The following is a 61,886-nucleotide window of genomic DNA, read 5'->3' as shown; positions in this document are numbered from 1 at the left end:
TAAAAAAAAAAAATCAAGTTAACTTAAAATGATATTGAGTCCAGTTAAGTAGAGGATTTATTAAAATAAGATAAAATATAACATATTGTAAATATATATATTTTTTTCTTCCTTAACATTGTATAAATGAGAAATACTTATAGATTAGTCACATATTAAATTTATTAATTTTTTAACCTTTGATTCAATACGTTTATGATTTATTACCATATTTTTCAATTGGTCCAAATTGTTCAAACACATCCAAACGAAATTGACTTCATTCAAATAATTTTTGGAAGTTTTATTTATTTATTTTGGGTAAAATCATAGCTTTATGATGGTATGTGAAGAAGTCGGATTGATTTGATACTCAACATAAATGAATAGACACTGATGATATGTGTACTATGTGGCACTTATAGCCACAATATGTAGGAACAGTTTTTGATATATTATGCATAGTAATGTCTTTTTTTTTTTTTTTTCTGGCCTAAGGTGTGACGGGAGTCGAATTTAGAACGTCCGAGTTTACGGTTCATACTAAGTTCGTTGCTCGCCAACTACGCTACCCCTTTGGGTTGCGTAGTAATATCTTCTTTTTCTTTTGGTAAGACATAATAATACCTTCACTTGCGTTGGTGCTGGAGCTAGATGAAGAGTTTCTTTTTTTGGTAGAAAGCTTGATGAAGAGATCGAAAATGATTTAAGTGTCACTTTTTCCCAATATTGTTTATTTATATGTATATTTAATTTATCCAAAAGTTTACATGTTTTATGTTCAGTATTCACTTAATAAAATAAGTTTGAAATTTAATCTTTCAAGTTGTTGGAAAAAGAAGGTTGCCTAATCATGTAAATCTTGCATTAAAATAAATAAGTACATAAAATTATCATCTTGCACCTTAAATGAAAATCACATTCATGTATAATGCCTCTAAGCATGCTCTCACTTACTCTCATCACGCTGGTCAGGAACTACATGATCAGATAGTAATCTCTTGCCTAAAGTTAAAGACCAAGCTTTCCATAAGCCATGGGATTTTAGATGGACACGGAAGGAAATTGAAAAGGCATTTTAAAACCCTATAAGGGTTTGTAAACTCTATGATGATGTGGCAAGTCTTCATGCTCCCTGATAATTTAGTTTCAAGGGAAAAAAACTATTAAGTTTGTTACACTGTTAATTAAGGCCTCAAAAAATAATTCTATAAGCAGAATCAATTCGAATGACTCATAGTTGCTCAACTTGCCTAATATTGGTGCTTGACTTCATATCATTGAAGTTCCAAGTCAACTCATTAAATCCTAAATAACTGCCCTTCTCCAAACCTGTTAGCATGAATCCTAATACAGATTTGTTACTTTGAGTCCAATCATGAAGTAACAGGAACTATGCATGAAGCCAACCCCACCTACTACTGAGGTTGGAACTCAATGAACCAGGTTCAGCTGTATCATATATCTACTCCTACAAGGAAACTAAAAAGGATAAGGAGTCATATTTTCAATCCTTTATTATCCTTAATTATACTCCCAGATCCATTCTCTGAACAATAAAATATTGAAAAATATAGAGAGAGAAAGAGAGAGAGAGAGAGAGAGAGAGAGAGAGAGAGAATAAAATCAAATATAACCATGAAGAAGATACTGAATAGTTTCTTAATGAATATGGAATGCATGATATAAAGTTCTCACTCTCTCTCTCTCTTCTTATTATTTTCTTATGCATAAATGGGATATCTAGCATAAAGTGCGCAAAGGCCACAGGAGCTGAGCTCAATACAATGGTGAACCTAAAGATTTTCTTTTCTTTTTTTTTTTTTTTTTTGGATAACAATAGGTATTCAAGTCTTTCAGCCTAACTAATCCAGTAAGCCCATATTGACCCTACAACCGCATGGATCAAGTTATTCTGGGATTGGATGAAAACCATTCTACTTTCATCAAAAGTAGTAAAGAGCATTAAATACGAGACCTAAGGAGGTAAGAAAAATTGAACTCAAAACCACATGTTTCCTGAGGCGAAGATACCTTGCCAACTCTACTACCCCTTTAGGGTTCCTAAAGAAATATCTTAATATCAGAGAACATGGGGTCATAAGACTAGTTAGAAGCTATTTAATTTCTATATTAAGAAAGATAAGTGAAATAATGAGTCCAGGGTCCATACCTAATCATCCATGCATGTGGTAGGTATGTTTAGCCATCTTAACCAAATCTGGCGATGGGAATCATAATCCCGCTCTTGAGTCTTGACTGGATATCCTCTCCTCATTGCATCTGCTTCCTTCATCATAAATTCTTATTTCAACTCTCTACCCGTAAATGAAGGATCCAATATGAGTAAGCCAATGTGGAGACCTAAAATTAATACTTAAATTTGCACTCTTAAACTTGTTTTAGGGTCTTCCCTAAAAAACTCCTGCTTTAGAGAGAGTGGGGACCAATTAATAATAGTTCTTGATGTGGAATGACACTAACCTTACCTCCCAATTAGAATGGGTTTCTAGAAAACCAATCCTTATAACTGCAGCAATCATATCTAGAAGGATAATTATAAGGATTTCTGCCAGCTTATCCTATGGAGTAGGGTTTCAGGAAGATTATGATTAAGATGGATAGTGGCTGAAAGTAATGCTCTATCCTTTGTTTGGACGCATGTTTTGGGGGTTGGAGGCTCAAGTATCAAGACCCTTATTCAGAATTTAAGGCTTGAAGCTGTTTATAGCCTCGAAACTTATCAGCTAGCTAGCTAGTTGCACAATAATATATATCATTATGTGGCATCCGCAGTCTCCAAAAAGACAAGCTTGACTGAACCAATGGAGTTGGTAGCCTAGTAGTGAAAATATCCTCAATTCATCATCGTTCAACTCGGCTGGTTGTGGGTTCGAGTCTTGGCATGCTTACTATCACTCATTGATTCTACAGAAACGTTGCTTGTCGTATGGGGGCTTGTCCTGGGGACTATGATCACTACCATGGAGCACCCTTTTTACATTACCCAAAAAAAAGACCAAGATAATGATCATGGCAGCTGATCAATATCTTAATAATTAAGTGAGTTTGCATAAGAACCAGGAAAACTTTCTTAATTATCACTCAAGCTTGGTTGAACCATCATTTCTGATAGTGATGCTTTGGCTTGCCTGCACATAATTTTATTAGGACCCCAGTTGTGAATCAGATCCAACCACAATACCACAAACAAACCCTCTATGTTACTCCGGTTCTGATGGCCATAATATTTTTATGGTTTAAGTTCCCCCACAACGCCAGCTCAAAGCCTAAATTGCACATCGGCATCCCTCCCATAAAATGCCCTACATGTCCCCCATATGACTGGTTTCCTATGATACCCACCCACCCCCTCCAAAGCCTGAAACTGTACATGGGTGTTGAAAGGAACCCTCCCCCATATTTCTATATAGATTGACAGCCACCCATTGTGTGTGTTTAGACCTTGTATGAAGTACGATATAAAATAGAGCTGATTGGAGGGCAAGCATTTATGTATCAAACCCTAAATAGTTGAGATGAAATTTAGTTGTTGTATTGAATGATCTCTTGCTAATACTTATATTGATAGCTTTCCTCCTCAATTGACAGCAACCCTGTCTCTCTATGCGTGTCTCTGGTTGTGTTTTTATGTGATTATGGATGAAAATGACATCATTAAACAAGGGGGCGGCCAATATAGTTAAATTATATGCATGCCTTATATCAATCCTCTTTTAAGGGATATATATATATATATATATATATTAGGAGGTAAGTTTGCATTTGACCCGCAATGGATGGGGATTATTAAACATACCCCCTGAGGCCTAGTGATGTAACATACACGTTACAACATTTAAAAATTAAGAAATTTAAGAGATTTGAAGCAAGGGGTTTATAATTAAAATCCTAAAATGAATTCCTCCATTAAATTATATTGGACATAATATTTTATCATTTTTTTACAGAGATTCCATGTGCTCCTATTTTTCCATGCGACCCTTTTTTTAATCTCCATCATAAAAAGTCAACATACTAAGACAATCCAATCATTCAATGTTGTTAGAATTTCATCTTGATCTATAATAATGCTTAATTTCCAACATATAAGGACCAAGAAATTCAAGTAATGGAAGCCCCCACCTCTCTTCATTCCTCATTTCATGGCTGTAGAGATGGGTTTTTTCTTTGACTTTGTGCTCTCTCTTTTGGTTATACTGTTCTCTATCATATTCTTGTTACACAAGAAACTCAATGACAACAGCAAAAAACTCCCACCAGGAAATATGGTTCTCCCTTGGCTAGGAGAGACACCTGCATTCTACAAAGCACAGCTTAAGAATCGATTATTTGAGGATTTCATTCAACCTCGAATTGCAAAACATGGTAATGTTTTCAAGACAATGTTAATGGGATCGCCGACGGTGGTGGTGAGTGGTGTTGGGGCTAACCGGTTCTTCCTCTCCAATGAATTCAAGCTAGTGGTGAGTGCATGGCCATCTACATCAGTGCAACTTATGGGCAAAGAATCCATCATGGAGCGGACAGGCGAGAGACATCGGTGCATTCGTGGTGTCATCACTGAGGTCCTTGGCCCTTCGAGTCTTGAGCATCTAGTCCCAAAGATGTGCAAAACAGTGGAGGATCACCTCAAAAGACATTGGCAAGGACAAGACAGAATAATCCTTTTTCAATCAGCAAAGATGCTGACATTCTCAATTGTGATGGAGTGCTTGCTAGGTATTAAAGTTGAGCCAGGGATGCTAGACATTTTTGAGAGAGTATTGGAAGGGGTGTTTAAACCACTTGTTGATCTACCAGGGACATCATTTTGGAGAGCAAAGAGAGCAAGGTTGGAGATTGTAGAGATGTTGCTTAATGTGGTTAGAAAAAAGAGGGAAGAGATGGAAAATGGATTGGAAGAAAAGGAGGAAGGGACTTTACTAACTAGGCTGGTCAAGGGGTTGATAAGAGGAGAGTTTAGTGAGGTGGAGGTCATTGACAACATGGTTTTGCTAGTCTTTGCCTCTCATGACACTACTTCTTTTGCAATTGCAATGACGTGTAGGATGTTGGCTCACCATCCTAACTGCTACGATCTCCTTCTCCAAGGTATATATATCTTAATATGCATATCTCTTTTTTTCCCTTTTTATGTTTAATGACTATATGTTAGGCAACTTGGAAGCAACAGTACTGTCAAACAAACCTGTAGCTAGGGTGCAAGACCTTTCAAGTTAATGGTTAAGTAAAGACTTCCTAATTGGATTTTTCCATCTTCTGCAGAACATGTAAAAATAATGGAAAGTAAGAACGCAGGAGAAACCTTAACACTGGAAGACACAAAGAAGATGAATTATACATGGCAAGTTGCTCGTGAAAGTCTGCGAATGTTTCCACCAATCTTTGGCTCTTTCAGGAAAGCAATTGTCGACATTGAATATGAAGGATTCACCATCCCCAAAGGATGGAAGGTACTGCTACAAACTTTATCTTCACTTGTCCTAGTAAACTCCTTATCTTGGAGGGGGGGGGGGGGGGCCCCCCCCCCCCCAAAAAAAAAATCTAAACCTTAAAATGAACTGGGCTAGGCAGATAAAACGAAATCATCCACTGTAAACATTCATTTAAATGTGCTGTGGATTTACAGGTGCTGTGGACAGCTTACGGTACCCATTATGATAAAGATTACTTCCCAGATCCTCTCAGTTTCAATCCAAGTAGGTTTAAAGAGGCTATGCCACCATATGCTTACATGCCATTCGGAGGGGGACCCAGGATGTGTGCAGGCTATCAACTGGCTAAGTTAAATATACTCATCTTCTTGCATTTCTTTGTAACTCGTTACGATTGGTCACTAATTCATCCGGATGAGACCATCACCATGGATCCCCTCCCATTCCCTCGCCATGGGATGCCAATCAAAATTTCACCTAAGTTATAGAGATCAAATGTATTTTCCACGCTTGTAGGCCATATACACTGTAAATTCGGCAGCAGTTGGTTCATAACCAGTATGCACATTCTACTGTCCGATGTATATTCAAATTATCATAAAAGAAAGTGGAAAAGAACATCAGATCATCATCGTCAGAGCCTTCTGAATTATTCACTAAGCACACAATGATTTTGAGTATTTATATTATCCAGATTGCAGCTCAAGAAGTTCTGATATAAACTATCCTTCATTTACTAGGATCTTATTAGAAATACTCTTTTTTTTTTTTTTTTAACCCTGGTATTATCTGGGACCGGGGAAGCCCCTAAAACTTTATTGAAATAATTATAATAATAAAGAAAAGTACAAGGAAGACATAATCTGCCTTACCCCAACCCAGAGAAACAGAGCACACACTCTCAACATGCAAAAAAACCCATCAAGAACTAAGAACTTACATTCTACTTGGGCTGCTTTATAATTACAAAAAATCTTTTTGAAATGTCAAATATCCAGAGCAGGTGGAGAAGGAATGGCCAACAAAATTTTCCAATTTATAAACATATAGAGTACTTCTACAATGAGATAAACAGAGAGAAACTGATGCAGACAGCCAATCTAGATTCCAAATTGAGATTCAAAGATCAGATTGGCTGCTCATGTCTGAGTTATTTTCCTGATAGATCAGGGTTCAAAAGGCTTACAGGTTCTATGGAGAAAATAAGAGAAATAAGAGAAGAGATAGGTGCTGAACTAGGACTCTGATAAGTACCCATGAAAAATACCCAGATATAATAATATGAACACTAGCTTCAGAAGAAAAGGGGAGCCAGGAGAGAAGGGTTCTCACAACTCTCAATTTTTATTAAAAAAATCTTCATTAACTATTGACTGGGGGGTTTTAATGTAATTATGGAGTACAAAAAATCCTCCTAACATCTACTTTCCTAAAATAAGTAAATTAACCTAGAGAATGCAATTAAGACTCTTAATTTGCTAAATTGCTAAAAAAATCATAACAGAGACTAAATCTAATAGGACTCTTCTAGAGTCTAGACTGATGTATGGGAGCTAAAGAATGGACCCCACAAGACCCCTATAAGATAATGTACTAAAATCTAATGGGTGAAAAAACTTGGGTGAAATTCTGAAATCCCTTTTCTACACCTACACAAGGAGCATTTGGGCATAAGACAAAGGCAATCAAAATAATGTTACAATTTCTCGATTCACCACTTTGGTTACAACAAGATGTACCGTTTAATAAATATCCAGAACTTAAATAATCCCCTCAACTAAGAAAAAAAGCTGCTTGACCGTGTGCACTTACACCAACACACAGCAAGTGCAAAAAGACCACACTGCCCCATGCTGAAGATGCTCCATGTGCCCTCCCATTGGTCAAGAACGATGTCCAGACAGGTAGCATTCTCTTGCCTCAATATATATATAATTGACCATCACAGCTGGTCACTCAAATTCTGTATAGAGTAAACAGACTGAACAACAGTCGAATAGAACCTTTTTCCCACCATAGGGGCCATGCTCCCCGAAAGATAGAATGTACATATAAAATGCAACATGCATAATAACTGTGAAAAGAAGTAAAGGGTTCAGGATAAAAATTTCAAAGAGCTAGGTATCATTTCCAGCCCTAGTGATTGTCCAACTAAATATGACATGTAATGTTAGTATTGACGTAGTGAAAGCACTTGGGCAGCTTTAAAATGAGAATTGAACTTTTCAGTGTCAAATATACAGAGCAGCTGGAGAAGGAATGATCAACAAAACCTTCCAAATTATAAACATATAGAGTAGATGGTCAGAGAGAACCTTTCCAAACTACAATTACAGGGCACATGGATGATGACCCAACAAATGGTTTCCAGATCTGAAAGGGAAATAGATCCATTCTGTTAGAATGCAAAATACCACTCATTTACAATGGTCAGAAGAGAACAACTTCTCGCGTATTTCTCACAAACAGAGAAAACACAGGTAAGTGAGGAGAAAGAGCATATGCTTACATCTCGAATTGCACCATGTCAGTAATATGACATGAACACATCACAAGCAGAAAACAGTTTTTCTTCTGATCCATCCAATATGAAATCTTCCATCATGGTCAGCCAAAGGAAATTCGAGATTTGAATAATGACAACCAGGCAAAAAAAAGTAATTAGACTACCTATTCAAGGTAGGCCTGGGAACCATCTGAAGCTGATGGTTTAAATACAAATGAAACTCAGTTTCTCTATATACTGGGGCAGTCATCTGATTTTGTGAACGTATGAATATCTGCTTAAATCCTTGGGTGCAATGGTCGACCTCCCATGAAAAGAGAACTATGCAAATCAAACTCAGTTTCTGTGAGATGCTGAGGCAGTCTTCTGATTTTTGGGCACATATGAAAATCTACTTAAATCCATGGACGCGGTGGTTGACCTTCAACAAACAGAGAACATGTCATGCAAATTATTGTCATCTGTCTAGAAATTAGGATAAAAAGACCACATGAATTTGGCCAAAAAAAAATATATATATTACCTTGTTTCACATGTGTTCTGCACATCTCTAAAAGGAGCACGGAGACCACTGGCACGAGAACCAGATGATTTGCATCTGAATGATGACATGACCGAAACAAAATTTTCCATTGATTTCTCCGCTATATCAGAATAATCACTTAAATGGGAGATGTTACATCCAAATTTCTTTTCACTGCCCACCTTCATAAATTTACTAGCAAAACCAGTAACGGAATCACCTGCAGATGATAAGAATATCAACTGCAATTTCTTTTATGGCACATATTGGAGAGCCATGTCATAAGTTATAACACACACAGCAGCAAAGCGAAGAGAAATTGTGACAGTTAATATAATCCACCTATTTGTGAAGTGTAGGAACATAAATTTTATGTTTTAATTCTTCCATACAACCAATATGAATATATGATAATAGCCATTGGGCTCCACACCAATTTGCAGCAAGAGTTTGACTTCAAAATCCTCAAATCACATCTAACGTTAAGGTTAACTCACACCACAAGCTTTTATCAATATTTGCACTTGCATACTCAATTTAATTGTCCAGGCGGACACTTAACATTGATTTTCTGATATCTTTTTTTCTTTTCTAGACTCTGACCCAGATTGCACAAAGGCTGACTTGGTACAAGAACTTATAAAAATAAGAACATATTCCATCCATGAATGATGGAAAAGGCTTGTGTCCTCATTCCTCCATATGACACCATAACATAGAATCAATCTGTATTGTTCAATTGTGTCCACCTCTTAGATTGATACAATTAAAATTGGCACAAAGGATATACAGATCCATTTGAAATTCACATGCTATATCAAATCTTCCAACTCCCTTTAAGGACTTGTTTCTATTCAAGTTACCATTCATTTGAACTTCATTTAAAGGGAGTTCCAGTGGTATGGCATGGATGACTGCAAGTATCAAATCATGCAGACGGACTATGGGACTGGGCATCTGAATACTAAGATCTGTGAATCAAGATTTATTGGTAAATGGATAGGTGATACAAAGAAGTAAGAGCATCTTAAGGGACAGATCAATTGCTGGTTAGTGTGGACTGTGGCTACAAATCACTAAGATGGGAAGGCAGTGGAGTCCACTGGTAGTTATTGGATCATCCTTTTGGGATGGAATTCTTAAAGCAACCAGCAAGTTGAATGATTCCATGGCCTTCAATATGGGAAGGGTGAATTTTATCAAATTCTCAAGTGATCACTGGAGCAGCGATGGGCCTCGGAGGCACTCTGACCAATGGGTACATAGATTTGCTACCGATAAGTGGGTTTTTTTTCAGGATTTGTTTCCAAGTTTCTGAGAAATGGGCAACATGGAACCCCTAAAGTTTTCTTGAATTAAATTATTGGGAGAGGATGTCTTTATTATCCTATTTCCACGTCTAGGAAAAGTATATCCTCAAATAGCCATTTATCAGAAAAAAGAAGAAAAAAAAAAGTTCCCTCAAATACCCAGAGTGAGGACAGAAAACTATGTGTCATTAATCCCAAAAGTGTTTTACAGTCAACTCATTCTCACTCCCATTGTCATTGTGGTCAAACCAGAAACCTCCTTAACTGCATATTACATTTGGATGCTCCAACTCGCTCCAAGGTCTCCTTTTAGAGTGAGGCAATATGGACAAACTTGTGACAACGGTCTCATGTTAATGGCATTGCATCCCCATCTTATGCTTTTTTTGTGCAAACCAAGTTCAAAATTATTTTTGTTTTCCTTTTTAAATGAAATACAAAGTTCAGAATTGTTAATCAATTCTAGCAGCTTTTGCCTTTTGACTATGAGCTTTTGGTCCAGTTTATGCTAAGATTTGTGGTGTCTTAAGCTGCGGCACACAATCTCATGGCCAGGGAGATCTTTAGTAGCAAGTGTTGGATTTCTTGGAACTCCATGCCCTTTGCAGTAAGTGGACAATGTTGAAGGAAAGAAATCATAAAAATATATGTAATCAAGAAGGTGAACATTCCTCTCTCCCAACTCACTTATTTGGAAAAATTCAAGGGAAAAGTATTTGTTCCACGTTCTATTTATAGTATAGCCTTTTAAAATTGAGCACGTTGACTGTCTGATGACTCTGATGACTCTATAATTTATATACTGAATACTTCTCTTATTATTTTTTTTTAATTTCTCTAGTTACCCAGGAAGAAAGCTACATGTGCTTGGATATTACAGATTTGCATGTTGTATATGTAATGGGAAAAAGTAGTGAAAAGAAATCTCTGTTCATACATATTTTCAACAATAAAGAAATATAAAAATAAAAAGGGCAGAGATATATACCAAAAAAAGCTTTGATTACTTTTTCTACAAATATGTGGCCAATACCTTGACAAAAATCTACCTCAACATTATCATATAAAAGAACAAAGTTGCAAGCCCCCTATGTTCTTTCCACAGAAGGAACGGTGTATGCTGCATCCAAGTGATATCTTATATGGCCTCTCTCATAAAGATGAACAATTGTTTTATTAAGTTCTAAGGCCAGTAGGGGTCTAGCATGCCAAAAAATAGGTTAGAAGTTCCATGACAGATGTCATGAACTTTGATTTCTGTAGTTACAACGGAATACTATTCAGGTTTCAGCACTATATAACAGTTCAAACCACTGTCATGAAAATCGATTGACAATTTAAACCAAAACCAAGTACAGGAAACAGGAAGGAAAGAAAGCATGTAAACTATTTTCTGATCAGATGAATAAACAAAATGTTAGTGCAATGATGCAAGTCAATCTTGACAAATATGTTCACGTAAAAGGGGCTTTATGGAAACTTTGAATGTCATGTAAACAAAATTCTTTACGGTTTCTTATAAAATTCACAAGGAAATAATAGCTATTAGAATTGATACATACTTTTCCTGGGAAGTGATGCATGTGGCTGGGTGTACTTCACTTCAGCAGATTCCTAAGAGAATATAAAAGATGAAGGCAACAAATAAATAATAGAAATGACGTACACCATAAAAAGAAAAATAACTTAAGACAGTAAACTACGAAACAGAAAGCACCTACAGTTTCAGTACTGTCAATAGGAATAGATTTCCTTTTGCCAATGGATTCTTCAAGGCAATTATATCCAGATGAAACACTGCCACATGACCTATCATCGTTAACACCATTGTGCGTGTCCCCGGCAAAGAACTTCACATTTTTATCGGCAAAATCATTCTCATCCATTATTTTGTGCTTAAAATAAGAACTCCTCACAATGACCTTTTTGCTAACCAATCTTGTTTTCCCTTCAACTGCAGGAGTAGACTTACAATCTCGTTCCTTGTGAGCTACACAAGGCTTACATAGAGAAAGACTTGATTGTTGCAAAGACACAGTAAGACCTGAAGTTCTCCTATTGCCCACCACATCTTTCTCATTGTTTAATCCTACTGGGCTCACATAAATAGATTGTCAGTAAGAAATAGTCCATAACTAGACATTCTAAGTTTACTGATGGAAATTCATTTCTTACCATGACTTAGAGATGCCAACTGGTTACCATTAATGACAAAACCTTCTTCCACCTGATTGACAAGAAGTAATATAACTCACTAGAAACAAGTGCACTACTAGACTGCAATTACATATAAGAAATTCATCAAATACTCAGATGCATCACTCACAGACTCTTTTGGTGGAAGGGTACTGTCTAAGTTTTCTGAATCACAATTGGATTCTGATGAGCAGCTTAATGTTAAAGCAAAAGGACTGTCAGAAGCATGTTCACCAAAGCTTGGAGAAGATTTTTCCATTGAATCTAGATGCTTAGACATAATACGCGGAGCCTTAAATTTTTTTTTTGCTTCAAGAGATGCATTGCCTTCAAATGTTAAGGAAATATAGTTTGTCCACCCAACAAAACAATAAACAAATAAGTTGCCAAAGTAGGATCTTCTAGGATATGTAAAATTGTAAAATTATAAAACAACAGAAATCGAGGACAATAATGTTGGTGTCCTGCAAACATGTGAGAAGATGCCCTATGGAACCGTGTCCAAACACAGTGCTTTGGGGTTTCATAAAACGAGAGAAATGGTAGGGTAGGCTGTACACCTAATTTTCTGGGATTGTAGTTCAATCGGTTAGAGCACCATCCTCTCAAGGCGGAAGCTGCGGGTTTGAGCCCCATCAATCCCAACCTAGATCCAATGAATTGATCAATTCATTTCTCCATTTCCTGTGAATTGGGGGGGGGGGGGGGCAGCAGCTGCCTGAGTCAATTTCTTGGTGTGATTCATGAGGTTATGTTGATATTGTAATCATCTGTTCCAAGTCTGATGAGCTTCAGTCCAGCTACTTTTAGTTCTTGTTTCTAGTCAACCCTGTGTTATTGTGCTCAGTTTGACTGGGTTATAATGGTTTGGTTATGACTAATTGCTTTGTTTTGACTTGCAGTGAACTCAAACAGGAGTTACAACGGACTTTGAGCCCGTATTTAAGCTACAGATTTCTTTCCTGTTGATGTGACTTTTTATAGAAATAAGATGGTTTTCTAATGAGATTCTGCACAAGAGGTGGAGAGGATATGTGCTTTAATTTCTTCAAAGAGGGAAGTACCTGCAAGAAATAACTTAGAAATAGGGGCCCAAGGGAGAAGCTGTTGCTTATAGAAAAGACCGGGAGGTGTCCATCGGAAAGGAAGAAGACGAAGAATATCGAATCCGATGATAAGGTCTTTGCCTGGAAAATGGGTACCTAGGACTGTATGGGTTATGGACAAAGTTGGAAGAAGTTGAATTCTTATGGGGTGTCGAGACACAAGGGTGATGTGGAAGATTTCACCGTTGGCTGCAAGAAAAGGGAGAGGAGGATCCTGGGATTTCCAATATGGTTTAGGGAGGACCTTTGGGTTCAGGATTGTAGTAGCAGCTCCAGTGTCAAGGAAGGCAATAAGGGTTATGGGTCTGGCATAAGGTTCAGGAAGAATTGTAACAGAAACATGAGGAAGGGTAACTGGTTGACTTTGGAAGAGGGGAGGTTGAGGATTAGGATAAGTAGAGGGAAGAAGAGGCATTACTTGGTAGAGGGGATCAGATTCCTCGGACTCGGAGAGGGAAGACTCTGGGTCTGAGTCTGTATGAGGGAAATTAATGGCAAAAAGAGAGAGGTCTGTAGGAGTCTCATCAAGAGAATATAAAGACTCAAGGTCAGCATCCTGAAGATCTTCTTGGTGAAGAGAAGATAGCATGTGGAGAACCTTGTCTTTCTTTTGAGACTGAGGACAATTTTTTGCAAAATGTCCATTTTTTCCACAGATATAACAAGTTGAGAACCTGTTTTTTCCTCTAATTTGCTTTTTCCTGAGGAAACGCCATTTTTTCCTTGGAGACCGAAAAGAGAACCGTTTTCTTTTGAATGGATCCCTTTTGTGAGAGAAAAGAGGAAACCGTCGATGATGGGATGATTTCTTGGTAGCACAGTCGCAAGATTTGTCACATTTGCACTTAATTTTGAGATAAGAGGTATCACAAGCAGAGGAGACTTTATCAGAACGATCTTGCAAATCTTTCCAGACTTTTTTGATGTTGTAAAGTTTATCAAGGGCAGTATGAGCATAGCTGTATAGAGAACCAATGGTACATGAGGCCAATGGAATATTCTGGTTCTTCAAAAACTGCTATGTATCTGCGCCAAGGGGCTCTGGAAGAGAGTTTAAAAAGACTTGCTTCAAATTCTCATCATCAATACCACCAATTTTATGAAATCGGTCTGTCATCCGGGAGAAATGTTTGTCAAGGTCTGGTCGAAGAAGAGAACAACTCTTCATCTAGAGAAATTCATCACGGGCCTTTGAGAGATCATTTGAAACAGGGCCAAGAAACTCTTGATAGAGAGTGGTAACAAACTGGCTTTCAGTCAGTTGTACAATCTGCAGTTGTCTATAAGGACCAAGAGCTAAATACCATTCCCTGAGTTTGCCTTAGAGTCTTGCAACAAATTTGGACAAGACAGTAACAGATGAAGCTCCTTCATGAAATAATTCAGCATTGATCCATGCATGAAAATCAGCAATCCGAGATGCCCATTTAGAAACAGGAATATCATCCAGGGTAAAAAACTGTTTTGGGTCCTGGTTTTGATATGGGGTAAAAGGTGTAGGCGGGACAGGAAGGCGTCTGGGTGTGTCAGGATTCTGGATTTCAGGATCATCATCCATTTCCGAAACATGAGGTGCAGCAGGTTGAGGGCCTTCATTCATAAAAGAAGGAAGGGGGTTTGACTCTGAGATAGTAAGGGTTGTGAGGTACTCAGATAGAGGGTTTTCTGGGGGAGAAAGCATGGTATGGATGGATTTAGGAGGAGTGGGAACGACGGGGGTTTCAGTAGATGAGGATAGAGGAGCTGGAGGTGGCCTGTGTGGATTAGGAGGTGGAGGTGCAGGATATGAAACTGGCATGGGGTAAGGGGTAAATGGGGGAGGTTGTGTTGGTAGGGCATCGGCATATTCATCTTCATAATCACTAAGATCCATAAGGGCAGAAGTGGTTGTCCATGCTGGGGGTAGTCTACTATTGCGAGCACGTCCTCTGACTACGCGTGTTCTTTTGGGAAGAGCACGTTGTTGACGTTGAAGTTCTTTCAATTCTTCAGTAGGAAAAGTCCGTGAAGAAGAAACAGCAGGAGGCGCCGGAGAGACATACATGGCAAAAGGATCTTGTGGGATGAAGCTTGGAACTGTCACTGGAAGTGGTTGTTGTTGGCGCTGAGAAGAGGCAAAAGAGGGAGCACGAGGTTGTTGGTGCTGTATTTGATGAAGTTGTGCTTCAAGGTACCTGAGGTGCTTCTCTTTTTGGCCAATAAGGGCAAAGGCGGTAGTGGTATCAGCAACACTAGAAGAGATTCCAGCAAGTTCAGGATGGACCTGGTCAATTTCTCGTCAGAGAGATTGAAGAAGATGATTATGATGGGACAGAGTACCATGAGTCTGTTGAGTTTGGGCTAATATTCTTTCAAGGTACTGCTTTTGAACTGTAGCATTTTCTGCCTGCCAATTTAAAGCTGATTCAGCAGGAGAAATAGGATCAGAACATCCTGTAGCTTGGACTGAGGGTTTGATCTTCCAAACTTGACGAATACCATGAACATCTGGACCAGAATCATGAAGTCCGGGAAAAGATTTGAGGGGAGAAGAGGAAGAAGATCTTGGGGTATACATACAACAAGGAGGGATGACTGGAGGAGGTAACTCTGGTTTTGGAGGAGGTTTACAAGGGGAAGGAGAAGGTTGAGGAGAAACCTGAGGATTACCATATTTGACAAAGAAAGGGTATTTTGATTCAGTGCTTAGGGGTCCAACAGAAGGATCACCTGCGTCATACCGTTCTTGTAATTGGTGCTGAGTAGACTTTCGTCTAGCAGAACGTCGAGAGGGAGGAAAATCATCGTCAGAATCTTGGAGACAATCGTCACAGTCACAAAGGTCGACGTATTTATGACCAGTAACTGGATCTTGGAAATAGTAAATCGGATTTCCCTGGGAATCAAACGATTTGATAGGAATTTTATCTTGTGTCATACCAAAAGAGGTTGGGAAAGGGGAAGGTCGGGGACGAGGAGGAGGAAAACGAATTTCGACCTTGCCAGAAGGATGAGTAATGTACTCAGGATTGGTAGACTGAACTGGTTCAGAAGGAACTTGAGGTTGAGAAATCGCAACCTATTGTTCATAAGCTGTTACCCAAGAAGGAAGAAGACGAAGGAGTTCGTCATCAGAGATTTGTCTGGGAACATAGGAACAACAAGGGACTTGGTTAGAATCCATAGTAATGAACAACGCATCTTCAGAATGGCCAGTAAGAAGATCAAATGCATGATTTTGCAAGCGATAAGCCATCTGATAGTGCAAAGTCGCAGCCTTTGTAATTGCATTTTGGGGGACACCAGTAATATGGATTTGGAATTTTAAGGCTGTGGAGAGGAGAGGGTCGGACAAAGGGATATTAAAATTAAGATACAGCGTTAAAAACACTGTGCCTGCGTGTAAAGCTGTCTGGACAGTGGCTATCACGGCATGTTGGTACCGTAAAAATCGACTGTCAAGCAGTGCAACCCTAGAGACCACTGGAAGTCCTTTTCGTCCATGGAAAGAGAGGGCAAACTTAATCGCGCCTAGATGGAGATGAGTATAACCTTGTTGGATCCATTGAGGGATAAGATCCGAAGGTATCTCAAGAGTGAAAAGCTGCTCTTTATCGATAGCAGGGACCTGGAGTTGATCAAAGCGAGAAGCCTGGACCAATTCTTTTAAAGGAGGAGTCTTCTTCGGACGAAGAAGAGCAGTCCACTTAGACTGGGTAGGTGCTTTGGGAAAGATGGTGTAAGGGTTAAGCAGAGGCGTAGGAATAGCAGGGATGACCTGATCATCAGGAACATAAGAAATCTCATAAAGGTAATCTAAAGAGGAAGATGAGGAACGAGATGAAGAAGAACGTCGTGGAGAAGAAAATAGGGAAGAAGGGGAAGGAGAAGCCATTAACATGAAGTAAAATGGTAAAATCCAGATCTGAACCAACACCACTTGCTGGAGAAACTGGAGTAGGTAAAGACACAACTAGTCGAGGCCGATCAAGAACCCCCCTGACCATAGTACCTAACTGCAAAGCAACCCGAGCCAAACAGGGCACAAAACGGCATTCTTCGCCTGAAAGCCCACAACGCTTAAGGGTCTTTATCTGCCAGTAGGAACCATAAGCAGGGATTACTTGCAAAAGGGCGTGGCCTAGACTGTATCTTTAGCTACAGCAGGTTCAATCCAGACAAGAGGGATGGTCAGAAGAGGAGTTTAACCGGAGAAGAAAGGGACACAAGGCTCTGATACCATTTTGGGAATTGATTTTCACACAAGGATTCGATGATCCATTTCATTAGATTTAAGCTCTATATATAGAGCATTAAAGATACATGGACTTAAGATGAAGCAAATCCTTCCACTACTACAAGAACTGTTTGCGGATACAAAAGTGGATCTTTCAAGCCCTCTGAAACTCATTATCACTCTACTTTTAAAGAGATTTTAGCAGTCAAAAGAGGCATAGAGAAGTTTCAATTCCATTTAATTGGCCATCAGTTTCTGGTTGAATTGGATATGTCGAGCTTCCCCCGGATGCTTGAATTTTGCCAGAAGCATCTCCCTCAGGCACAACTTCTCCGATGGGCTCAGTGGTTCTCCCAATGGTCTTTTGATGTTAAACACATAAAAGGAAAAGAAAATGTTTTGGCAGATTTCCTATCCAGACCAACCTCAACCTTTGCCATTATCCCTTTACTTTTTCCCATAACCCCTGGAGCCTCTACCTCTCAGTCTCCCCCGTCACCAGGACATAACCTTTGTTGTTCCCTTCCTCCAACCCTTCCTTTCGAAATCCTCCAAGACCTCACCTTGAGAACAGTCCTTTCATATAGCAAGACTATAGCCTTCCGACTCCTCGTAATTTCTCTTCGAAGATACGGACTCCCCATCTCAGGACTATGTTTTCATCCTGACTACCCTTTCCTCACCATGTTTACCTTTACCTCCCCTGCTGAAATCTCAGAATTTCCCCTCATATACAAGTGCATACTTTGGCACCTCTGTTCTACCCACACTATCGCCTTTAATTTTCCCCTTCTAACCCTTCATTGGTTTTTAGGTCGATGGACAGATCCTCTTCACCACCATTATCCTCTTTACAACCATCCCCAACGGGTTAATCCTGTCCTTCAGTTTCTCTAGTTATTCGCCCCATCAGAACATTGGCTTACTCTCTTATCTGGATATCTCCCTTCCTCTGATGATCCATATCCTGATATTCCCCATATCATAATCCTCTTTCATAGACCCCCTTTCATCCATCAAGCCTTGGATCAAAATCAACAACCCTGCCATCACATTCAATATGTGTCAGACTTCCATATCTATGGCGTCAAACCATATGATCCTTACCACACTCGTTTCGGCCATCGAGACGAATGGAGAAGATTCCTTACCACTATGTGTCGAGCCAATGACACTTTGCCACAACATGTGCCGGCTCCTCTTCTTGACCATGTAGATAAGGCTTGAGATCTCCATCAAAACGGTCGCCTCACTGATCCTCGAATCGAGCGTCTCCTTGATGCGCACAACGACTGGCTCATTGATCATGCTACTTTTTATCCAGCCAGCAGCACTGACAGTTCGGATAGCGACTAGGGTTATCTTCTCGTGTCTCATGTATTGTTATTATCTTCTCGTGTGTTGTAATTTTTGGTTTTCTTTCGTTTTGTCTTTTGTGCAAGTGGAGTGTGTTATAATTATTGTATGGGTCCCACATGGTCCACATGTCTGGTATCCAAAGTTCATGTATCTTTAATGCTCTTTATATAGAGCTTAAATCTAATGAAATAGATCATCGAATCCTTGTGTGAAAATCAATCCCCAAAATGGTATCAGAGACTTTGTCATTTTAAGTAGAGCTCAATTATTCTAGTGATTACATCTGAAATTCTTCTCTATTTATTCTTTCTTATTTTCTAATTCCATTTTCTCCGAGAAATCCTTCACAATGTTCAAATCTAAACTTATTCCTTCAATTTCCTAACCCTATTACCCAAAACCTAATTTCTTTCATTCAAAAAGTTTACCAGCCATTTCTCAGAGAAATCCTTCACAATGTTCAAATCTAAACTTATTCCTTCAATTTCCTAACCCTAATACCCAAAACCTAATTTCTTTCATTCAAAAAGTGTACCAGCCAGGCTGGCAACCACTAAAGAAATCCTGAAAATCAATCAAAGCTTCATAAAAATACCAGGTTTTTACCACTTGCCAGTAAGGAAGACCATTACTTCACATCTCTTTATATGAACCCTGGTTCGAATCCTTTATCCCAACAAAATACTACCCAACAAAAAAATATGGTCTAACAATGGCAGGCTGCCAAAACCATCCTTTTCTCAATTGCACAGAGACAAAATCCATCTTCTCATATCCTATTTCCTCCCAAAAACATTGTCCATTAAAACCCAAATCCGAATTTATTCCGCATCTTCCATTAAGATCCAACATCATTAAAAGTCTTAAGAACCTTTCTGTAATCTTCTCAAAGATGACATAATCATATAACACATCCAAACTAAGATTTTCATAGCTAACAAAAGATAAAGTAACAAAAATTTCAAATGGATACAGAAGTAATTGGTAAGGACATTCTTCTGTGCAGGTAAATCTAGCTTTCTCCTTTCACAATCAGATTTAAAATTTTTGAGCAGGTATGTTTTATCGAGCACAAGCCCAACACGAACGATCTCCTGTTAGCCAAAAGAGGGTGGAAGTACCAATTGAGAGATCATGGAAAATCTAAGAAGAGTTTATAAGATAAACATAATTAAATCAACAGAGGCATCTCTTTGAACTCGTTGAATCATCATAAATGTTCGTACTAAGTGTGTAAAGAATGAGAAAGGCATTAATAACAATGATATTCTTCACCATAATGGCATAATTTGTGCATGACCACATAAACCACAATGAAAAATATAACAATTACTGGAACCATAACGGGAAATAAGGATAATGAATGAAAATAGATTTCAGAGCTCTGTATAAGCATAGAAGCAGTTGTTGGTTCGAACTTTGAAAAGAAGGTAGATAGAGAAGCTTTTTTTTCTTATTAATTTCCATGTTATGGTCATTCTCTTTCCTTGTTCGTAGAGCCCACTTTATGGTGTTGTTATATTACATCTACATTTATCACTATTACCTTGTACATTCCTTGATTCTCCTCAATATAAGTTCATATGAACCCTAACAGGACAAGATTCGTTGCAAACTTTCCAAGATTATCATGTTGGGGTATATAAAGCTCCTCAGTATATTTTTAAGCATACAACAGGACAAAGGGAAAAGTATCTATACTTTGAAAGTTCTATTTTACAGACTTCTAATTTGTCTTCTTCTTTGAGTACAAGAATTTTTATCTTCCAGACAACATGAACTTCATGTCTACATTAAAAGAAATTATTTTATCAAATTTACATGGCATAGTTTCGTAAACCCACACCCATCAATCCCCCCTATCTTCTCCTTCTTCTGACAGAAGAGGGTGCTATCATTCTGTCCTTCTTCAAGCAACAAATCCTTGATTCAGTTTTTACCAAAAACGGGGGAGAAATCTATTTATGACAAAAAAATTCATCAAACTTTAACAAGAAAGCATTACTTCAGAATACTGCATAAGATTACTAAATTGTTGGTATTTGGGCACATATACCACATGTCAATTCTTGGAAAAGGAAAACACTGAGATCTTGTTAACATCGTAAGGTCACTAGTTTCTACATAGTGATGACAAATTCCAGTTTTAGAAGAGTAATTGAAACTAACTAAAAAAATACTTAATTGTGATCAAGAAACCTCCCTGTGAGCCTATCCCCCCGTTTTCAATGATGGATTTTCTTGGAAACATCTAGATGACCTGGGGGGGGAGATGGATGAGCAAAAAAGCCTATAGTTATCTGCAGATCAGGATATGCAACAGGGTTATGAAGTATAATGAAGCAGATATTGTCATCTCAACTGCAATTATTCACCGACTCAACCTAATCCTTCTCTTTATAGTTCTGATAGGCGATGTTGGAAAAAGTAAAACCAAAACAAAACAAATGGAATGGTTTATCAGGGTAAAAGTTCAGCAATTAGTAAAGACCTCTAGCATAAAAAACTGATGTCAGCACAATAAATGGTGCACATAGGAGACAAGATGAAAGTAGACTGATAAACATCCCAATATAGTCTGAGAAATCTGAGAAGCATTTAAAGGAAAAAATCTAAGCAATCAAAAATAGTAGATTTATCATGCTTGTATAAAAACCCACTCACCTTAGAGCCTCAAGTACATTTTAAAAATTAGTGAACAGTAACCAGAAGATCAGGAAGAGATGTAGTCAAACATTGAAGAAGGATGATGCTCCACCTCAGAAATTCTCATTTTGTAACTTATCCATTTTTTCGATATGACACAATTTTAATGTTAAGTTGAAGGGACAGTTGGATGAAAATTAAAACTATTCCTGAGATATCTGATATCCTAGAAATGAGAAGCAGGGCTAGAGCTTTGAAGTGCATTTACAAGAATAATTATCTAATATTATATCATACTAGAGAAACTAGACATATCTAAACAACGGAGGGAGAGAGAGAGAAAGAGGAAATAAATCAAACTAACTGAAAAGAAATTAAAACAGGGAGTGGAGGAGAAAGTACCTGGAACGGCATTTTAGTCAACGGATCAAGATCACCTTCTGCAATGCCCTTAGCCATGTCTTGTGGCATCAATGTACGATTAGTTAAGGCTATCACCTAAGAAGTTTTGGATGTAGTATACTAGTATTATTGAAAAATCAGTTGTCACAGAACATTCAAAGAAAAGAAGTATGCAATCTGCACGAAGGATATGGACCTAAAAAGTGTAAATCATCGCCTAGGTTATTGGGAATCTCTGATAAGTGCACCATATCCTGAAGTCTAGGATCATAAACCCGTTGGTGCTGAAATGTCAATATTGCTTTCTTGACTAAATCTTCATAAAGAGGAGGAACTGAAGCTGTATTATACCGCAAGTGTTTAATTACCTGGAAGAAAAAAACCCTCTTATGATTACTTATATGACAGTGTTAACTACATATTAGGCATGGAACAAATATGTGCATTCCCCCAAGTCTGTTTAGTAATTAAATCAGCAAGTTTGTCAGCACAAGATACCACCAAATTTACAAGTTATCATCCTCACCTTTTCATAGCTTTTGAACTTCCTAATAAGAGCATGTGCCTTTTTCAGGCCCATTCCTGGCAAAGATTGTAGATAATCACAACCACTTAATATGCACATTTCAAGAACCATCTGCTTATTGAATCCAGAAAAGTTCAACTCCTTATTCTGTTCTAGCATGGAATACCGAAACTCAACACCTTGCCCGAATTTGTCCATTTTGAATATAATCTGCTTGAATAACAAATAACAGATCCCAGGCCATAAGTAAGTATAAGAACAATATGACACCCAGTAATTGAATATCATTCCATTATTCAAAACAAATTACATTCCTTTACCCAACACAAAATACACAATGGAACATATCATAGTTCAAGAGGATTGTACAACAAGTTTCAAGTTTTCAACTAAAAGATAACTCACTCTAGGGCACCCAAATGGTATCAAGTCTGAGTCTTCAGTAATCACTGCATCAACACGCTTGCTAAGAGCCAAGAAGGTCATTTGAGCATCAGCCTCATAAGGAGCCACAATATAATCAATATCCTCCTGCTTTAAAACCTTCAACAGGCAATTAACCCCGAAAGGTGAGTAATATACCTTTGCGGGACACTAATGGACAAACCCCATCCCTGTCACTGAGATGACAGAGAAGTTCCTCTTGAAGTGTAAAGACAACATTTTTCAAGAAAACATTCTACCTCAAAGGACATCTCATTCAACAGTTAGATTTTAATGATAGTAAATACTTAAAGAAAGAAAATTTACCCGACCTGGATTAGTTTGTACGCAATTGAAGGTGAAATATCAACAGCCTTCTGGTAGCATTCATAAGCAGCAGCTGAATTTCCAGTTGACTCATGCTCAGTAGCTCGCTCAAGAGCTTCCTTTCTTGCCCTGCACTAGTGGACAGTGGATTTTTGTTAAAGATTTCATCCATGTAAATCATCTACCACGTTTCTTGGTAGAACCACAAGTGTACAAATTCAATTAGTACAATAAACAAAAAAAAAGTTTTGGAAAGGAAAAACAACTCCAGAGTACAAAGTTCAGAAACCTGATTGAAGTTTATTTTCTATCTAATGAAGCAGTAAACTGAATAAAAAGAAGAATTTCTTTATAGTTCCATGGATTCCAAACAAAGGACAGGCAAGTAGAGATGGCATGGAATGTCAATGATGCAGTTCAGAAGAACAAGAAGGCCAGCAGCAACCAGGCCATTGGACTGGACCAAAAATGGACTAATATATTCAATTTTGAATGTCCAATGGGTTATATAGGCCATGGGCTTGGTATTTTTGGGTTTTATATTGTAATGGGTCCAAAAGGTCACACTGCTCCAATGGTAAAGGTACGAATGTTGCGACCTGGTGATCAAGTGGTCAAAACAGCCTCTCAACATTCTCGGAGTAAAGCTGCATAGTTTTTGCCCCCCCCCCCGGGACCTCGCATATGTCGGAGCCTTCTGCACCGGGTATGCCCTTTTTTCTATTGTAATGTGTCAATTCTATAAGCCCAAATATGGGATTTAAGGCCTATATGATTAGTGTTAGTTTCTATTTTTGCAAGTTGTATTCTTTATTTCAGTAGTGTTTCTAGAATGCTAGACAGATGTTCTACATTCCAGCCCCCTATAGTTTCGCTTCAGTTAAATTCCAGAATAGTGCCTATTTTGAAGAAGAATTAAGTTGTAAGGGATTCTCACTACCATACATGGGGGTTCCTAGCTGCTTCTTTTATTGAAGTTAAAAATAAAGAGTAGGGGATCACACTACCCCAACCATTTGAACAATTTTTTAAGCTTATGCTTGCTGATTTCTGTGAAATTTAGAACTCCTTTGGAATACAGTGAAGGCTGTGAAGCCCTTGGTAGGATGCCAAGTTGGACTGGTGAGATGCTAGTCAAGTTCTAGGTGGGAATCCTGGTTCATATCCTTCATCTTTTCCTGCTTCCATCAAAGGTCAGAATCTGTTTTCAGTATTACACAAACCGCTTCTTCTTTGGTTTGCTCTCTTGAATATTATTCTGTCCACTAACTCTTACTTGAGTTTCTTCTGAAGTTTGGAGAGATCCTTGGGCTGTAGTAGGCCCCAAAGACAGTCTCATCAATCCTACAAATGAGTGGTTACACAGAGCCTTCCAGACGACTTGCGGCAGCACCTTATTGGCTTGGCTTTGTCTTTCTAGTTTCTATTTTACACTCACTATTTTGTCTCATCAATTACAACCTCCTTAGAAATTTCCCATTCAATTAATGTGTATATAAGAGCACAAGTTGATGTAGATCCCCATCTTGGTCTTCAATATTGCAGGAGGGAGAAGAATACCAGCCAGCCTTGGGCTGATTCAAGCCTGGCTGGTCCCCACTTTTTTTACCCTATGCTGGCCATATCAGCAGCCCATAGGCCAGCATAGGATACCTCCTTTATTAGTGCATCTTTCCTTCTAGTTTTGGACTTCTAGAAGACCTTGAAGATACCCATCGAGCCAGCCCAAAACAGCTGTCCAGAAGATCCTTCCTTGCTGCCTGCGAGCTCCAAGTACAGCTGGGTTTTTGTTTCTTTTGTTTGACTGGTCAAAGATGCTTTGCAAGAGAGGAGCTGCCTTCTAGAATGTCCCTAGTAGTTGCTTTATTGATTTCTTAAGTTACAAGTTAGAGTTTAGTTGCTATTCTATGTTAGTTTCCTTTCTAGTTTAGTTTCCTATTTGGGAACTAGTTGCTATTTTGTAATTTTGGACTCTCTATTTAAGAGAGATTGTTGTAACAGTTTGACACAATTGATTAATGAAATATTTTGCAGCCTATGCTTGCTCTAATCTCCTGAGAAATGATGAACAAACAGCTGAGATAGCCATTATCCCACATTCCCACCCACAACTACTCATCTTCATCCTTCTCTTCTCCTTACTTCTATTTTCTATTTTAATTCACTGTGAGAGTGTGTTTGAGTGTTAGAATCAAGCTTGTTTGAAGATCAAAGCCTGTCAAGAGACCAGATTGAAGAACCAACCACATTCCAAAATCTATTTCCAGCTGTCAGGGTTTTGGAGGCAAATCGACAAGGGTTTTTTCTCCAGTTCTGTCCAGCATTTTCAAGCACCCTTTGGGGGGTTTGAAGACCACCCCAAAGGCGCCCTTGACCAGGATTTTAGCTGGCATGACCAGCCAAAAGAGAGCCACAGGATTTCTCCTTTGGCCTGTTGAAACCCTAAATCTGTTAGGGTCGATTGTTGGTTCTGTTAGCCCACTTCAGATCTGATCAAGCCACTGTTAGTGGGTCTCCAGCAGGGTTTTGGGAACCCTTGTGACAAGGTTTGATAATCCCAAAACTTCCCTACTTGTGAGTTTCAATTCAGCCATTCTTCTAGGATTTGTTGTTGCTGTACTTGATCTCCATGTCTGAAATCAGAACTCATATTGGTTGAGGGTTGTTTACCTAGTGTGAATTAGCCTTACATTATTTGTTATCAGAACTATAGGTGAAACGGACAACAAATACTCCCTAGCAGATGTGATGCATTCTCTCCGACAGCTCACAGAGAGAATGGACACTATAGACCTTAAGTTTGAGGAGCTCAAGAAGAATACAGCTGTTCAATCAGCCGTTCAAACTAAATTGAATGTTCACCCAATGCTCAAAGACGGTTCACATCCCAAGCACGAAGGAACGCACCAGCCCGTACATGTGGTGGAGGTTAAGAATTTGCTGAGAATGACAACCACCAATTTCCCCATGATGATGCACATAATGTGATATTGACTTCATTCATAAAAGATGATAACTGGCAAAGAAAATAATAGAACACGGTCTTGCAAGAATCTGCAGATGGAATTACTGTAACATACTTGAACAAGAGTGGAAACTATAAGATGAGAAGAAAGTGTCCAAGTTTATTAATCATACATGAGACTTTAAACGAATTAACCATAACATGGTATGAACGAAAATTGCAAATGGAATGTATGTTATCTACAACTCAATTTTCAATGATGTTTGGCATACCTTGCACGCTTGTTCTCTTGTTCACCCTTCATTGGAAGAAATCCTCCATCAAAGACAAGAATAGGCTTAACACCATAATGCCGCAGCAGATTTACTCTATGCATGCAATAGTCAACATGCCTACAAGTTCAAGAAAAAAAAAAAAGTCAATCAATGAAAATCTCTAATCACGTTGACTTGACAGATTTGACAGCAAACTTTTTGTTTCTTTTTCCGTTTATTTTGTGTGAGTGTGTCAATAAGAGTAAGTTTTGTTGCCCCTTCCACCATTCACTGAATGCCAATTATTATCTTGAGAAAAAACTAAGACTATTTGCTATATGCAAGGCTCAAAGAGTACAGGATCGGTTCCCTCCAATTCTCTCCGACATATTTTGAAAAAAGGTGGGGAAAAAAATTTTCCCTTCCACACAGTGACGAACAAAATACAATTGATAAAAAAAAAGGAGTAAAGAGGGCAAACCACCTCTCCACTGTGTTTTCTTGGTTTTACCTGGTAGTCGGCTCGCCCTTGCAGAGCTCCTTGCTGCAAGACAAGGCTCCCTTATGGAGCCAGGAATAGGTATCGACCGCGACATAGAGACCTTTGAGGTCCTTTATATGAAGTGGAACCATTATTGACTTCAGCAGCGGCAGAAGACCATGAATCCCCATTCTCTCTCTCCACCCTTCTTTCTTCGCCACGATCTGCTGCGGGTCACATTAATCAAACCCTAAAATTGCAGTCATGGGTGACTGGATGGAGAGAGAGAGAGTACTGGAGGTGAGTTTCACGGAAATGGAGGGAATGTTTAGGGGTAAAACATGACAGACATTTAAGCAAGGAAAAGTGGAAAACCCATACACAAGAATCTATATAAAAAAGAGAGAGAGAGAGACAGAGAGAGAGAGAGAGAGATGAAAATTATGAAATTGGCAGGAATTTTCACCAAGAACCAAGATGCCTAGAAGGTGATTTAAAAGAAGGTAAATTTGGGTTGGGAATCTTATGGCCCAAACGCGGCCCAAGGGCCCAAACGCAGAGGATGAGGCTCTTCTCTCCCTTGAGAGTTAGGGCATTAGCGGCCTAGCTTGCAGCCCGATTATTGGAGAGGGTTCTGCATAGGGGTGTCAAAAAAGTCCAGTCAGCCCAAACCTGCCTTACTCCGCCGTGAGTTAGAACAGAACCTGAGCTGAGATTTCAGCCCATAGGGTGGGTTAGGCTTGAGAATTTCAGGCCCGAGGCCTGGTTGGGTTGGGCCTGGTTTGAGGTCTCAACCCAACCTAAAAGAAAAAAAGGTAACCAATAGTATTGGGCTGGGCTGGGCTGGTCTAATTAGGCTAAGCCTGCTCCTATCAGGATCTATTAGGGCTGGGTTGAGTTGGGCCATGCCCGATAGGGTTGTGCTTGGGCTGAGATATTTCAACCCGATATAGGGTAAGGCTGGGCTAAGGTTGAGTTAAGAGATCTTAGGGTTGGGCTAGGGTTTTAAAAAATCAGCCCAACCCGACCCATTGACACCCCTAGTTCCACAGATTCCAGTGTCGGGAATAATTTGTGTGCCACACCAATAGGTATCCTAAAATATGCATCATCCATTTAGGACCTATGCATTCAGAATAAATTAGAGAAAATAATTATATAAAAATTCATCTATGAAGCTATACACTAGCATCGTGGCAAAACAATATTCAGCCTTTTTAGTATAAAATATCAATCTTTTTTGTTACTATAAATGCTCTCCCATGCACTCTAATGGCAGCAAGTAGGATAGGCCTCATCATCTAATTGTACAAAGAGTGCATACATATGAGTAAATGATCCAGTCTCTCATACTTCATTGTGGGGAAAAAAAAAATGCAAACCAACCTTGATCTTCAACTCAGCACAATCGATCTTATGACCATCTAAGCCAACCTGTCCAAGTCAAATTATAGGTTGGGTCGTGATTACCATAAAATAAATTTTATTTAATTAATTATCAAGGGTAAAAGGGTAAAGTGTAAACCACTAAACCTATAAAAAAATATATACGGAAAAAAGAACCCTATCAATCTGGAGCAAGAAACACCCAGACTATACAGGGTGCAAAAAAACTGCACTTCGCCCCTTTGACGTGCACTAAATATGCTCTTGCACCCCTCAACCTTGTGCGTTGTAGATGCTCTTGCACACCTTCCAATTGGCCCTGCGTACTAGTGTTGCCTACACTACATTGATAAGGTTCTTTCTTCCTATTAAAATACTGGATAGATATTTTCTAGGTGGGATGTGAAAAACTTTAGAGCTCTGTGTTTGGAGGTGACCTCTACATCCCACCCAAAAAACTTTATTGCTTATAAAAGAAAAATTTGTCTTCTAGCAATCTATTGACTCCTCCACTCTATAACAACAACAATATTTACCCATATGGTCCGATATCAAACGACCATATTTGAAGGTTAAGAAGACTGCAATTCTTAGTTCGGTGGATCGTGGTTTTACAAGATGTGGCGCTTATTGCATTTTGGCTTTAGGAACTGATCTCTCAGCTAAAAAAAAAAAAAAGGTTCTTCAACGATCCATGTAGATTGTAGCTAAACAACCAATCCTGTGATAATATTGAGAATCTTTGTAGTAAGCATAGCTCGTATCTCATTTATACATTACATTGGATCTTCTTGAATGTGTCTCTAAGTTGTTGGCTATGAAGCTTTTGGAATTGTGAAGTTACAAATTTCAAATCGTCAACACTAAGTACAAATGCTTCAACCTCACTAATTGTCTTTACTGTATGTGTGGATGATGGGAGGATGACACTAGGACGTCGATCTAGTGTCCATGTCAGTAGTTCCCCGTAGGAAAAGTCACCAGGCAATGCGACATGAATTGAAGAATCCTATTTGTCCACCATCAAAATTCTCTACTCAAATATCAAGTTTCAATTTAAAAATTCAATAAAAAAGGCAAAATAAATATAAAATAAATTTGGACTACAAGAGGAGCTTGCTCCAATATTTTGATCAGGAAGAAGGTGCAAGTCAATACATGAGCCACTTAAATTACGTGTGATTGATCTATTGTTATGCTCATTACATATATTGATACTTTATTTTTTTTTTTCTTTTCTTTTTTGAATCAAAAGAAGTGGAGTATTGCCACCACCACACGAAGTTCATCTAAAGAGATGGAAGAAAAGTTCATATCCCTTAGAGGGCGAGGATTTTACAATAAATATAGGTGGATGATTCCACCACACCTTAAAGACATTGAGAAGAGTGATCCCCTTAGCTAAAACATTGACCTCACCATTATCAAATCTATTCACCATAAAAAAACCGATTCAAGTAGGCTATTATATTTCAGAAAAGACTCCACACAATCCTTGGATCACTAATTAACTGCGCAATTAATTATAGAAAAATCGAAACCATCTCAAAAGGTCTGAGCCTGACACATATCAATGCGACAAAGCACTCAAGCTTGTCAGTCTGTTAACTCATCCCCCCACATGTTTTCTTGGCCAGAAAATCATTGTCAGCCTCTATTAACTCTCCTCCACCTCCAACCCAAAAAATAAATAAATAAGAAAAGGGGGTCCTTCACATGGTTGGAAGGGACCACTAAATTGAACAGTTAGTCCAGAGAATGAAACCTTACATGTCTGTAATCAAGATGGCCAATCTCTCCTCCATGTGGTACCGTAGAACAAGTTATTTGTCAAATAAATCTTCTTAGAGAAATAGAACTTTAATTTTCTTTTTCTTATAGCATATTTTGATAAAAGAAATATAGATATATTGATGAAAGAGCCTTATAGATAATCTTAAGGTTGAACTGCCAAAGCCTAAACGTTGGGATGACCTTCTAGCTCAATGGTCAAGCTGGACAACGGGAAAACTTGCCCCATTCCTTAGTCTCTCAAGTTGCAAAGAAAAAAAAAAAAAAAAAGATTCTAAAATTTAAATATAAAAAATTTATAAATATATCTAAACATGACCCTGTCACTGATGGAATCATTTCAAATTTTGTATCCAAATCCCTTTATAGATTTGAAATGGAAAAAATATCCCTACACACAATGTGCAATTTGTGCTCATATACACGATCATGCGAAATGATCATCTCTTCCTCTTGAAATGAAAAAATCTCATCCATGGTGATACTCATTTGTGTGCTCTCATTGGCCACATACTTATGCAGTGGCCATGCAACCCACAATGATCTTCTACCCAAAGCAAATTCGGGATTTTGTAAGAAATAAAAGTATTCACAATTATGTTTGTTGTTTTGATGCAAGAAGAAATAGATTCTTGGCATCATATTGGGACCTTCTTTTATTCACAATAGTGTTGGTTGCCTATACAAGCAAAAATAGATTATTGGCATCATCTTGGGACCTTCTGTTATCCTCCCCCCTAATTTTGATGTATCATCTCTTTTCTATATTTTGTATCCCCTTTCCCCCTTTTTGTTGTATCATTAATTTGGATTTGTCTTTTTTTTTTTTTTTTTCTCCTCCTTTCATATTCTTATTCCCCTGTCTTCTTTGCTTACTTCTTCACCCTTGGCCTGAGCCTTTCCTAAGGTTGGCGTATTTTTTTCTGCTCATGTTGGGCTGGCTTATAATGTGGTAGGGCCTTTGCCCTTGTTTAGCCGGTTTAGTCTTTGTCTATTGTATTTGTTTTCATTTTTTTAATATATTTTTCATTCTTAAAATATTTAAAAAAAAAATAAAAACTTCTGCCTAAATAAAAATCAGTCATGATAGGCACCAAGTGCGAATCTGACGATTGGGAGCACCTCACACCCCAACACATTGGCACACACCCCAAGGGGCTCCCAATGGTCATACGTGCATTGCACGCCTAGTATAACTGAAGAGGATCTCATTCCCATAAAAATTACATCCGAAAAGCTTGATTACTAAAGGGGAAAGTTATCTTTCACACCGCATGAAGGAAAATGATCAATGGTTATCAAAGTTTGCCCCCTGTTTATGAATGATCAAAATTACCCCACTATTGCACAATACCCTTTCGAGATCATCAAAGGCCACTCCCCCTTGACTGTGGCCTCTCTCTCTCTCTCTCTCCCCTCCTTAACAGTGCTTATGAGTTCATATCACACTCATATAAGAACCATTCTCGGACACACTTATGCAATTATGCTCACACATGGATGATTCATGAATCCCACCAAATCAAGAGTTCTATGGGAATGAGAGAGAGAATGAGTGAAATCCATATGTGAGGCAAAGGTCATACAAAAATGATTCTTGAACGAGAATGTGATATGAACTTAGTACTGACATACTCTCTCCTCTTTGATAATATAGATCCTCCACACTTGATTAGTGTGATATGAAAGATTTTCTTCTAATGGCTTCCATAAATGGGTGGATCCAGTTTTCCGTCAACCATGGTCAAGGAAATGAGTCCCATACATTGCTCATGATCACCGAACATGGGCGGGTCCCAATCATCTGTGGTCCAATACATATCAAATCAGGAATAGACAATTAGAAAAGGATTTATAATGACAATTATGCAAATGCTGGTCCTGTGGAAGCACTGTTTACCGTGCAAGAGTTTATCTCGATGGTTATGAACACTATCATGAATTACCTTTTTAAATAAAAAAAAAAAATACAATTATGCAAAACAGATCTGTGGAAGCTAGGCACGATATGTCTGTGGCTATCCCATGTTCATCCATCCAGCACATGTTCAATGCCTTATTGATGATAAGGTTGCTTCTCTGGGCCAATGTCATGATTGAAAAAGACTAATTGTTGGCCACAAGTAGTCACTGTAGGATACTGTAATTGATGCCTTAGAAATCAAAACGATCTGAGTCTCTTAAAGGAAGTGGTTGGTGGTTGATGTAAATCATAGAGAGCAAGGTTTTGTCCCACCCAAAGAGGACTACTTTGCATGGCGACAGCCTTTGGTAGGCCCAATCAAGTGACATTAGGAATGGATTGATGCAAGGGGCAACATAATGGCCCCCACTGACTTGAGAGATGACGAAGCAAAGGGTGATAAGGTCTGATTTGGAATGATCTCTCTTTCAATTTCAATCAGAATAAGATTTCTCTTTGATAGTTAGATTTTTTAGAATAGATTTTTATATTTTTATTTTGGAAGAGGGTGGGGGTATTGGTAATGAAAAGGTTGAAAAGATGGACGCGATGAGATCATCATCATCATCAGAAGGGATATTTTATTTTTAGTGTGAAATTATTATTTTATATATTAAATTAATCATTTATCCATTAAAGAGTTTCTCATCTATTTCAAAATCTTGAAGGAATTTTGATTTCTTTTTCACTGAATTAAGGTGCAAGAATAAATAAAAAAAAAAACTACTTTCAAATTAAAATTCATCCCATCATACCAAATCGGGTTAAAGATCTCCTAATCTTGGTCACTTCTCTGGACTACCATTTGCTTATAATAAGGTCGTACAATTGCATGAGATAAAAATTTGTTGAAGAAACGTAAATAAAATTTTTATTTTTTTTTAATATGTTAATTCTTCTCCTAAATACGAGCATATTGTATCCATGTTTCCATTCTATCAGACTCATGGATTTAGGGGACGGTATTAGTATCTGTCGATATTAATCCGATATCAATCTGGATCAGATTAGATCGATGAGTATCGATCGATTTTACCTTTACTTTTTTTAAAATGTATCATTTCTTTTACCGTTTTACCCCTAAAACGATACGGATAACTAATATAAATTGATCAAGGATTGAGGATCATCTCAGTCGATACCAATATGATACGGTCAATACAGCATATACGATAATATGATATTGATATTTGAAACCATGGTCAGACAAGAATAAGGTTAGGGTGACAAATTGCAACGGTCCAATCCGGTCCAATCCAATACTACTTTATGGAAACCAAGAGTGATTCATGCATATATCACATGTTCAAGGTATTGATATCATATCCACCGATCCATATTAAGTATTGTCAATACCTATATTAATACAATTCCGACAATATTATAGCAGTGATATTGATACAAGGGAATGTAACAAATAGTCTAAAAAATCTAGGTACAGTACTTTGAGAGACAAAATGGTCCAATCTTGTCGAATACAATTAGTTAGTTTCAGTGTCAACCAAGACGGATATGAATGAAAAGTTTGCTTTTACTGCGTGGTCATCTGTCACACCCCATTCACACAGAATCGAACCGGTGACCGAGTTAACTCCTGTTAATTCAAACATGTCAGGATCATCTAATACAATAACCACAACACAACATACACACACACACACACACTAAACAAAGCAATTTCGGTATTTTCAGTGGAAGTTTTACATATATTTAGCTGTAAATATCCCAATACTCTTGATACCCAAATTGTATTACATAATACATTTACATGTGGGCCCGTAGGCGTGATATACATACAAGAAATACAATTTAAACATTTAAAGCACAAAAGGGGAAATATTTCAAAATAATAAAAAAGAATCTCAGTATGGTATCAATGTTGCTGACCCGTAATACATCTATCGCACGAGCACTCGGCCTTGTGCCCAAGATCTTCAAGGACCCACTAGTTCTCAACTGAAAACTCTACAGTGGGCCCTGACTTTAACTTTTTAATCGGATAACCTGCAAAATCAACTAAAAATGGTGTGCACGTCGGATGAGCTCACTAGCTCAGTAAGTGAAAAGAAAAACCAATTAAGCATAACAATACAAATGAACATATATGCATGCAGTTCATTTTATTATCTTAGTCCACCTATACAACAATTCTAAGTCATAAGTTATGTGCTACTTGCAATCACAGTGTGTATATATTTTGGGTACGAACCACGAACCCCATCCCGCGATACGCTCATAGGGTTATCGAAGAAGATCAGCCGTGGGTACCAAAAAAGTAAATTGTTGTTTTTCAGCGACATTAAAGTAAATTGTTGTTCCTCAGTGGCATTAAAATAAATTGTTGTTTCTCAGCAACATTAAAATAAAATGGGTCTTGCTCTGCATTAAATTAAAAGCAGTATGATCGGCTCTCTTGTTATATCACCAAAGTTGTCGACAGTCCTAATGATCAACAGAATATACTTTTAACTGCCACCATTTGTATACAACCTCAGGCTTCTCCTCAGTGATATACCTAATACCTAAACCCCTGCTCCTATGTGAAATAATACGACTGTATAGTGCCATCGCGTCCCATTCCACGGGCCACTAATATATTTTCGTGTCCAAGTCGACTATGACATCTAGTCTAGCAATGCAACATATTTGATAGTTTAAAGTCATCCATCTCATATCTCAAAGCAAGAATAAGTATTTAATAGTTAAAGATAATAGCATGTCAAGTCATAATGAATTTCATAATGCACATGTTAATGCATGCAATGGCACACGTGAATGACTAATCTACACACAATAATGAATTGATGACATAGTTAGTCTATAGCCAAAATGGAATGATGTAAAAATACTCTAAAATAAAATCAATATCCTCTTCCCACTTACTTAATTGTGTACAAAGATCACACTTGGTACGAGGAAGATCCGGGTGATGACACAAGTTTATAGTACAATATATCATAAAAAGAGTTGGGTTTAATATATCTCCACTTTATGCTCAAAACTAATGAGGTATGATAATTCCAATATATTTAGATTCACTAGAGAATGTTATTCGATAAATTTGGACCTAATTGGAACCCGAGAAATCTGATTGGTAGGTCAACCGATGGGTAAGGCACCCACCAGTCCTTACTTGCCATTAGACCTATAGGCTTTGTCTGGACTGACAAGCCAGGAGTGGCGGGCTAGGTGCCCACCAGTCTTGCTCGTCAGTCGAGCTAGCAGCTCTGCCTAGACAGACGAGCCAGGAGAGATGGGCCAAGCGGCCACAGGTCTTGCTTATCGGTTGAGCTAGTAGCTCAACTAGGATAGGTGGGCTTTGGATTAGTGGGTCCGACCATTTTCAGGCACCCACCACTCAAACTGAGATTTTTTTTTTTTTTTGTTCTCTTCCATTCTTCATCCCACCTTGGGGAAACCAAAAGGGGTTCATTCAACCTCGTTTTTCACAAATCTAAGGTCACACATGACAATTCTAACATAGATCTATGATCAATTCAAAGTTCAAAGCTTGGGTTTTACCTCTTTGCTCAAGAACACTTCAAAAACCTCAAATCTTCTCTTTAGCTCAAGAGATCAACAAATGCTTCACAAATCTTATAAGTTCTTCCTCAAAACCCTTTATAAACAACATGTAAGTCCTTTATTAAACCTTAGATTTACATTCCCAAGAGAGATTAATAAGATCTAAAGCATTCCTACCCAAATCATAGGGTTTCACTTAGGGTTTTATGAGGGTTTAAGAAATATTGTCTTTACTCACCTCAAAACGTAGATCTTGAGATGAGGTCGCTAATCCAGTGTCAGATTCAAGAGATCTGACCCCGAAGATGCACAACGATAATCTTCTTCCTCATTTCTTCCTTCTTCTTCCCTTCTCTCTCTTATTTACTTTTCTCACCCACCGTGAAAAACAACAAATGAGGGTGAAGAAAGTAAAAAATGTTATTTATAGTGGGGTCCAAATATCTAAAGATCAGAGTGGTAGGTCACACTAGTGGGTCCGACCCATCCATGACCACAAACCAATTGGTCAAAACTTAACCGAATCATTAGGAATTTCGATGGGGCTCGGTCTTGACACGCATTCCACTCTTGGTAATCGATTAACACGCGTACTTGGTATAAAATACGGTTACATACTTTTGTTGTGCGTACATGACCTCGTGATATATACAAATGCATGGTTTGAGCACGCGGACCTCACTGGGTACTAACTCCAACTCATATGGCCAACCAGAGTTTAGAGTCACCCTTGCCATCATGTTCCATAAGGTACTTTCCTCGGCTCGCTCGGGTTCAGGTCCTACAGGACCAAATCGAACCAACCGAAAAATTAGACTGGGTTTAGAAAGTAGGGTATCACATAATGTCTTTTTGTGGTAGACGATAGACCCGATAAGCTAATATGTAATGTTATATGCCTGCTCCACTCCTCCCAATGTTTCTCAGCTGTTTGATGAACATTGGGTGCACTAGCACGCTGAAAAGAGGGCTTTCTCTTGATGAAGCAACAATTCTTACCTTCCATGAGCTCAAACTTACACCTTCCCCTTCCGTTCCCATCTAGCAAGGATGCTATCTGACAGATCATGGCTACTGCTAAGAAGATGAGGAGAGAGAGTTGTGGCAATCGCAAAAGATTTTCACACAACAAAAAGAATGTTTTTGACAAATTTAACTTGGAAGAAAGACTTCTCTCATCCCATATACAAGTGAAAATTCTGGATTTGGCTCTTCTTCAATTCTTTATCGCCCAATGTTTGTCTACTTCTCTTTGTGCACACGACACTAGCACATTTTCAAATTTCGCCGGTTGTGAAAGTTTGAAGCATTTGAGGGGTTAAATTGGTTTGAATTCCAAAAAATTCCACAATTGTTGAATTTAGAAAATGTATAGGTATTGCATGCATAGAAATGATTGAACAACAATTGAACGATTAAGAATTGAAAAGGAGCCGAATCCAAAAGATTCCCTTATACTCATTGGTGATTTGACCATACAGTTGGAGTACTCATATGTCATTATAAATTTCAACCCCTTTGTGAAGAGGTAATGATTGGATTCCTCCTTCACCTTTCCGACTTTAAACTATGTGGGAGAGAACCTTTTTAACCCCCCCCCACCCCCCAAAAAAAAAAAAAATAAAGTGGTTAATAGTAGAGCTGGTTACTATTACAAACATACTTAGGGGTGTCAAATAATAACCAAAACCGTTTACCAGAATCAAAACCTACCAATTATAACCAGACCGAACCGCACCGTAGGAAAATAATTCAGTTTTGTTTTTATAGGCATATTTTCGGTTCGGTGAGGTTCATAACCGAAAAACCGATGGTTAACTGGCACCTTCACTACCATACAATCGCACTTCTTAAGTTCTTAATTTATAGGATCTTAATTAATTAGGTATCATATTTATAGTCATTTAAATAAAAAATATACTATCCTTAACAAAATAGAAGTATATTATTGTCTTGACTCTTTTAGGAAGTTTAGTATCTTTAGAATTCTTAGTAGCTGTAGGATTCACAGTTTCACACTAACTATGATCTTCTAATTCTATGCCGACAAGGCTTCTTTCATATTACATCTATATATAGCGGCTGTAGAGACAGATTGAGAGTATAACACGTTACAAGGTAACCTATCTCTCTAATATCTGATCATTTTAAACAGTGAACCCATTACAGTCTTGATTTTGAAAGCTCCAAGCTGTTACGTGGGTCTTGGAAGCCTCCATTAGAAGCAAAGCAACTCTTGTTCGGTTGCTCTTCCTATTTATCTATCTTTCTTTGAACAGGTCAGATTTAGTTTATTCTGTAGCTTGCAAGTTCCAATAGCTCTGTTTTGCACTTTTGCTTCCAATTGATTCTTTTTGCTTCTTAGTTCTTTGCTCTTTTGCTTGATATGTGGAACAGTGGAAATGTATGAATTCTTCTATGTATTAACGGAGATTGTTATAATGTTATTGTTGTAAATCTGTAATAGGATGTTAGACTATATTGATTGAGATATATTCTATTTCGGTAATGGGTTGCATATGTGTATGATTGTGTTGCTTACTACCTCTAATGGGTTGAAAAGAATAGAACCTTAAAAGAGGAGAGAGAGAGAGAGGTTGGAGAGATGGAGAGAAAGGGAAGCAGCAAGATTAATAGTGAGGAGTAATTGCAAAGCGCATAGAGAGGGTTTAATAGCATTAATGACGGAGTGGTGTGAATGTGTGATTGTAATTGCCAAGGAGAGAGAGAGACCTTCTGGTGTTTAATTTCCTCATGCGTATTGAACATGAGAGAGAGAGTTTGGGTGGTGTATCATGTATGGTGGAGTTGCTGCCTTACTGGGCTTTGCAACATGTGGTAAGCATTCGTTTACACTGCTGTCATTGAAGAAGCTTGAAATTGTGATGTGGTTTATAATCATCAATTGGTTTTTTACTAGTTTTTTTCTTCTTCTTTTTTTTTTTCGGTAAAAGGATTTTTTAGTTGCATTACCTTAAGAAGCAACAAGTGTTTTAATGACTTAGTTTATGACTTATTAGCATGGGTTATTTTATGTCAGTGCCATTATATCATATTATATCTTAAGGGAATTATAATTGAAATTTTCGACAATGGAAGTGGCCATATTAGTTTGGTGGGGGTGCGTTAAATTATTCTTGCATGCAATTGGTTGGTTACCCCACTTGAGGTTTGGAGTCAAGGTATGTGCACGTTAATTATTTGTACTTCCAGTTCTAGGATGTTTTCTTTCATCTTGTTAATTTTTTAATTATTTGAATTTCATTTCATCTTGTTAATTTATTAATTATTTGAGTTTCTTAACCGGCAATCGCAAGACATTCTGTAAAAATAAATTTGTTAATTTACTTCTCATATGTTAGAAATATTATTTTGTTTTATTTTATGTTTGATTAAAAAAAATTTTTAGGTGCTTTAGTTTCTCTACACTGGTAAGATGGAAAGGTCATAAATTGAGATAAAAAAATTCAAATGATAGTACTTTGTTACCAAAACCCTCCTCAACAGAATATGTGCCTGGGTTAGAGGCTAAAAATGAAAATACTACCCTTTCTAAGAAAAAACGTAAGGCTAAGACGGCAGCCTGTTGGACCAGTAAGTGGTTTAAGGAAGCAGATGCGAAAGACTCTTCAGATGGAAAGCCTAGAGCTCAATGCACTAAATGTGGAGCATTATTCATGGCTGACTCTAATAAAAATGGGACCTCTAGTTTGAACAATCACATGAAAAGATGTCCTAAACGTGAAAACTTAGACATAAAGCAGATGTTTTTACAATCACCTAGTGGAAAGTTAAATATGAGTGAGTTAAAGATTGATCCTGAAGTTGTTCGTGAGATGATTTTGACTCTAATTGTCAAAAATGAACTCCCTTTAAAATTTGTGGAGTATGAAGAATTCAGGAAATTGATGTTATATATATATATATATATATTTTTTTTGAGTACAGTCCCATTGGTAGAAACACACTATTAAGTGATATTCAACGAGTGTTTAAGAAGGAGAAGAACAATATCAGAGAGGTAATCAAAAATTCTGCTAGGAGGATTTCAGTGACCACTGATTTGTGGACTTCTATCTCCAATGATGGCTATATGACTCTTACAACCCACTATATTGATAAGTCATGGGTTTTCCATAAAAGATTAATAAAATTTACTGTCTTGACTCCTCCACACACTGGTGCATATATTTGTGAGACAGTTGGCAAGATATTGACTGAGTGGGGAATCGAAGGGAGATTGTATTCTTGCACAGTTGATATTGCAAGTGCAAATGATGTATTTGTTTATCACTTAAGAACAAATCTAAATTCAAAAGGTGCACTGGTGTGTAAGGGGGAATTTTTTCATGTTCGTTGTTGTGCACATATCTTAAACCTCATTGTACAAAATGGTATCAAACTGATTGATAAAACAGTTCAAAAGGTAAGAGACAGTGTAAAGTTTGTAAAAAGTTCACAAGCAAGGAAGGTGAGGTTCGCCGAAAATTGTAAGCAAATGGGTTTGACTACCAAGAGAGGCTTGCATGGAGATGTTAGTACAAGGTGGAACTCAACGTTTCAAATGCTAGATGATGTTTTGTTCTATCGTAAAGCTTTTGACAATTTTGAGAACTTGGAATCAAACTACAGAGATTGCCCTACTAAGGAGGAGTGGGCAAAGATTGAAAAAATTACAATTTTTTTGAAGCCTTTTTATGACATCACGAAGGAGTTATCCGGTTCCAAGTATTCAACTTCCAACTTATATGTTCAAAATGTGGTTTGTATTCATATGATTTTAAATGATGGCTCTTTGTTTGGGAGAGATTTTATGCTGAACATGGTATGTGCCATGAGAGAGAAGTTCAATAAATATTGGGAGAATTATTCATTAATTTTATCGGTTGCAGCTATTTTTGATCCCTGCTTTAAGTTAGAAATTATTGAATGGGCATATGAGGAGATCTATGGTGATGATAAAAAACTAATCGATGAGGCTATTGACCGTGTGAGATCAGCTTTGCGCCGACTTTATAATGAATACAAAAGCATGCCAAAAGAGCAGTGGTCGCCTTTAACTTGTGATGATGAGGGGGTTGAGGATCCATTTACTAAATGGACGAAAAGGAAGAATCCTAGCATTAATGACAAGTCTGAATTGGACCAGTATCTTGCAGAGCCAAGAAAACCGTCGATCAAAGAATATGATGTTTTAGCATATTGGAAGGGATGTGATGGTCAATTTCTTGATCTGTCTCGTCTAGCCCGTGATATATTGGCGATTCCTGTGTCCACAGTTGCATCAAAGTCAACATTTAGTGCATGGGGTAGGGTGATTGACAAATACCGAAGTAAATTGCTCCCAAAGAACGTTGAGGCTTTGGTTTGCTTGCGTGATTGGATGTATGATGTGAATTATGGAGGTAAAGTTTTATTTTTCAATCTTAAATTAAATTTCTTGGGCATGGATACTCTTAGACTAAGTATTTTTTATTTTTTATGTAGATGATATGGATGCAGATCAGGATGTTGAGGAATTATTTGAAGCTTCAGGAGATGTGTTTTCAACATCCTCTACACCTGCTCAAGCTTTGGCACCATCACCACATTTATTGATTGATTAGGTAAATTATGGGCTACGTGTGTTATATTTATTTTTTATTCCTTTAATTCCAAATAAATATTCTAAACACAAGGTTTCCCTTTTGCAGATATATTTGACAAGGCACGCTAGTCAACTCCATGTGTTCACGAACTTGATTCTATTAGCTTAAATATTGAATTTATGTGTTTTTTTTTTTAATTATTTATTTATAGTTTCCCCCATTAGTATTATTGGTGGATCATATATCTTGACATTTAGTTTAGTTTCTACTTAATACCTATTAGTTGATGAATTTGAAAATATAGATATGGAATGTGCATATTTAATTATTACATGGGTATATACTATAAATTTTGAGGTTAGGACCCTCTCATTAGTTCTACTGTACCATGCAATTGGTTTTGTGTTTCAATAATCTTAATATTAAAAGAGGAATTTTAATTGAAAATTTATTTAAACCAACTGAATTTTGGTGCCTTTGGTACCCCCCCTTTTTTTTTTTTTTCCCCAAAAGATAAAGAAAAAAAAAAACCTGGTTCAAAAGAGAATCATTTTCAAGTTCCAATCAAATTGGAACCGCATGTAAACCGATTGTGAATCGAATAACAAAAATCGATTAGAAACCGCTAAAAATCGAAATCGAATAAAAACGATTATGATTTTACTTTATTCTTATCCGGTGTGATTTTGGTTTTATCTTATTAAAATATAAACCGAATCAAAACCTAACCAAAACTAAACCAAATAACCCAAATTACACCGTTTGATACCCCTAAACATACTTAACTGTGTTTGATATCCATTTTCCAAATGTTTTCTAGGCCGATAATGCATTCAAAGAAGTTACTTTAAACCCAGCCTTAGACAATCCTCTCATGATCTTAAACGTTTGAACCACTATTTATTTTATTTATATTTGTCATCCTTATCTCTTCTTCTACTTTTAAATTTTTTTTTTATGGTAAGGCTCATCCTTATCTCTTCAATCTCACATAATTTAATGGGTCATTCACAGCTCATCCCTTCAACTCTAAACGAGATTATTCCACGAAAAAAAAAAAAAATCTAAACTGTAGTCAAAGAGAATAAAATATACACCTATCCTCTAAAGGTGTATCAAATCTTCTTGTGGATTTTTTGAAATTATCGGTGTTTAGTATGATTTTTTGGAATGCATTACAAGGATACATACCAAACGCGATCTTATAAAAATATTAATATTTTCCTAATATTAGGAAAATCTAGAAAAAAAAAACTTAATATTTAATGTGGCAAGTTTGTGGCACAATGATTAAGTCGCACTATCTCAACATGTTAGCCACTAATTCAAAACTTATAAATAGTCTCTCATTCGATGCATGAGATAAGGATGTGTACATTTGTTCCTCTTAGACCTTATAGTTACAGGAGTCCAGTGCATTGGCTTGCTTTCTTGGAATGCACTCCAAGAAACGTACCAATGTAGTTTTAGAAAAATATAGTATAAATAATATTTTTCTAAGTTTAGGAGAATTAATTAAGCTTTGGGATAAGAATGTATGTAGAAACGCAAGATAAGTAGGTGTGTGCAAGACTTAAAAGACATAATGAGAGTTGCTTCTTACGCACCTATCAAAATACCTTTTAGGGGGAGTGTTATTTGCGGGCCAGTTGCCTCAATGCAAAACGATCGTCATACCCTTAGTTGATGCTTGCATATAGTCTCATTCGCCCACACCCTGGTGGAGAGGCACATGCCCCCATATAGAATTAATTTTTCTTTTATTTTTTTTTGGAAATATAAATTCAAGTACTCAACTAGTCTCTTTAAATCATAGTTTCTCTTGCCTAGGAAGAAAAATAAACTATAAACAAAATGTAAGGTATTTGAATGGTTAACGGTCGTACAAGAGATTAATGTGAGAAGGACAAAGATCTATTAAGATAGCCCGGACAACAATGGTGAGGTGGAAATCATCTTATCTCAAATCATGGTCAAATCATGGCCATCGTTCCAAGCAGATAAGCAAGTTGTAGTTTCTTATTTTTAATTAGGATTAATCATTATTAGTAAATATTGGTTATAGTAAGCCTGTCACTTTTTTTTCTTAATAAATGTCAAAGTCATGGGATAGGACCAGCCCTTCAATAACCGACAAATCCATGTGTACAGAGACAAGGATCAGTACACCAATCTTCATACATCATTGCATTTCTAATTGACACCTATCGTAATGATGAACGGTTCATCTCCTTGTATGAAGGTTAGCTAATATTAAGGCTATGTTTGGTAGCCAAGAGAATAAAAGAAAAGAAAGAAAAATCTATAATAGAAAAGAAAATAAAATAAAATAAATGAAATGATGAGAAAATAAAAATGACATGCATGTTTGGTTACCAAGAGAAGAAAAGAAAATAAAATAAAAAAATTCAAAAAATTTTGAATTTTAGGAGAGAGATAGACACATAGGAAATCATTGAGTAATAATTTATTTTTTATCTTATTATTGTGTTCTCAAATTTTCTCATGTTTTCTTGTGTTTTTTATAATATTTTTTTTGGGAGAAGAAAATAAAACTTCACAATCCCCAAGGGGAATTTTGAATTTAAAAAGTAGAATATTCTTTTGGGTGAAGACATACCAAGTGCAAAGAAAAATTCTTCACCCAAGAAAAAAAGTACAAAAAATGTATTTTTTCTTTTCTTCTCTTGGCTACCAAAAACAGCCTAAAGGAAAAGAAGGCCCGAATCTATAATCGCAATCATTTATAACCATAGTTTCAAGTATTGGAATCGTATTGAATATATTGGATTGGTATCGACTGAGCACCTGAGATTAATCCCTGATCTAGATTGCTTATCTGCATCGTTTCAGGGGTAAAACAGTAAAAAAAAAATTACTTTTTTAAAAAAGCAAGGCAAAATTGACCAATACGTGTCGATCTGATACCGATACCATCCCTAAATCCATGCGTACAACTCTACCACCCTTAATCAGCTCTAGTCAATTTTCCTTTATTCTCCATTGTGAAAGTCTTTACTGATTTAAGCATTGGAGATTTCCCCACGGGAACACCTCTCTAGTTTTCACCCTCTTATCAGTTGGTGTAGGCCAAACTGAGCAAAATCTAAAGTAACAAGTCAATTATAATTTGAAGTGATTATGAATAAAATCAATACAACCAAAACCACACTGATTGATACACTCATTAATATTTGCTAATAAAATGATTAAAATGACCCATAGATCGATCAAAATATTTTAATTGAAAGAAAATGGTCCAACCATAAAAGATTATTCTCATACAATGAAATGTAATCATATTTCCATTTCTTACTAAGCCAAAATTTGAGTACCAAGATTAGTATATAACCTCTATTGTTCAAATACTCCCACGATCCCTGATTCATGTACGCCTCATTGGAAGGGATTTCGAACATGAGGTAAAGAGAGTGCACAAAACACAGATTCCTAAATGAGGCTGCTCTCCAAACTGGCCTTAGGCATGTTGTATGTCATTCTAACTACCTAGTTCTTTACTAGATGTCTAGTTGAGATTGTTTGAGATTTCCACATATCATAGTTTCTTATGTTCAAGTCTTTTATATGTTTTTATTTCTATTCTTTAATCATATTTCTAGATTTTTCAATGTTGTCGTCCACTCTATTTCAAATTAGGCAGTCAATTATTATTATCGTCATCATCATCGTCATCGTCATCCTCATCCTCATCCTCATCCTCATCCGAGTTTTTGAAAATCCATGTTTCCGAAAGATCTTCTAAATCTTGTATTTCAGCTTTATCTTTTCGATGTTCAATAAACTTTTTGCCTACTAAAAGTTTAGGAAAAAAAAAGCATCAGAAACGTTTATTTTCCCCTAATAATAATGACTTTTTGTAAAACTTAATAATAATGACATGGTGGTGGTACCGAGAATAGTGACCATGGGGTGTGACTAATGCAGTTTCTTGCTACGATCTCATTATGGAAAGCGATTGTTCAGTTGGACCACCTCATACCGTCGTACCTCAGGAGCAATATGTGACAAGTGACAACCATTTGATTGGGATAGGTTACCGATGATTTCCACCTCATATTCCAACTCGACGGTTTTCAGAAGTGATCTTAATTGAGGAGGCCCATGGAATCACAATAGTTTATTTCTAGCTACAATTTGAATTGGTGCAGCGATGTAAATCCGTTTGGTTTTGGTTTCAAAACTTGAAATATTTTCTTGATTCGATTTTAGTTTCATGATTAAAATTATTCATTCAAATCGAATTACTTATTTTCGAATTGAATAATATTATATTATTTTAGAAAAGGGTTTTGTAAAATGTAACATGGCTTTTCACCAATATATGAACCAATGGGAGTGCATGTAGAAGAATCAACAACAGCAAGATTTTTGCCTTTCATGTGGGGTAAAGTGGTCATTTCGTCTTCCCATGTGTCTTGGCATAGGACCACACTACTTTTTACGATTATTTTTCTAATTATTTTTTACTATTTCAATCAACATGGATGATAAACTCTATTTATTTTATATGTTGGAAAAAAGCTTGATTGATTATGGTCCTAACAAAAAAAATTGATTATGGTCCTAACAAAAAAAGTTTTTTTTTTTGTTCAAAGAACATGTAGAAAGTTGGCCTGAACACCTAAAATATGACCTAAATTTAATGATGTAAAAGATTTATAAAAGCCAACATGACCCCTATACCAACATGGAGCCAAGGGGAGTGCATATAGAAGCATCAACATGGGTTGCCTCCCTCTCCCACTAACTCAAATTTTGAGCACCAGCTCAAACATTAATGTTTTAAATTATCTTTCCAATTAATTGATGTCTTTTTCTGTTTTAATTCCCTATGTGTCTAGGTGCAATAGTCACACAGCCTTTTAGGTAGGAATGTAAACATGTTAGATACAGATTGAATTTGGATTGGATGTGTCTAGATTTGGATATTTTTTATCTGGATACAGAACCCTAAACGGATACGGATGTAGATCAAATTTGGATTTTCAACCATCTGTCTACTCTTGGACTTGTGTAATCCGGACTTTCCTCTCCCAATGAATATAATTTGCTCTTAATCCATCTTTCAAAGTTGTTTCAATTATTTTCCTCATTCTATAGCCTGTTTAAACTTCAAAAACCCTCAAAATCATTAATTAATTATTTAGTTGGATAGAATAATTATTTTTTGGATAATTTGGATTTTAAATCGGATACCCCTTAACCGATATGAACGCAAATTTGAATTCAAATTCAAATTTTGACTATCTATTTACATCCCCACTTTTAAGGTTTATTTTTTCCATTTAACAAAAATAAGGCAAAGAATACAAAACCGAATATATTCTGATTTATGCATTTTATATCATGAACCGAACCAAATAACTGAAAACAAACCGATTGACAAACCAGAAAGATAAAAGATTTTATCATTCCAGCCTTGCATTGAAGAACAGTCAGTAATAGATATGACCGTTGCGCCAAAACGAGAAGCAACCACGTTTTCAGGGATTGAAAACGGATTAAATCCTGAATTTTTAGGGGTTTACAGTTCACACGATTCTGCCGATTCTGATTGAATCAGAATGAACCACGGAAGAAACAGGGCATCTAAAGGGTATCTTTTTAATATACTTTGTCATAGAAGATATAGGACCAATTAGAATTACGAAACAGGGCCCATATGAACATCCCAACATTTTTGATTCCCCAGCTGTAGTGGGTGTCGAAAGAAAAAATTGATAAATTATTGTCCTTTTTTGGCAAAAGTGAATCATTGCTCTTCAAAATTTTCTAAAATCGTCAAGGAATTGATCACAAGAGGGGCGTGGGGTGTGCGGTGTGTGGCTTGATAAACATCGAAGGAGGCGAGTTTTATATTTTCAGTTGCTTTCGGAAGCAAGAACACGGAAAGCGCCAATTAACGTATTCCCTTTGCCTTTTTATTACTCGCATTTTGTAAACGAGAGAGAAAGAGAGCAAATTTCGACTTGATTCTGTGGTATCATTGAGATTTGGTTCTTTGTTAGAAGCTGTTGAAGCGACTGATGATTTCTTCTGGACTTGTTTCCACATATTCATTTTTCAGCTATGGAGCTGGAATCGCCGGTACCATTCTAATGCTTTGTCTCTCTCGATTAGTTGTTTGATTGCTGAAAGCGTAATTTGTTTTACTTTGTTACTCGCTAATGTTCTTGGAAGAAAACCCATGATTTCTACTGCAATTTGGTATCCCATTAGACCTTTAGAACGCTGATTCTTTAGTTTTGGCATTAATTAGTTCGTTTTAGAAATGTTTTCAAAGAATTATAAGAGCATATTGCGTTTCTGATAGTATTTTGGTATAGCATGTGCTGTTTCGGGCACTCTGTCTTCTCAAAAATAGATCGAACAGCCCCCCAAAACCAAAAAGAGAGAAACAGTGGTGGAGAGCCTGGAAGAAGAAGATGACCCAACACGGGTTGGGAAGTGGGTAATCTGATTTTGAAGAAAACAAAAATTTGATTTTGGTTGCTCAAAATTTGTTGAATGGTGGGATCCTTTTCATTGATTTACTTAAGCGGAGGAGGGTCACTTCTGATTTTGTGTAAAGTGAGCACTTTTGATGCATTGTGAACTATAAAGAAATGCAGGGCAGGAAGCTCCTTTAAGATAATTACTGAAAGCCCATCAAGAAGGAAGCACCCCTAAAAGCTTCTTGTTTGAGACTCCTCACCATAAAATTTCTCCTGGCTTCTTTGTTGCTTTCAAGACACTGATTATTGACTTGGCTGTTATATGCTTAGGGAAAGGCTTTTTTTAATGCTTATTTGTTGGTTGCAGGGAATGTTTTTGCTTTTGTGTTGTTTCTCTCACCTATGTAAGTTTTAAACCCACCTGTCTATTTTCATCTTATGAGGATTCAAAAGATTAGAAAAATATACCTCTATAAATGAGCTATAATACTTACTGTCTTCTTTCACAGACCCACATTTAGAAGAATTACAAGAAACCGGTCAACAGAAGAGTTCTCGGGGTTGCCGTACATTTATGCCCTAATGAACTGCTTGATCTGCCTCTGGTATGGAATGCCCATTGTAACACCTGGTATTATATTGGTTGCAACAGTCAATTCCATAGGGGCTGTTTTCCAGTTAACATACATATTCATCTTTATTTTATATGCTGAGAAAAAAAAGAAGGTAATACTTCTCCTTCTCTAAGATTTATCTGCACATTTAGTTCTGATGTCTATAATTCTATTTAGTATTATGAAGAGCTGTTATTCATATAATCCTTGGATGTTGCTAACAGATGAAGATGCTGGGATTATTGCTGGCAGTTTTAAGCATATTTGCACTAATTGTATATATGAGCTTGAGTGTACTTGGTTCTCCTATGCGGCAGATCTTTGTTGGATACTTGAGTGTTGCTTCTCTCATATCCATGTTTGCTTCCCCATTGTTTATAGTTGTACGTCTATCTAAAACAACACCTCTGGTTTGCTTTCTATATATCTATGAAATCCTAGTCATGTATTCAAGCTAATTCCCAGAATTAACATTTTTTGCTCCTGTCTTATACAAATATATTTTTGTTGCTAGAATTTGGTGATCCGAACGAAGAGTGTAGAGTTCATGCCATTTTATCTGTCACTTTCAACCTTCTTGATGAGCATCTCTTTCTTTGCCTACGGAATGTTAAAGTGTGATGCTTTCATTTATGTAAGCATCCTGTAGATCCAAATTTAGGTTTTCCTTCATTTGTTGCTTTTTATGAGGTTACTATCATACTTTTCTTCTAATGGTTTTTTGTTGATTTCACTTCTGAATGGATTTCAGGTGCCAAATGGGATTGGATCTGTCCTGGGGGCAGTGCAATTGGTTTTGTACTGCTACTACAGCAAAACGTCCAGAGAAGACTTAAGAGAATCCTTGATAACATCGTTTGCATGAATGAGTTTTCCCAAATATTGAGGTAAACGATTCATTTCAGGTGTAATTTTTTAAAATTAAGTAATCCTTCCATTTTTATTTTATGTGGAGGTTCCTTGTATTGTCATTTGCATGGTGTAAGTTTGAAATTGGATCTTGTAACTGCCATGACAAACCTGTATGATATGTTGAATTTCAAACAGAAAGACTTTTATGCAATTAAATGGATACTTATGGTGATTCCATAACTGTTTAGTTCTTTCTGCTCTAGCCTTATACAATGTGAACCAATAATTTGAGATGTGAACCAAAACTTTGAAATGTTTGAAAGGTATGAGGACAAAAGTTGAAGGTAAGAGTAAAGAAAGGACAAGTAGAGACTTTACTATGCATACATTCATGGGACTGTTTAACATTTCAGAAAAAAGAAATGATATGTTCAGAAGCATGGCTTGTCTTGCTTCTGTTGACATTTCTGTAATTTGGAAGGGCTTGTGTCTGGAATTTTGGGTTCTTCGCTTGCTTGAGATGGTTTTTTTTTTTAGCAAGTGTCAGAAGCAAACATCCCGCGTGATGTAATTTTTGGGACTAACAGAGCATACATCAGAAAGGCATGTATGTATATGTCTACAGTTAGTAAGTGCACCCAAATACTACTGACAGAGACATTGTCTGATCTGTTTAAATTCTCCTTAGTCTTCTGCATGCTTGCACAGGCATATTAGAGAGAGAAGGTTGGGGGTGAGGGTGAGGGTGAGGGTGAGGGTGGGGAGGTATCCATCTACTTTTTCTTGGTTGTTGGTCCTATGCATCATCATCCCATGGAACAACAACTCAGTCTTATCCCCAACTAAATGGGGTTGGTTACATGGATCCCTGAAAAAAAAAAAAAAAAATGAAACATCCCCACCTAAATAGGGTCGGTACATGAATCCTTGCCCTCCGAACAGCTCTATTTGAGGTCATACTAGAGTCAAGCCCGAAATGTTGCATTCTTTCCTTACTACTCCTCCTATAGTCATTTTAGGCCTGCCTCTAGCTCTTTTAGCTCCTTCCATCTGAATCTGATCACTCCTCTTTACTGGTGCATTCCAAGGCCTCCGTTGAATATATGGCCATAAAAATGACTTTCTTGGAGCTTATCCTGAATTGGGGAAACTCCCAAGTCAGCTCTCAATCATCATCCTAAGGAAGTAGAACACAATCTAGACCACTAAGTCTTGTTTTTAGTTAGAACTACACAGCATCAAGTAATTTCCCAGTCAAAAAATTGTACATTGTTTGTTTACTGATTTCTTCTGTACCTCTCTACCATAATACATGGCACTTCAGGAGTGCACTATACTATATTCAAATATGGTACTATAATTTACATGGATACTATACTGTTTAGGAAGACATGTCAGGAATTCACTACATTATGTATCAAATCTGTGGGAAAGCTCAATTTGGGAGATAAAAATGGGGTGAGTTCCTACTTGTTACAATAAATGTATTTTGGGAGAGTTTTCACCCAAAAGCATGAAACAGAGCTTCTTTGACGATAGAGAGAACCATCAAGGTTTTTTTTTTTTAATTTGAGGGCTGGGCTTTGGTAATCAATGGGAGAACCATCAAGGTTTTTGGACAACTTGTTTTCGACATTCCTTACATTCACTTAAGGGTGTCAAAAATGAGACCGACACGATGGAATTGACAGACCGAACTCCTTATAGGTTTGGTATTGGTTTTTTTTTTAGGAGACCACAATGGACCGGACCAACCATTTGGACCAAAGCTAGAAAAACAAATTAAAACCCGATAAATCTATAGAATTTTTTTTTTTGGGTACAGCTTTTCTTTTTTAATAGCACACATCAGCAGTCCCCCTCATCAAGTCTAGATAACCAAAGACTTAGTCAAGCAACCTCCGTAACCACATTGAGCCATAGGCGCTCCTAATGTTTTCCATTTAGTCTTCTGTACGTAACAACTTGTAACAGCTCTTGAGTGGTACATCCACTTACGTTGTATATCCATTCTATTATAAATACAATAGGGAACTCACATATGATATTAAGCGAGAAAACCCATTCAAACTCAAACTCTTTCATTTTTTATATATGTAAAACTGAGACCGGTAAGGGACTGACAAGAGACCATTAAAAGAAAATGATGATGGACCAAAACTGACCAGACTGATAGTTATCAGTTTCAGTTTGGTTTTTGTATACCCAACACCTTATCGGTCTAGTTTCAGTCTGACTTGGTATTGCAAAAACCGAAAAAACCTGACCAAGTCCGGACCGAACTGACCGTTCAAAACTCCTAGATTCAATCCCTAAAAAATTTCCTCCGTTAGTATACACTCAATGAGGGTTTGAAACCTCCGTTTGTTAGATTCTGGGTTTTATTGAGCTCAAAGTGTACTTTTTGTCAGCAACAGATGGTGACAAGCCATTTGTTCTCTGATTGCAGCTATGAGAAAGTCCAGGTCATCCTTGTGGTCTTTAGATAACAATGTCATATAATTGGCACCTGAAAATTAGAAGACCATTTGGTTTGTCCAGAACTTTATGAGGGATGGCTTGATTCCTGAGAATCCATGAAAAAGGTTATCTTTCTGTGCTGCTGTTTGTCACCTCTGGGGCTTTTTAACCCTTGATTGTAGATTTGTGTTTGCTTATTATTGATATTTTCTTCATCATCTCTGAGAAGAAAAGAAGGGTAAGTTCAGTGTCTTCTTAATGAGCTCCAACACCACAACTTAGTGGCTAAGTCTCATCAAGAAGCCAGCTCTTCAATTAGGCATCTGCACAGACTAGTGCAAAGTGTGGCGTCGTGTGTTAGTGTAGAGGTACCTTGATGGCACTGTAAACTGATGCTGCATTCATCTACATGGTGGATTCTGATTCCAACCCCTCTTTCCCCCTTCCCCACTAAAAGATCAATCAATTGATAATACATGGTAAGATTGGATCCTGTGTTCATTTTTTTTTCTCCGTGGTAATCATGGTGGTTCTCTGTTTTTATGAAGTGAGTTTTTGCCATTGGGTTGCTAATGGGAAATTGATTCATTAAGCCGATGCTGTAATGTTCACATCAAAATTCCCATAGTGGAAGAACTAAATTTGGAACAACTTCAGAAACTAATTTCTCTTCTCGTTTGCTCCTTTTCTCTTGTCTTTTTTTTCTTCCTTTTCCTTTTCTTTGGTAATTAGGAGAAATGCAGAAACAGAGAGAAATCACAGAAGGTCCTTTAAGAGTCACAGCAGCTTTTGGTTTTTCCTGCACAACAAAGGAAAAGCACTGTTAAACCAACTCTTTCAAGTCAAGGCTGCAATATATTTGGTGTTTAGAATATTCTACCTTGTGTAAAGCAGAGATATGCTACCACCACATCCTGTATGTTTGAGAAAGAAGTTTTCACAAACCTAGTTTTATGAGACCAGCTTTTGTCTTGAATTGAAGTTCCGTGCTTTTTATCATGAGGGTGAAGAGGCGGAGTAAACTATTTGGTCAGTTTTTTGGCTGGATCCATAAGAATTTCTTGCATTCGCCAGTGATTTTGGCTCAAAGATGTCTTTCTAATGGAAACTTGATGATGGCAAGATTGCAGAGGGGTGCATTGATTGACTGATCCAATGGGTGTTGGCTGGTTTCGTTAACCTCAGAAACTCAACACACTAATAGTCTATGTCGAATGGATCAGCACATCAGAGAAGTCCATTTGCAGGTTGATTAAAGGCTTAAAGCTTAAATATGAAATGCTCAAAACTAGAAAGAGGAGGTATTCCTTTGCTATGGCATTAATGGGGATGCGATGGGTCTTAGAAATGAGGGACGGGTAGCTCGGATCTTCCAACTTTTTTTGGGGTGGCTGGGGGCAGGAGGGAAATTTTAACCTGGGATAGTTGCCATGTTGAACCCAGAAAGCAGTGACCATAAAATTTGCCTATTCAGTTTGGAGCTTTCCCTTAAGCTGAAAGACCACTAGACCTGTTATTTGGGACGAGCTAATTCCAACTAAGAGCCATCTATACTTGCTTGTGCGGGGATATTGCAGGTCTAAATATTGACAATCTTAGTTGAACACTCATGAATCAAACAAGATAAGATTAATTCAACCCATAAACCAAAATGGTGTCTATACCAAGCACCTCGCAAGACAAGCCAGGATAGTAATTGGACCCAAATGGCTATTGGATCTGAAGACTCTGAACTCTGGATTGAGGCATCAGGAAGGTGGACACAACCTTCTTGTTATCATGAAATTGGATCGCTTCTGGTTTCATTGATGAGTTTGACATTAAAAAGAGTGAAAGAAGCTCACTTGGTGCTGAATCTGATGAATTGGGTGTCCTCGCTCGTCGTAGCAGATGAGGCCACTGAACATGGGCAGCTCACACTTCTCACCCATCAGAATTGGCCTTTGCCACACTGGCGACTCTGAATTGTGACTCTGCCTCCCAAACTCACCTCCCTTCGATCCTCCGACCAAAGCAGGGTTGTCCTCTTGCCAATTTAAGGCTTGCATTTCCTCCAACCCCACCTTACTCGCCCCACTCCACCGCAGCGAACCCATCAATGCCTTCTTAATCGAACCCCAGCTGCAACTTGCCTCAGACCTGTTTGTGTTTGTTGCTTCTTCTTCATACAAAACTCTCTTCTTCCCCTGCACCCTCTTCTTCTTCTTCTTCTTCTTCAGCACAATTGTGCAGAGTCTAATAACAGAGAAAGCAATGCAGAGAAAAACAAGTATTGCTCCTTGGGTCGATAGCTTCAATTTGTCTTCCAAATCCCACAAAGCATCCATGGCTTCTTCTTATGACTGTAGAGACTGTGTAGTACTGTAGTTGGTAAGGAAATTGAGATCTCTGTTTTCATGGAATGGTTATTGGAAGTAATAAATTTGATAATTCCGTTAGGGAAATGGTGATTGAGAACTTGGGCTTCCCGTGACGTCAACCGATTCAATTCCCACAGTATTAATAGAATAGAAACCATAGATTGGGAAGAGTGACAAGAGCTAAGGATGAAATTATGTGGGGCTCAACACCTCTTTTCTTGGCCATTGTCAGATTTCACCTTTGGAAATCTTAAGTCTTCCACAACTGCAAGAAATCTTAACTCAATATGGTCAACTGATTGAATTGCATTTTTGTTCGTGTACTGCATATGGGTTAAAAGTTTATCTCTCGTCATTGATCGTCCTCTTCAATCTCAGCCTCTGGTCATAAAAGTAGTAATAATGGGATAAAAATCATCTGCAATTCCAATCTTATCCAATACTATACAATACCCTTCACAGAATGTGACATTTGGCGATGTTGACGTGAACCACCCAGATGAAGAGAGAGAAGTGGATGCCACTCAGACCGATCTATGTCCCATTAAACCGAATTGAACCAAAATGATGATGAACCAACCCAATTTACAAAGTGGTATTTTAAAATCGTGAAACCCTAAAAATTACTTTCCTCTTCTATTCTTCTTCTTCACTCTCTGTTCTCTCTTCTTTTGCTTCACTCCCTTTAACTTCTGAGGGCAACAACACCACAAACAACAACAACAACAACAACCATCAGAGTCCTAGCCAGAGCAGCACCGTTGAGTCTTCGACCCGGGAAGGGTTTTCTCCAGCACCGATGGTACCTCCCTCGCCTTTAAACCTTGATCTGTTACATCGAGGCGGTGGTACTGCTGATGATGGCGTTGGTCCTGGTGATCAATTGTGGTAACGCCGGTAGCCAAATTTGGAAGATTTGAAATATTACAGAGAAAGAAATTAAGAAAATTATCACAAAAGATATGAAGAGAGAACATAAAATACTCTATTCAAGGGAAAATTTGGAAAATACTTTTAACCGTAGCTGTAACAAGGAACAACATAGAGAAATTCATGATTTCTTAGGTACAAAAAACAGCTTGAGGTGAAAACAAAAGTTCCAATCACATATTTACATGATAATTCCGGTCTCAGCCTTTCCTCTATTTTTCTTTTTTCCTTCTTAGAAAAAAATAAAGGAGCAAGAACTTGAAATGGAAATACAAATAATGCCCGATCTGAACCAGTGACGCTCCCAAAATCACAGTATTAAGCGATTTTCGGCGGAGGGGGAGGTTGAGGTCAAGATCGAGGAGTCCCCTAGGAGAACTATGGACTGAAATCAACAACGGAAGAGGAGTTGGAATCGCTCTGGGCCCACCTCCGGCACCATAAAATGCAGCCTAAAAGTCAGCAGCAACGGCGACCGTTGAACCTCAGATGGTGATGGTTCATTTTCATGTTCAGGTTCATATTGATGGTCATGTTCTCCGACCGTACGAACGAGTCCAAGAAGAAAAAGGGTGCGTTGTCGGCAAAACCCCAACAGCGGCAGCCGCTGCTGTCGTCGCGTCAGCATCTCGCTCACTATTTCAAGAATAGTGAAGAAGAAGAAGAAGAAGAAGAAGAAGAAGAAGAAGAAGAAGAAGAAGAAGAAGAGGAAGAAAAGAAGATGAGGAAAGTAATTTTTAGGGTTTCACAATTTCAAAATACCCCTCTGTATGGGTTGGGTTGGGTAATCATTATTTCGGTTTGATCAAATTAAAACTGATCTGAGTAACATCTACTTCTCTCTCTTCATCTGTGCCGTCCACATCAGCATCGCCACATGTCGACCTCTACAGGAGGTATTGCATAGTATTGCACAAGATCGGAATTGCAGACGATTTTTATCCGTAATATCGGCAAGTCATCTAGCGAAACATTTAGGTATTATTTGTTTGACGGATAAAAAGGGGTGAAAAACTTGTGAAGTGGGTTTCATGTATTGTGGATTGGGTTGAAAGGAAAAGAAAAGAAATAATAGAATATTTAATTTTTAGTGGGGTTTATTTTTATGCAAAAGAGAGGAAAAAGAAATGAGGTACAATTCAATGGGAAAAAGTGGAAATAGGAGGAGGAGAGAAATAGACACAAAACAAGTTTTCCATGAAGTCCTAACAATTTTGGTAAAACTTTGGAAGTAAATGGAGTGGAAAAAGTTAACTCTCGCATCAAATAACTAAGATACCATTTGATAACATTTATGCTGTTTTTGTGTTTAGAAATAGTAGAAGCAAAAACAACTTTCCACGTTTTCAGAAACAAAAGTGGATTTTTGGGTGTTTGATAAACCTGTTTCTCGAAATGGATTTGTAGACATAATGCCACTAAAAACCCCAATAGTATCATTAGATGCCCAAAAGGGAGAGAGGGTTCAGTTGTCTCTTTTGATGTTTAAATAGTTGAGAGATTTATAGGGCATGACAACCTTTTTTTCCTCTCAGATGGACTTGTTTCGTCAAAGTCGTTTTCTAGAATTGTAAATAGTCATAAATTTTGATTTATGTTTCTAGAAACGGGTGAAACAGAACAACTTTATCAAATGTTTTTTAGGATGTTTCTCCGTTTTTGGGAACAAGAAAACGCAGAAACGGAATTTATCAAACTGTGTCTAAGGTTTTTAGTGTTTTGAGAAGAAATTTCTCATTCTCCCACCCTTTTATTCCATGTCCTCTTTTTCTCCCTCAAACAAACTGGACTAGGGAATGGAAAAATATAGGGAAAAAAAAGGCAATAATTGTACAGACAAAATATTATTATGACCAACACCAATATTAATGAACATTGCAAAAATGGGCCCATATAATTTATGCTTCTTTGGTGTTACCTCATATTTTATTTGGTCTCATAGGAATGAAATTATTGTTACCAACATTGGGCCTAGCCTTTTTTCAGTCCTTTTCAACATTACTTGGTGGAATTCTAACTTGTTTTTGTTTCTTGGCTTTGTGGATTTTTCTTTTCATAGGATTGTGCTACTTTGCCTTTTTTGTCCTACTTGAGATATCCTATTTTAATACGCGCAGGAGTTATTGACTATATGTCCTGAATGTATCAGGATAGGCATGTAGTATTTTGTAGCAAGGTAAGTTGATGCAAAAACCCGAGGTCTTCTTCAAGGGTTGAAAAAGACCAATGATTTAGGATGGCAAATAGTGGAATTCATTGCGACTCTCAGGATTAATTTGATTATGGGATCGAGCAATTATTCTTGGCTGTGGAATACTCTCTTTGTTTTTGGATGTTTATAAATTTGATTATGAGGGTTAATTCTTTGGTTTAATGGTTTTTTTTGTTTTTTTGTTTTTTTCAATAGGTAATTTGTATGTCTTAAGGAAAAAGAAAAATATAAAAATACAGATTAACGCCTACAACCTTCTTTGGTTTAAAGTTTAACTTTAAACATGTAAATTTATGCAACAAAAATCGAGAGTTCTGATTCTAGAGATAGGTTGGATGTATCTTTTCTGTTTTCTTAGTGTTCATTTTGTTTTCCCTCTCAAAGAAGCAGGAGTGATGAGAAGTTGGTCCAATATCATGTATGGGACTAGAGGTGTTAAAAAAGCCCAATCAGCCCTAGTCCACCCTGAGTCCAAACAGGGTCTAGGCTGAGATTTCAGCCCATAAGGTGGGTTAGGGTTGAGAATTTCAGCCTGAGGCCGGGTTGGGTCGGGTTGAGTGTTGGGCTTGGGTTGAGGTCTCAACCCGACCCAACGCAACCCAATCCAATCCAACTCTACATAATAATATAAATATATTAATAATTATTAATAGATACTTATAGAAAAATGTCTGTAAAAAGTCTTTCGCTTCCCACAATCTACATGTATACAAAAACTTTGGTCATTGGCCTTTGCAATGCATCTAGATCAAGCAACCAAGTAACCACTAGCACTGGGCTAGGCTGGATTAGGTTGAGCCCGGCCCAATCAGGCTCCATCAAGACTGTGCTGGTTGGGCTAAACCCGACAAGGTTGGGCCTAGGCTGAAATATCCCAACCTGAACTTCAGCTAGGCATGGGTTGGGTTGAGTTAAGAAACCTTAGGTTGGGATGGGGGTTTTGAAACCCTAGCCCAACCCGGCCCATTGACACCCCTATAGGCCTATATGGGACTATGGGTGGGTGATATGGGTTTTTTTTTTCTAACCCTTTCTTCTTCCCTTCCAAGTATTACTTCTTCTTTTTGTACTGCCTTTTCCCTTTAATGATGTATACTGGTGGTATATATCCTCTTATATTCTCTCTCTGTCCCTATCGTTGACACACTCTCTCCTTCATGATCATGTAGCCCCTATATATGAATCATGAGGCACACCCTCTTCTGTGCCAGTATTGGCTTGCCACGAGAGATAGTAACACATAAAAAAGACCCCTTCCAATTATTGGACTGGCCAATTAGCTATCTAACTACTAGGTTGATCTAAGGATGCATAACCATGTGTTGGGATGCCTATCTGGGCCCTCCAATTGTCGAATGGCTAATTGGACACTAATTGGGCATTAGTTCGGCCCACTAATTGGAAAAGAGCTACATTAGCAACACACGGGCAATATGTAGATCCCTCCCCCTTTTTTACTATTACCTCTCTATATCCTTTCTTCCTAGTTGACCATTTTGGGGAGTAAGACTTAGCTAACCTTCTTAAAGTATCTTGTAGATAACACTTCACTCCTTTTACAATGATCTATCACCACAAGAACCAAGCTTAAGATGCTGTTGTGGAGTAGAAAAATGCTGACGTAGACATGTTGCATTGTGAATTTTACACAACACATAAGTTGCCAAGCCCATTGTCGCAAATGAACTATGGCATTTTTTGCGTGCGCCCTTATAAATCCTTTTTTTAATAGACTATACAACAACATTTATTGTAACAACGCTAACAAATTAAAATCACCTTTAAAATGATTATTTTCAATGGACATTTCACAACATTTATAAATGCCGCTAATTATAAAGTTCTTTAAGAAAGAAAAAAATACATATAACAACGTATATTACTAAATGCTACTAACGGATTTTATACAATGCTATACATGCCTTGGCATATAGTAGCATTTAATAAACACCACATAATGTAGTTCGTTTATTTATCTTATCTTTAACTTGTTGAAGCAAATGCCCAGAGTCTTTATTCCCATTCTATAGATGAACAAAAAATTAATAGATTTTGACAAGATGAGACACAAGAATCTGATAAATAGGTATCCATGGGATGACAAGGTACGTCAACTCACTAAAGAAGTTCAATTGGAACAAAGCATTTAACAAACCTAATTGTTTGTATGAAGACAAAAAAATCAATATCCATATAGTCGTTAACGTAGCAAGAAATTTGTGGCTTACATGCTCACAATAACATAATAATAAAATAAAAATTTTCAAATACAGGTTTTGTTAGATCAAACACCAAGAAACACGAATAATAAAGAGATAATAGATCCATACGACACAGATATTTAATGAGGTTCACACACCAGGGTGGTGTTCTACATCCTCAGGTGAAGAAGAAGATGATTCATTATGCAGAAGAGAGATTACACCTTAGCAGCGGCGAGGAAAAACTCGCCTTGAAACCCTAGCTACGTGAAAACCCTAGAATACAATGACTTTCTCAACAAGCAACAGTACATTATATATACTCCAAAATCGTGGGTCAACCAATCGGATCGCGGTCGATCCGATCAAAAATTTCCCATTCGGATCGGCACCAAAATATGTAGGATCGGGTCAATCTTCAAAACGGGTCAAGAATTTGAGACAAACTTAACAGGTTTACATGTCATGGTCATTATGTCCCCAATCTAGTCGTACTTTGCATCATCATCAAAGGAAATGATATTTATCTCTTGGAAGGGAAATGGTATTTATCTCTTGAAAGGAGATCTTCATCTATTTCCTTCTTTTGGTTCCTAAGCATAAAGTAGCAAGATTGGAAAGAATCTTCTCAAAGCCGTTACAGGGGATGAAAAAATGGTAATCATCTCTTGGAAGGGGGATGGTCTGTATCTTTCTCTTTGCCCCTAGGTAGAAAATAGCACGACTGAAAAGAGTCTTCTTAGAGCCGTTACAGAGGACACAAAGGGAAAAGTACTCAATTTTTGGAAGGGGAATGAGCTTCATCTATCTCTCTCTTGATCTTGGATGGAAAATAGTAGAACTAACAAGAGTCTCCTCAGAATAGCCACAGAGGATGGAAGGAGAATGATCATGTGTCTTTTGCTCTCGGCCCTTGAGCAGAAAGTAACAAAACTAAAAAGAGTCTCCTCATAGCTACCATTGGAGATGAAAAGAGAATGGTCTTCATCTATCTCTTTCGCCACACTTCCTCTCCCCCTCATGTTTAGACAGAATATGCCTACTTAGTTGTTAGACCGAATGAGACAACATCGTAAACATAGAAAGACAACAAAGAACAACTGAAGGGTGAAGAGTGTTGAGAAATCTTAAGTTTTTAAGTTAAATTCATTTAACAAGAGAGGTTTTGTGCACGATTGTATATGTTACACGACCACGTCATATACGTGAAAATTCTCAACATAGCTTAGTAAAAGTAGGGGGCCTGTGCTACCACTTGTTACCATGCAATATGAAATATTGGAGGATCGTCCCTAATTGAAACTGTGAATGTACTTTCAAAGGTAGGGTTAGAGAAGACAGTTGAAAATATGTTTTTTTTAGTAGGGATCGAGTTTTCCTTCTTCTCAGTCAAGGGAGACCAATGGATTAGGATTGTTGAGCGCACTTGGTTAGGTGCTGCTTGTTGAGACAACGACCGCCTTGCATGTCTCGGGTTTGAGACCTCTCCCCTTATTGTCGAGTGATTCCTTTGTTGATTGTCTGAACCTTTTCACCATAATTGTGGTCATAGTTGGCCTGTGGGCCTTTGCTTAGTATAGACCTCCCCCCTAAAAACAAAAGGGGACATATATTTACGGTCATTGATGGTTGTACCGTACTACATGTACGTTTGCATGTTAAGGAAAATTTCTCCTTTTAGTAGGCCAATAACTTGAGGAGAACCTAGGTGATGTCGAGCATTATCCATCCAATTTAATTTTTTTTTAATAAATTTGGAAGCTATGGTATATATGATTGTATCAACATCATCATCTCTTAACATGTCCTAACATCGTTTGTGCTTAGTCACCCCAAAAATGAGTTTTGAAACCACTATTAGATTCGACCCCCACATCCCAACCCCCAAAATATATATATATATATATATTATCAAAAAATCAATTTATTTTTTTTTAAATAATTTTAAAAATAAGATAATAATTTTCCATCCTTTGAGTGTAGGTTTAGCTTGGGAGTAGGTTCAACAACCATCTATTGTCATTAATACTCATTATTAAACGAAGTTGATAATATTCCCATTCTTTCCACGATTCCCTCCATTTAGGGTCATTGTCTCATTGATACTCCCCATTATTGGACGAAATTGATAATACCCCTACCCTTTTGACGATGCCCTCTCAAGACCAATTGAAATCCTCGATCGGCAATGGCCCAAGGAAAACTCGGTCTTTTTAAAGTGGGAAACCTCAAGTGTAATTTACCCTTATTTATATGTAAAATGGGTGTTTGTCCTACCCTCTCAAGACCATTGGAAGTCCTTGATCGACAATGGCCAAAAGAAAACTCAGTCTCTTTAAAGTGGGAAACCTCAAGTGTAATTTACTCTTATTGATATCGAAAATGGGTATTTGTCCTCCACCCCACCCCACCCCACCCTACCCTACCCTACCCTACCCTACCCTACCCTGAGTGATAATTGTCTGTCGCAAGTGCAATCGTGCGATGAGTATCAGATGGCCAAGATGACACCAACACATGCCACGATATCGTTCTAGCCATCAGATGCTCGCCGCACCACCACATCAGCGGCAGAGGTTGTTTTCACACCCCCCAGAAAAAAATAATTTATTTTGCCTTTTTCATTGGCTAATAAGTTGATTGGATATTTGGGTGGCTCACCTCGGGCCCCGAGAGACCCGACCCGTTTTTACCCGATTTTATTTCAACCAAACGGAAGCTTATGGGTATAGGCGTAAAGCCGTAAAGGATGGTGGTGAAACTTTGTCATTCGTTGATTGCGATTTGCGAGTAACCTTTGTTTCTTTCCTCAGCGACCTCGAAGTAGGGTTTGCAGGAACCATTTTTGCCGGTTTTGGAAATTCAGACTCG

General features: G+C 37.6%; 4 protein-coding genes across 10 annotated transcripts in view; 3 read left to right on the top strand and 1 right to left on the bottom strand.

Annotated features, from left to right (window-relative positions):
- Positions 1-4,121: 4,121 nt before the first annotated feature.
- LOC122064173 (taxadiene 5-alpha hydroxylase) lies at positions 4,122-6,056 on the top strand. Its single transcript, XM_042627883.1, has 3 exons — positions 4,122-5,094; positions 5,269-5,456; positions 5,633-6,056. The coding sequence occupies exons 1-3, from the start codon at positions 4,146-4,148 to the stop codon at positions 5,924-5,926; spliced, it is 1,431 nt and encodes a 476-aa protein (XP_042483817.1). The 5' UTR covers positions 4,122-4,145; the 3' UTR covers positions 5,927-6,056.
- Positions 6,057-7,620: 1,564 nt separating this feature from the next.
- Positions 7,621-27,071, bottom strand: LOC122064188 (exonuclease 1). Of its 5 annotated transcripts, XR_006135615.1 has the most exons (15): positions 26,709-27,070; positions 26,216-26,335; positions 22,984-23,107; positions 22,634-22,771; positions 22,229-22,438; positions 21,895-22,070; positions 21,703-21,775; positions 19,628-19,748; positions 12,104-12,300; positions 11,953-12,004; positions 11,499-11,869; positions 11,340-11,391; positions 8,468-8,687; positions 7,948-8,365; positions 7,621-7,811 (listed from the first exon to the last, which is right to left on the bottom strand). XR_006135615.1 is itself a non-coding variant. In XM_042627904.1 (14 exons), the coding sequence occupies exons 1-14, from the start codon at positions 26,867-26,869 to the stop codon at positions 8,281-8,283; spliced, it is 2,097 nt and encodes a 698-aa protein (XP_042483838.1). In that variant the 5' UTR covers positions 26,870-27,071; the 3' UTR covers positions 7,621-8,280. The 5 variants fall into 5 exon arrangements, 4 of the variants coding, with proteins under 4 accessions (XP_042483838.1, XP_042483837.1, XP_042483840.1 ...); XM_042627904.1 differs by having other exon boundaries at positions 7,621-8,365; positions 11,499-11,866; positions 26,709-27,071; XM_042627903.1 differs by having other exon boundaries at positions 7,621-8,365.
- Positions 27,072-46,710: 19,639 nt separating this feature from the next.
- LOC122064196 (bidirectional sugar transporter SWEET2a-like) lies at positions 46,711-52,401 on the top strand. Its single transcript, XM_042627924.1, has 7 exons — positions 46,711-47,039; positions 47,754-47,790; positions 47,896-48,112; positions 48,225-48,383; positions 48,515-48,634; positions 48,752-48,887; positions 52,045-52,401. The coding sequence occupies exons 1-6, from the start codon at positions 46,979-46,981 to the stop codon at positions 48,863-48,865; spliced, it is 708 nt and encodes a 235-aa protein (XP_042483858.1). The 5' UTR covers positions 46,711-46,978; the 3' UTR covers positions 48,866-48,887; positions 52,045-52,401.
- Positions 52,402-61,747: 9,346 nt separating this feature from the next.
- Positions 61,748-61,886, top strand: part of LOC122064184 (protein FLX-like 1) — an 8,602-nt gene continuing 8,463 nt past the window's right edge. For 2 of the 3 annotated variants that reach the window (XR_006135614.1, XM_042627898.1), the window contains exon 1: positions 61,748-61,886. This exon is cut by the window's right edge and continues 14 nt beyond it. The gene's annotated coding sequence lies outside the window, so the exon portion shown is untranslated. The other variant, XM_042627899.1, reaches the window with a different exon arrangement.

The sequence above is a fragment of the Macadamia integrifolia genome, unplaced genomic scaffold (assembly GCF_013358625.1).
Source record: "Macadamia integrifolia cultivar HAES 741 unplaced genomic scaffold, SCU_Mint_v3 scaffold155, whole genome shotgun sequence".
NCBI lineage: Eukaryota > Viridiplantae > Streptophyta > Magnoliopsida > Proteales > Proteaceae > Macadamia > Macadamia integrifolia.
The sequence above is the reverse complement of the archived record's forward strand: the minus strand, read 5'-3'. Positions and strand labels throughout refer to the sequence as shown.

Bases quoted from the DNA above. Each gene is read 5' to 3' on its own strand.
- LOC122064173 (XM_042627883.1), top strand. From the start codon at position 4,146: ATGGCTGTAGAGATGGGTTTTTTCTTTGACTTTGTGCTCTCTCTTTTG. The intron at 5,095-5,268 runs GTATATATATCT...CATCTTCTGCAG, and splicing joins CTACGATCTCCTTCTCCAAG to AACATGTAAAAATAATGGAA. The intron at 5,457-5,632 runs GTACTGCTACAA...GTGGATTTACAG, and splicing joins CCATCCCCAAAGGATGGAAG to GTGCTGTGGACAGCTTACGG.
- LOC122064196 (XM_042627924.1), top strand. From the start codon at position 46,979: ATGATTTCTTCTGGACTTGTTTCCACATATTCATTTTTCAGCTATGGA. The intron at 47,040-47,753 runs GTACCATTCTAA...TGTTGGTTGCAG, and splicing joins CTATGGAGCTGGAATCGCCG to GGAATGTTTTTGCTTTTGTG. The intron at 48,635-48,751 runs GTAAGCATCCTG...AATGGATTTCAG, and splicing joins AGTGTGATGCTTTCATTTAT to GTGCCAAATGGGATTGGATC.
- LOC122064188 (XM_042627903.1), bottom strand. From the start codon at position 26,869: ATGGGGATTCATGGTCTTCTGCCGCTGCTGAAGTCAATAATGGTTCCA. The intron at 26,336-26,708 runs GTAAAACCAAGA...TTGAACTTGTAG, and splicing joins AAGGGCGAGCCGACTACCAG to GCATGTTGACTATTGCATGC. The intron at 12,301-19,627 runs GTATCCATTTGA...TAACATTTGAAG, and splicing joins TGTCCTTACCAATTACTTCT to GCAATGCATCTCTTGAAGCA.